General features: G+C 39.2%; 2 long non-coding RNA genes across 2 annotated transcripts; one reads left to right on the top strand and one right to left on the bottom strand.

The window, feature by feature from the left end:
- The first annotated feature begins 14,525 nt into the window (after positions 1-14,525).
- LOC123961991 lies at positions 14,526-29,467 on the top strand. The gene is made up of 3 exons (XR_006822820.1): positions 14,526-14,746; positions 25,652-25,812; positions 26,430-29,467. It is a non-coding gene; the product is annotated as an uncharacterized LOC123961991 (long non-coding RNA).
- A 7,015-nt stretch (positions 29,468-36,482) lies between these two features.
- Positions 36,483-56,037, bottom strand: LOC123961992. The gene is made up of 3 exons (XR_006822821.1): positions 55,711-56,037; positions 38,042-38,129; positions 36,483-36,521 (listed from the first exon to the last, which is right to left on the bottom strand). It is a non-coding gene; the product is annotated as an uncharacterized LOC123961992 (long non-coding RNA).
- Positions 56,038-72,089: the final 16,052 nt, after the last annotated feature.

Raw genomic sequence — 72,089 nt, 5'->3', positions numbered from 1 at the left:
AGCCGACTGGAACTTCAAGGGGAAGAGTAAAACCGATGGTAGGGAGAGGGAGGGACAAGGGGGGTCCAGGCAATGCGCTCATTATTCAGGAAGACACTCGAGGCCACAGGAAATAGCACACTTCATTTTTCTTGTCAAACTCAGGCTGGCTTAATGGCGTGTTCACAGCAAGTGGTGAGACAAAGGGATGGCGTGACCAGTCCGAGACGTGGTGAGAGTGCCGATCAAAATGGAGGCCGTCATCACAGCGGCAGCTACCCTACATTCTTCTCAAAAGTAGACCACCTGAGTTGCTGAAGCTGCTGAATGCATTACAGCAGCAAATAAATATGTCTCATCTTTCAGGGAGCAAGTAAAGGGCTAGCTTTCAAAGAGGAAAATGAAATATGGTCTCAATTATACTCTAACTGTAGAGAGGCACAGATGTTTCTATTGTTCTTCCCATTCCACATCCTCCTAAACCTTCCCTCATTATTGCATTTATAACCGGTGCCATCGATATGGCAGGCGGCTGCCAGAAAACCTGGTTGTATCCACAACTCATCATCCAAACACTAATTAATCATCCGACCAGCAATTACAGACCTTCCACCATACCTTCTATTGATTTCAAAAACTGACGCTCTTTCTATTTCATTTGTACACCAGAATCTCCTGGGACTCAGACTATAGCGAGCTGCAGGCCATGCAAAGCAATCTCCTCCTGCTCCATATATCTACTGGACTGGAACTGTGTTTTGATCAGAGAGATGATGGGGCAGGTGTTTTTGTACAGCTTCACGTCAGCTAGAAGCCTCATTCCATTGCATTCCAATCTCCTGGTATGGCAGTTGTCTGTGGTGTCAGACAGCCTCTTTTCTTCAACTCCTAATTGGGGTAATTTATTGTCCTAACAGGCAGAGCAGCTGTGGCTTTACAGCATAGCACCAATTAAATCCAGATGCTGGAAAGAAAAGATGGGGCTGAACGTGACTTGGGGACCAATCACTAATATTAACTCAGATCTCTGTGAGATGAATATGACAAGCTGTGATGAGAGATTCTTTGCAACGCATCGCTATCCCACTGACATTGAAAATATGCAATTGTGATGAGGATTCATGAAAACAGTCACAACCAGATCTCAGGCAGACGTTATGCATCATTTTTAATAATAGATGCAATTATCTGCTAGATTAAACATCGAAACAAAAATCTGCGGGGACACCTCACAGCCTGGTGCTAGGACTGCAACTGCAATGTAATGTACAATTTAGCTACTGGACTCTTGTTCTAGTTTCACTGTTGTTAAAGAAGTTTTTCCGACACAGCAGCTCTGACAGAGGATCAGGTGAATATGAGCGGACAATCTGGGGAATATGGGGAGCAACTGAAAGAAATCAGGTCGCTGAGATTTCTCCAGGGCAGGGCTAACCCCGCCATACTGTACTTGGCCCGCCTGCCTCTTCAGTCCAGGCTTCAGACGAAGAGCCCCGGGGACAGGCACAAATGTGAGTAACATAGAGGATAGAGGCATTGTGAGGTCACCACCTTGGAGCTGCAACTCACAGAGAAACTGTAGATACACAGCGACTTCTTTGGCTTGAAATTCAAAAGGAAAAAGAAAGGGAGTAATGAGACAACCCTGGCGAGGTTCATCTTTTTTTGTTAATTTGTCTTATTTGGGAAGTGTGTGTCCCCTCTGTCATTATTTACTCTAAATGGAAGGTGTTTGTTGATGTTATTTGCATAGCCCAACACAAATGAACCATAATAATGAATATTGTTGTAATTTTTTCCCCATCTCCGTTCTGAATCTACTGTGACTATTATATTTTAAATACTATGCTGTTAATCTGTAGCAACTGAGATGGTATCAATGAATACTAAAGGGTACAATTTCCTGATTGTTTGCAATTTCCTGTATGTTTAAAGAAAAGCAGACAAAAGAAATAGTGAGCATAGGCTACAAAGTAAACCAGTATTGTGTCTAAAGATGCATTGATCGATACGTTGGTGAATGGAATCGGATTTCAGCTTCATCGCCCATGACCGCTGACTGGCTGATCACTCTAACATATCTGATCCTGTGCCAGTCAAATTCACATGCATACTGCCCAACACGATGCTTTATATCATACGCACAGCGGCACAGACACCAACTACTGTCACAGTCACATATACACAGACACACTAAATCATGTTGTTGGCTGTGGAAGTTCTTCGCCATGAGTGAAAAACGCTCTCAGTTTGACAACCTTAACCCCTTGTCACCTGAATTTATTTAGAATGAAAATGTATTATTTTTGTTTTCATTTGCTTTCATGCTGATGCTTAATTAAGTGGATATTGTTAATTTGTCTATAGAACATAGAAAATATATAAATTCAGGTATGATGTAGGTATGATGCAAATTAGCGACAACAGGCATAAATGATAAACCCGTGCTTGTAAAAGGTTCCTAGGTACAAACAGGCATTGGGGAAATATATATGATATCTTGGCTGCAGTCTGAAAGGAAGAGGTGTTATGCGAATTTGCAACAATCGGCGTTAAGGCCAAAATAAGCATTGTTTCCCTCCACAGACTTTACTTGTGCGGACGGCCAAGGTATTTAGGTATATTAACCAGTTTTAGCACTTTGCAGAGAAACACAGAGAGTGACACGTTTCATGATAATATGTCGGAATATACGGTGGATATTTTACAAGCAAAGACCAGGTAAAGCAACAGTGAACACCTGTTGCCAATGTCATTCGGAACCAATTTGGTCCCGATTGTTGTCTCCTCCACAGTGGATCACCTGCTGCTGTGAAACGGAACAGCGGGAGAAAAAGTCCAAAACGCAAGCTGTGTTTTTTGGCCAACTTCATAAGCATACTGCTGAGGAAGAAAGTCAAGAGCAGGGCAGACACAATCAGGGAGAGAGTGACAGAAGTGTAGGTGTGTGTGTCTGAAGTCAAAAGCAAGTTGAGCAGATTAAAGCAGTTTGTGAGTAAACCCTAAAATAAGGTGGAGAATAAAGTAGAATTAAAATAGTGAGAAACAACCTATTAGAAATAGGGTAGTGTATTCTTTCAAATATTTTCAAATAAAATATACAAACATATCCATTTTGTTTTTGAGATGTGTTTGAGTGGGAGTGAGAGAATGTCTTGTCACCTGGTTTTGGAGAAAATGTTATTAAAAGTCAATGTTTTATGATGAACATACAATTGAATGGACCCCATGAAGATTAGCCAATGCTTGTGCTAATGGGAATCCTAAGAAAGAAAGAATTTTCCATTAAAGAAAAGTTACAAAAATGTTTGTGTATGCTGTCAATTATAGTTCTTAGAAAGAAAGAAATATGGATTTGGCAGGTCAAACTTTACTTTTACTTTTATTGGTGCATCTCTGATTGTGCCATAGGCTTAAGAAAAGTTCTCTATGAAATTAAAGGATTTAAGGCATTTCACTGCCTATTGTAGATTTCAAAACATTCCTTTTATCCACATAAATCAAAATATTACATGATTAGACTATTTTTTACCCTATATATAAATTGTTAGCTTGCCACCAGCCATGCTCACAATTAGGTAAGCCAAAACTACATTAGTAACAGATTATCAAAACCCTTCAAGAATAACATTAAAATGTAAATTGCCCCAATTCACACTCCAAATGCCCCTCATTGTAATGTAATGATGTAATCATTCAAGCAAGCTAAAGACCAAAGTGGCAAAATAATGCTACAGTGACAGTTTTTTGTTTACAACTTTACAACACTTTCAAGAGAGTGCAACTCTTAACCATCCATCCATCCATCGTCAACCACTTATCCTGCGTACAGGGTCGCGGGGGGCTGGAGCCAATCCCAGCTGATATCGGGCGAAAGGCGGGGTACACCCTGGACAGGTCGCCAGTCCATCGCAGGCTACTCTTAACATTAGAGAATATACACAGGACAATGTATACAGCGTGCTTATATGATATGATTTCCTTCTGCTAATGTTGTGACACAGAATCTTTATACACTTTGATGGTAAAGAAATGTTATGTGATGAGAATTTGACATGACAGCAATGGGATCGTATTCACGTTTGGCATCAGTGAAGCACTCAACATCTTGCTTGAATAAGCCCTCCTTTTGAGATGAAAGATGGATGGAGTTCATGGATTTGTTCATCTGTGTAGCATCTTCCTCTATTAGAATTCACTCTCAGCACGGAGCTCTTCTGAATCCCATTACTTTCCTCATCGTGCAACTGACTTCAAACTCTTCAGACAATATGAAATACCTGTTTGCTGTAGCCTTGACAACAGTGGCTCTGCTCCATCTTCGCTGTAACCTCTTTTCCCCCTCTCACTCTCTCAGAAGGAGTTGAACTCTGTTTGAGAGCAAAGAGCCGTAAGCAGTCTGACTGGATGGCAGGAAACCTCAGTGTTTTATGAGGATAAAGAGCTCTGACCCAATTAGCTGTCTTTGTTAAATAAAACTCCACTGGCCCTCATTTAAACCGCCACGCAGCCCCGTAACACTCCTCCCCTGCTTGTGTTTTTACAGTACAAAGTGATTACAGATTTAATTAGCTGAGGACCTTGCTTCAGGGAGACTCCTGTATCCATATTGATATTTCTGCAGAGTTTGGAGATAGAGGCCTCGGCTCTGTGATGATGACTTACGAGGGAGGCTGCAGAAAAATATAATGAAAAGATGATTTGCAACTTTTGCTCGCTCCCGTTTACTTTTTCCCCTGAGGCTAATCACGCTGTTGCAGGATGATGCTGAGAATTATGCAGAGAGCAAGAGGCTGATCAATGCCGTCTCACTGCTGGAGCCTTGGATGTAAACAGGCCTGCAGTCAAGATAACAGATTTTATGGTTTTGACATGTGAGGATGTTCTAGTACTAAGCTGCTGAAATGTATTAACTGTATGCACACCTTAATTCCATATTAAAAAAAAGAAAAAACTTGGACTACATAATAAGAACGGAGTAGAAGTAAAATTGTCCCACCCTTCCTTTTCTCTATACATACAACAGAGCTAGCAAGAGTCTTGATGGGTTTAGGCACATATATGGTAAGCGTTAAGCTATTAAAAGGCTAGGTAAAAGTTATGGAAAGATAGTGGTTATGGCTAATAAAACTGCCAACATTACTTGCATGTCTATAAGGCAGCTGAACCCTGGTGTCCTGCATGAAAGTCACTCAGAAACACACCTATCCATGTAAGGCAATTGTGCACTATTAACATAATTCCTAGGGATAGGCTGATATTGCTGCATGTTAAGATAAAAAAATTAAAATATGACATGCCATGAGAATAACCATGAAAACAGTTATTCCCCCCAAACGTCTTGCAGGAATTCATCCTACTTTCAGTGATGTACCTAGAATTTCTGGGCTTGTTTTGGAGTTTTGTTCAAATATTAACAAGGAGAAATCCACTGTAGAAGAGGCAGAGAAACCAGTTGTACTACACCAGATTACAATGCAGCCTTCACTAGAACACTCTTGTTGATACTATTGTTATTATCTTATATTAGTTTAATATTACTAGGGACTGAGCATGAAGCATTCAAGGTCTCTATTGGAACTGAAGGAATAATTATTTTCTTTCTTTTTTCTGCAAAGTAATCTCAATTTTGGGGGCCTAACCGTGCTTGAAAATTTGCCAAACTTTGCACACACGTCAGAAAAAGGCAAAAAATTTAATATTTTATGAGTCTTGTGCATGGGCGTGTCAAAATGGCTCGCTAGCAGCCCCTACAGAGCAGCCCTCGGATAAAGTTTCACCTACGTGTACAAAATTTCTGTGGTATGCGTATCATGTACAAATGTACAAAAAAGCCTCTTGGAGAGATGCCTGACACCCAACAGGAAGTCGGACATTTTGGATTTAATGGTCATTTTTGCCGATTCACGCAATTTGTACTTTACAGCATAGCACCAATTAAATCCAATTTGTACATCTGCACTAAATTTTAAATGTATAGTAAGAGCAAATTTTGTGAGTTGTTGGCTTTGTGAAACGCTGTCTACTACGAAATCGTTATTATTGGTCCACTCTTATAAATTCGGCACATGTGACACATGAAGTTATTCCTTTCTTTGTATATAGTGTCAGTTTGTCCCGGTGTGTTGCACTACTGACGTGTAAACTGCTCCGTCACTAGGCAGCAGATCAGCTGCTGAGATGAGTGCAGCACAGCACTGCGCACACAGTTATTTCTTACTGTATACCTGTTTGGTCCATGAAAGGACTTCATTTCAGTGGAACTTTCTGTTGCTGCAGCAGAAACGTTCATTAAAAGATGTATTTTTGAAAGCAGTATTCATTTGATTGTCTAGACTGGTAATTAGCACGTGCCTAAACCAACCTCGAGTTTAATTTAAAAGCTGATAGCTAAATGAGAGAATGTGTCATAATCTGAAGTCGATTATTTGTTTCAATAATCGATAGATTAATCAACTATCAAAATAGTCGTTAGTTGCAGCCCTAGCTGTAACTTGACTGTACATGATAAAATCTGTACCAAATTTTACATGTTTGATAAGAGTCCTGCCCTGAACACATGTACAGGATATGTATATATCCTGTATATGTGTTCAGGTGTGGGATGTATATATATGATACACAATATCCATCTATAGTCATAGCACCACCTGCTGGCAACAGGAAGTGACCTTCAACGAAGCTGGCCCTGCTGCACATTTTACCTACATGTACGAAATTTTTGTGGCTCATGTGTCGTCTCTTGGAGCCATTGCCTAAACCCAACACATAGTCAGGCATTTTGGATTTAATGGTCATTTTTGGATGATTTACACACTCACTACTTAAACAAACTCCTCCTAGAGAATTAGTCAGACCGACTTCAGATTTTTGCTGTCTAGTGTCATCCCACTGACGATTAAACGTTTTACAAACAGTGAGTTTTCATGAAATGGCGTGCCGATGGTGTGGTGTCCAAAATCGATCAGTGTACATGCTCATATCTGCACCAAACTTTACATGCTTGATAATGGTCCCTCCCCAAACGCATCTACATAATTCAATTATAGTGGTACTGCCACCTATTGGCAACAGGAAGTAAACTCTGTCTGACACTCATCGTGCAATTTAAATCTTTCACAATGTGTTCCACACTTATTGATATTTTAAGATAAAATATTACATAATGTTGCTTTAAGTCCAGCTAAGTTCTGAGGAAATGTAAGAAGTCATGTACAGCACCCAAGGTTTAATTAAAAATTTTGTGAGTGTTCCCATTATAACAGGATGAGAAGGATCTTATTGTAAAGCACAGGTTTTAGCATGAAAGTCTTCAACAGAATGGTAATAAAAGCTTAAATGAAATGACATGAAAGGTTCACATCGATATGCATTTCTTTTGTTGAAATGTAGCCTAAAAGCTGTGTGCTTTTTATAATGACTGTACTGAGCATACAGTACGGTGCTGAATGGCAGACTGAGAGGTAACGTGCTGGAGCCAGAGAGGGAAAGAAAATGAGGGTGGAGATTTTAGAGGTGTCAGAGCGGCTTGTCAAACTCCCTGCACGTACTATGAATATTTCAATACTGACACACAGCAGCTTCCTGGCTGCACCCCTAGAGACAGACAAAGACAAAGAAACAGAGATAAACAGATTCTGTAGATAGATGAGGTAGGTAGGTAGGTAGGTAGGTAGGTAGATAGTAGGTAGATAGATATACCAATTGATAGATAGACTGATGAATAGATAGATCACCCCACTCTAGCCCACCCCCCTCAACTCCATGGATACCTGTCTCAGGCTTCATCTCTGAGCCCTAAATTTCACAAGGCAGGTCTGACAGGAATAGCTCTATACAGCTGACAGCACTGCCTTCCAGCGCCAACAGGGGATGTCTGAGAGCTCACCCACATCACACTAGCAGGTAACACCCAGGACAGACCGACAGACACACAAACAAACTACATTCAAACTCAGAACACACCCACTCATGCAAATTACACTATGCATGAACAGTTGGAGAGCGAACACCAGGTAGGAAAACTGCGGATTTGGTGCAGTGGTAAGAAAGACAAATAAGATTAGGACTCTACCATGGCATCTTAGTGAGGCTATACTTAAGCACAGCAGTGCTTCAAGTTGAATGCTTACGTCAGAACGCTAACACGCTTACAATGACAACACCTTAGCTTAGCAAAAGTTTTGCTCGTACGCATGCTCAAACTCATGAGCTAGCATAATCGGACACACAGAGCTTGAATTAAAACACAAAATCACAACATATTTCGCATGGTTTGGAGTAAAGTTAGTTTACCTGTCCAATGGGATGAAAGCCAACTCTGTCTGTTTTGTCGCTTCCAAGAAATAGTGGAGGTCTCTCCGTGACTCAAGCCTTTCTGATGTTTACTGTGTTTTCACCTGAAGTCAATATGATTCTCATTTTGCCTGACGAGCTCCAGCACAAACTTTGTTATTGGTTTGTATCCTTATGTGGAGTTTGTGTTGGAGTCTGTTTTGTGCTGGGAGCCGGTTGTTTTATGGTCTTAGCGGGACTCCGTGTGTTGTTGCTGTGTGTACAGTTCAGAATTAGAAGGCAAGAGGCCTTAAACAAGAGTCAGGAGTCTTCACATCTGGATTAGACATACTGGCCATCAGAGGTAACAGGATCATTTTTACAACCCCTTTACACGCAGGCAAAAATGATTATTCATTTCATTTAAACTACATATAGCCCCTTTAATAGAAAGTACAGCTGAGGCTGATGGAAATGTTTGTTTTGAAGGTTTATAAAGGTTCATAAAACAATGTGCTTGAGAAATTGATATTTTGGTATAATGATGGCGCTAGATGGAAAGTTAAGTGATCAACGTTATTACAATTCATTCTGAGGCGAACATAAATGTCTATGTCTGTACCAAATTAAGTAGTTGTTGAGAAATTTCACTCAAAACCATAAATTCATTCTCCTGGTGGTGCCAGAGGAAAAGTCAAGAGATCACCAAAGTAGGAAGGAAAAATCTTCTGGGAAACTTGAATGTACAACATTTGCCAATCCATCTGAGATTTGCTAAGATATTTCCCTGTATAAGTGAGATAGTGATCTGCAGGTTGCAATAGATAAGAAAGTGGAATCACCAAATTAAATGTTTTGTTCAGTCCTCACACTGGAAGCGTCATTTTTGAGCTTCTACTACCGTGAAAAGCTCTCTGTGACCCGTTTTTTCCTGTCCACTGCACGGCTTCATACCCCACAGGGAGCATTTCAGAATCAGAGTGTTTTGCTCTCCTGATTTTGTTTTTCTGATAATTAGTCCTTGATTTTTTCCTCCTTCCACCGTTGTTTTAATTTTGTGTATTGTTGAGTTACGATCGGGAGTCTCCACAGGGTGTTGCATTTTGAAAATTGACTGGATTTTCTATGCCGTTCCGTGTCTGTCCGCCCGGTTCATCTGCTTTGTGCTGCTTGACGCGGCTTCAGTCGAAAATAGACTTGCCGTGTATTCTCTGTGTAGCGAGAGAGAATCACGTCTAGCACACTTTTGGGATGCACTGCAGTGCAGGGTTATGGTGGTGCTTGAGGAAACCAAAGCCAACAAAGTTAGTTGGCTTCATCCTTTTGGGACCATGGGTATCTGTCCCGAATTCATTCATAGCAATCCATTCAGTAGTTGTAGAGATATATCAGTCTGGATCAAAATGGTGGACTGACAGACCAACAGACCAATATTACTATCCCTTGAGCTTTGCCACTAGTCATCACCTATTCTTGAAAGTTTTTCTGGACAGCTTTGTAGAAGCTTGCCAAACAATACTTGCCAATTCTGCTGGTACACTTAGACAAGATTACCCATCACAGAAAAACTACCACATTTGACTGGGAGCTTGTGTTAGTTTCCAGTTCAGCTAAAGGCTCATGCAGACTACACGATTTTCAGCGTCGGGCGATGGCCGTGCCGTTCACACTACACAACTTGCCTCTTGTGATGGGAGTCTTGAAGTCATTGTGGCGTTCACACTACGTGACTGATCGGTGACAGGGGGTCACACACTACACGAGCTGACAGTGGCTGTGTCACCCGAAGCTGGTCTCCAAACCACGTTTTGTCAAGAAAACACAAGTGAAACGGGAAATGGCGCAAACCTACACAAAAAACAGCTGTTGTTTGTTATTATAAAGAAACCAATTATAAAGACAAAAAATCGGGGTGAAAGAATGGATTAGCACTTGCAAGTAGCAGGGATCGTCTGAGCTACAGAGAGAGCTGGAGGTGAGTAAAAACTGTTTTGCGGTGAAAAAGTAGTTGCCTGTTCTGTCAGCTGCCTGGTCTCATTGGCTGCATGTGGATGTCGAGTCCACCGACTCTGCCAGATATTTGGCAGGTTAGATATCTGGCAGACGTCAGCGATGTGTCAGAAATGTGTCGAGGAGCCGTTGTAATATGCCATTGTGTAGTTCACACATAACAACTGCTGACTGCCAATTGACCACTGATTTACTGACTCGCCGAGCTCGCCGAGCAGCAAATCAGGCTAAAAATCGTGTAGTGTGAACCAGGCTTAAGATAAACACACACAACGTAAACCGGTCCATGCCACAACCTGCCTCTGCTCAGTGGACTACTGAGATAATAATACTCCAGTAATCAGAAAACTCCATTTCTCCAGGGAGAAGCAATCACAAAGCAAATATGGCACCTTTTTTTATCATTTCAAGCAGCATATTGGTGCAACAAAAAACTATTTTAGATTTGTCTTTTTACTTCTTCGAACTAATTACTTATTACAAAAGGATTTTTGCAGCAATGTCAACAAACACTAAACTTTTTTGAACGTGGTCCTCAAGGATCGACACAGTACAAAGTCCAACTATCCCCTTCACAGGTGTACCCTGGATGTTCTTTTCACCTCCAACACATTTTGTACATACTGGAGCTATAAAATGCAAGCCAACATGATGCAGTTGACTGTCTGAGGCATGTTGCAATAAATAGATAGATAGTTTTATTTTGGCCGCTTCATGTTAAGAGCTATGTTATGATTTAAAGAATGTTGTACTGATCAATATGTACGCATCAGATGAGCTGAGGTTTACTTTGGCAGTGGAAGGAGAAGGGCCACTAAAGCGGTAAATCTGACCAGAAGCACTTACTTCCACTGCATATCCTATGGGCCATTATTGGTGGGTTTGCTCACACATCAAAGTGGCAGGGGTCTTCCAGGCTAAAAAGGAATAAGAAACAAAGGACCATTAAATCACTGAGTGAGACCATGCTTCGAGCAACACACACGTGAACACGCAGACACACTTAAACACTGCAGTATAAGGGCTGTGAAGAGAGATTAGGACCCAAAGAGAAAGATGGAGAGAGGAGAGGGAGAGAAAAGGAGCGCGACATTGATTTTCCTCCTCTGAAGTGCCAGTTCATCATTCTGTGAGACACACTCTATCGATCCCCCGCCTTTAGTTTGTTTGTAATTTTGGGGGCTCAAAACCGTTCACAAAGATAGATCCTCTTATATGCCACTTGCCTCCGAGATGAAGAATGGAGGGATCAAAGGATGTGTGACCTCATTTTGCGAGGTGCGCCTCACTCAGTTGGTTTTTGTGGTCCTGTTTAAGAAGGGAGCTTTGGAGTGGACAGACGTGGGGGGAATCCAGTCAGCTGAATCATCCATAAGTTATTCTTTCTGCTTATATCCTATATTAGTAGCACAAAACATTATTTTTAAGTGTTAAGTTTATCTGCATTAGTAGATTTTAAGGTTACACAACGGGAGAGTTTTACAGAAAAATTCTCATCAATCTTCAGATCTTTAGCCTTTCTTCTTCGCTTCTACATCCTCTGGTATAGAGTAAACACAGATATGAGCATCTATATGCAGTTTATTAAAATCACATTACATAACTTCTGGACATAGAAGTTCAACCTTCAAGCAATTACCTCCTGCTGCCTTGGAGCTGGAGCCAATGTGCTAAGTTGCCAAGTGCAGTTTTAACTAAAAACCTCTAATGCCCCTCAAAAAGCTCTTTACTGGATCGTTTCTTGTTACTTCCTATGGCTGAAAAGCTGTTACATTTGCCTTTTCAAGCAAATAATCTTATGTGTGGTGCAACAATATTTCAATAAGCATGCGATCATAAGTGGAGCTTTTGTAAAGGATGCAACTATGAAATTTTCAGAAAAAGCTTCCTCTGTGAAACAACTTCAACCTTTAGCCAGTAGAAAAGTCTTTGTTAGTTGGTTTTACAACCTAGTAGCTTTGGCCACCACTTATGACAGCATTTTGCTTACCACATTGCAGAATGGTGGGTCAAAAATGGGGTGTAACTGTAATATCTTGCCTTTGTTGTCTCTTCATGTGAGTCTGCTTGACCTTTTGGTCGGATTTTTAGCAATGTCACTGCATTCCCAGATCTAAGTAAGGAGGTTGGGGATAAATATACCAAGAAGAAAGAGTAATTGTTGTTAGGTGGGTCAACCATGTTTCAATGGGATAAATACTTCTCTTCTGTAACGTGCAGAAAAGGATTTCACTGCTAACATTATGTTGGTAGGAGCTTATTCATGGCAGGCCGTTTTCCACTGTGACCTGCATAGCTACCAGGAAAATTCTTAACCTGAGACACCACCCACATACAGCCTTACCTTAACATCTCATCTGCATTTTATCATGCCCCCTCCCCCTCATATTCAGAGCAACGGGAAGCTATCACCTCATAATACCTTCAGAGATACCAAGAGAATACATGAAGGTCATAGCACTATGGCATACAATACAACAACTCCAGGAAAACATCCTTTAACCAGGGTTGAACAGAACAAAACAAACAAACAGAAACACCCACTCACAAAAAAGTGTTCCAAAGCAAACCATTATTCTCACATCTTAATGTTCCCTATTCTTCATGCTCACTAGATTTTTGTAATTGATTAATCACTACGCCAACACAACCACCACTCTTACCCACTATAACAAGGCTGAAATGAGGTAAAAAAAAAACTAGCTAAAATATTAGGCAGTAGCTATTAACATCTGAAATTTATAATTTCCTTCAGCTGGTTATATTTTTTTAAGCCACAATGCAAACACCTTAAAAATATTCTTTTTTGTGTATACACACACACACACACACACACACACACACACACACACACACACACACGTCTAACCAAACACTACAGCAGCTGAAATCATCCTGATCTACACACATTCAGCTAGATTATTAATAATCAATCATGGTGCGTAGTGATTGGTTGCAACATAAGCCTCCAGAATCTTGGGATTTCGTGGTATGTTTGAGAGCTACTGTTTAAACAGTAGAAAACAAATCCATCTGGTGCTTCTATTTTTCAATATTTCCATTCTCTGTTCTGTTATCTAGATACAGCATGTAGGTTAAGACTGAGTCAACATATCCCCACAAACTATAAGCTACAATGTCAAAGCTGTTGTCTCTTTCATCGCCTCAGTCTCTGTCTACAGCAGCTTCCAAAGTCGCAAATACTCCTTGCAAATGGGCTCACCAGAAAATTAAAATTATATACCCATAAAAAGATTATCTGTCAAACACAGAGGATAAGTGCCAATTGTACAGAGCCCTGAGATGCCATGTGGATATTGAGGCGAATAGTTCTGACAGTTCCAATATAATGAGCCTCTGTCCTCAACAGATACCCTTAACACTGGGTGGAGGTCATCCATGTGAACTTAGTACCGCATCCTCCAGATGCTCTTCCCATATTTTGCTGCCTACAGGCAGTCTATCTGGGGTACTTCTTCATTTCCTTACTCCCCACGTTTTTAAAATGTCATTTATGTCTAATGGCCGTGCTCATTAGCTGCATCTGAAAAACACACTCTGGTCATTACCAGCTACATTTGCAGTCAGGCTTCATGCCAAATTCTGTTGTTTGAGTCATCCGTCACAGCCCCGTTCCTTGGCAGTTGGCACCACAAATGACGCAAAGCGCAAATCTTCTAATTATCTGCAACTATCTTTATCTGCTTACATTGTTAGTGAATGTGTTTTGACAAGGCTACTTTATCAGTGTAGCGAGAAACCCAATCTGAAACAACATCCATCATGTTGTGGCTGCCAAGGCCACTTGGGGGACTACACAGGCAGTAGTGGGCTAAGAATTGCACTTTACCTTGGTGCCGTCCTTGTTTATGAGCAAAGTGGGAGAAGGGAGGGTTGTGCACGACTGGGACTGCGATGGAGACAATAGCACTCATCTCTCTTTCATTATTTACTTGTACCACTGTCAGATATGGACAAATGTTACAAGAAAACTTTGGTATGCTGGGGGAAAATGTCCAAGGAATCCCCTTCAGAGTGAAAATGTTTTTTCACTTTTGTCACTGTCAGGTCTTCTTGGAAAACAAGCACAGTTTGCTACTTCTAATACTGCAAAACAAATAACTGCTTTGGAATCACAGTGTCACACTTTTGCATATTCCTTTGGAGGAGCATTGTGTGGGAGTGCAACAGCCTGTCCAAGTAAGAAATAGAGGGAGAGTGGGTGGGGGAGCATGTTGGCTATCCTTTGTCAACTGCTCAGTGCCATTTAATGGCCTGTAAACCCCTTTGCTGAAGAAAGAACAGGCAATTAGCATACTGAGTGGATTACAAGATTGCTCTGACTCCTGGATTAATGTGTGCACTTAATCTTCTCTTTGCTAAGCGATTCTTGGATATACAGCTATTCAAGGGAGACAAATTTCCCCACCTTCCAAAACACAACATGCAAAAGGATTTCTTCCATGATGGCATCAAAACCGAGGTAAATTTACTTTATGTATTGTTAGGCTGAATTGTCCATGGTCAACACATGTTAAAATATGAAATATATATATATATATATATATATATATAAAAATATTTTTATGACCCTTTTCACAAACGAACCAAAGCTTAGCAACCACTTTTTGTTGGGATGCTCTAAGCCACCACAGGACATGTTTGTACCCTAATGGACCAATCCTGTGCTTAGGTGGGGAACCTGGTGAGAGGTCAGACCGAAAAATAACCCTGCATTAAAACAATGCAGGTGGCTGTGTTGGTGGGAGCACGAAGTCCAGTTGGAGTAACAGATTAATGCGCTTGTAGGATTATCAGACACAAAACACTACACAATTGTATGTTTGTAACTACTTTATATTTCATTGTGACCACTAGGTAAACAGCAGAAATATACCATTCACGTTACAAAGTAATCTAGCAAGAATGTACACTTGCATGTATTTAATTGGCCAATGAAGCCCCTAGCCAGATTATGTGACGTTGCATCAAAAACTGAACACAGCCTAAGTGGCACAAGTGGCCACCAAGTGCCTCTCTGGTCTGTCTGAGTGCCTCCAAATGGTCTTTGTTTCAGCCCAAGATCCTGGAGCACACCCTGAATATGGTTGCCCCTCTGGTTCACTTAGGTGCTGTTCTGGCATGATCTTAGGGCTATACATACCAATGTGTACCAATGGGTGCTTTGGCAGACCATGAACTTACTTAGAATCGTCTATTTTGTGTCCTTGAACATAAAAGTCAAACATTTGCCAAGTCCCTGGTACACAACTATACCACACCATCCCCTTGATTGCAATCCTCTGTACTCTATATGATAAACTTTGGGCTGCACTCCATATTTCCACAAACTCAGGCTTCATTTGCTATCTCTGCCATCATTCCTGAATCACTATTCGCCGGCTTTGATATGATCTTTAATCCACGGGTCCCCACCTCACCCCTGAATCTTTCACCCAGAGTGTCAGCCCAGAAATGAAAAGAGCTGATAACTTTGCACTACTATTGCTCAGTGCCAAGGCACAGTGTCTTAAAACGACAACCTCAGCTTCATATAGCCCAGCCATTCAGTAACACATACAAAACACAGAGGTGTGGAAACATGAGGTGTGCGAAAATGTCAAAACCAGATATTCATTCATTCAATCAAATATTCACTGGAAAAACTGCCGAACACTTCCAAATACTGATGCTTACTTCTAATATCTTGCAAGTGGTACCCATATGCCAATGAACCATCATGCTGTAAACACTTCTTTTCAAAAAAAAGGTTAGGACAGCTTGTTTGCCTCACAGAATTTGTGTGAAAATGGGCTCAGGAGCAATAACAGAATGCATCGCTCTCTTCCTCTAAATATCGACACAGATTATCATCTTTGCAGCAATTCTCTGCCTCCATCCTCGCAGATAAAAGGCTTTCAGGATGCACTCCTTCAAAAACTAAAGTGCTGATTCACTGCATTGTGTCAAAAGGGAACAGATGGTTGAGGCATACCTTTACTGTCCATTGAGATGAGTGCTCACTGTTCCAAAAAGCTAGACCGGCATGCCTAAGCTGTGGTGGGCTTTTGCTGTATATCACTTCGCTCCTGAGTCATTTTTGGTGGCTAAAACCTGTAGAAACCAAGTCAGTATAGAAAAAAGATAGAGAAAGAAAGCCTAGATCCCTGGACACATTAAGAATGCGTTTTCTCCTTAGAAATCAATAATGTCTCATTGCCTTGAAGATCGCCAGCAATGCCATCGCTTTCAATTTATTCATTCATTCTTCTCAATGAACACACTGCAGTGATCCAATGTTTTCCATCCCATCAGCCCTTCTTCTCCCTCCTGGTCAATCTCTTGGGAGGTTCTTTTAACTTGTTAAGATCTCTTCTCCTTTAACAACAGCATTTGTCTATATAGAGAGAGCCCCGCAGTCTGAGAACCTGGAGTTTGTCTCTGCTTTATTGCATCACAAGCAATGAGCTTAGACATGTTTATTTTTTACTCATCAGGCAATGATTTCATATGCTGCACTCCATGATTATTTTCTCCATGCACAACCGGAGTTTGGCTTTATGAAAGCACCCAGTTGAAATGAGAAATCGTTTCAACCCACCCACCGCCCTCCAACTTTCAAAAAACCTAGTTGTGTTCACCTCCAAGGTGCCCTGTTACTCAGCAGGGTTCAAATCAGCACCTACGGCATAGCTGAGACTTACATGTCAATTTACTCCCCTTAATTATCAACTTTAGCCATAGACCGTTGGGGGCATAGAGGCTATCAGACAGCTGCCACCAGTCCCATGTCTCTTTCCAAACAGTGAATGGAGAACATGAAACATACGTAGACATCACAGACAGCAAGAAACCCCCAGCTGTAGAGTAAGCAGTCGAAAATATTACAGATTGCAGAAGTAGGTAATAAATGGTTGTTGCCAGATGTAGTTTTCAAGAACTGGCTGCGATAATATTTCCATCTTGACGTGACTGTCAAATATACAGAAGCTGACTGTTTTTTTGGTCTGAGTAATCTCACAGGATTAGTGAGATCAGTTGTAGAACTTGGAAAGTAAAGAATCTTTAATTAATTTTGCTCCTACAACTTTCTGATGACCAACACGTCTGCTTGTGATTCTCCAGAACTTGACAGAAATCTTAATTAGACCTGTTGTAGCGCATGTGCAGCTGTATGGGAGGATGCATGCATGTGTGATGGTGTACAGTCAGTGTGTGTGTACACACTTGAATCATTTCTGCTGAGTGTTACAATAAAACATAGCTCAATGTGAAGCCTTAACTCAGCAACTTTAATGCTGGCGCTGCGAACAAAGGGGTCAGAGCTTACAGTAATTTTTGTTCTCTCCACATCAATATATGATGCTTCACTGGGGGCAATGAGAACCTGTCCAGAGTTATTAAAGGGATCTGTTTGTACGAGGTGAGCAAACACACACTCTGTGCTCATCAGACACCGTTCGACCCTCCAACAATGTAGGGCGTAAAACAGAGAGGCCTTTTCTGCTCAGTTCTGTATTCCCTCACAAAACCACTGATGTCAGCTCTGGTTTATTACAGCTAATGTACCATCTGCATCCCAGGGCAACTCCTATTTAAATATGGAGGAAATAAATAACATATCTAACGTCTGCGGCATTGAACCTAAATGTGACCAGTGCTGGTAAACTGTGGGGGAAGAGGGGGAACAGGCCCACCAGGACCTTCTTTATATGAGACAGTCTGTGCTAAAAATTGTAGTAGAAGTTCTTTAAAACATTTCTCCAAACAGTATTGACATTACTTTGCATCTAAAGAAATCCCAGGGTCGTCACATTTGTGTTCCAGACTTCAATCAATGAAAGAAATTTCACTTGCAAACACAAATCAATACTTCCTCTATCCAGCATTTAGGGATGCACCGAATGTTCGGTCACCAAAATTAATTGGCCGAAAATAGCAAAAAAAGCACTTTCGGTGTTCAGCCTAATAAGTAAAAAGACGGAATAAATTTTACCGAACAATTACGTTGACATGTCGGCAGTGTGGAAGCATTTTAAAGTATCCGAGAAAGACGCAAAAATTGCTGTTTGCAGACACTGTTTTGCTGAATTGTCTCTTAGCACATCCACTCCATCTGTAGCTTACTTCTTAGAAAAGGCAACAAACAGTCTGACCCGCTTTGAGTTTTCTCTCACTCGTTTCTCATTAAGCTAGGCCTTCCTGCACTTGGAGTGCACACGTATTCAAGCCTTTATGATAAATCCACTGAAACTTACAGGCAGGTTAGCGTCAGTTTCTCGCTTTACAAAGACAAGTTGTTGTTGCAGTATGAGAGCCCTACCTGAAGAGAGGCTATGAAGTCTTCATGTTACACAATACGAGAACCACATACAACATTATTTATCAGATTGGGTCGGACTTGATGAATTTAGCGTGAGGATACAGCTGAAAGTATGGAAATAAGATTTATTGGATTATATTCACAGAAAGTATAAAACATACTTTTAATGTACACATGTATTTTACTTTACCGGTCCTTCTTGGGCCTCGGACCCACCCACCATAGTCTCTCCAGTGACAAACACTGAGTAAAAAGAACATTTTGACTATTTAATATATGCAATGATAAAAACAAAGGCAAAATAAATGGAAAAAGTACGAATGTACTTGTTAGGTGTTCGGCCAATCTTTTCATTATATTCGGTTTTGGCTTCGGCCAAGAATTTTCATTTAAGTGCATCCCTACCAGCATTAATTTTTAAATCAAAAGGTCTACAATGATGAACTCAAGCCAAAAACCACGTTTATATTTTAACAGGAGACATATCAACAGATGGACATTTATAGATGTTTTTTTAGAGCATTAACAATAGAGAATGAAGAGGTGAAGATTTGGTCAGCAGACTTCATAGTGTTTCATCATAAAATTTTCCATATAGTCCATAAGAATGTTGAAGATCGCTAGTTCTGGGAGCCGGAGGTAACACTTTCACTACCTTTATAAACATGCCAGTCGTGCAAAGTAATCTCTTTTGTTTATCTGTTTCCCCAGACAATTAAATTCTCCATTACTGTCACCGTGTATTACAAGGACATATGTGCGTGGGTGTGTAGATGTGTGAGTATGAAAGCAAAATAAATAGCTACTCCCTCGATGCTGCTTAATTTTAGCAAGCCACTCAGGATTGGACGCTTTAAGCACATATTTACCACCCAACACCACATATACTGTTTTTGTAAGATAAGCCGTGAGACTGCTTTTTTGTCATAATTTAATTTCTCAAATATTTTAGGAAAACAAAGCTGAAACAAATCACTATTCTCAACACTGGCTCGTCTCTTTCAAAATGAATGGATAAATAATTAACAAGAACTGCTAGAGAAAACACATTGCCTTTAAATATACACCGGATTGCAGTAGAAACAGAATCTTCTGATAGAAGAAAATTTTTTAAGTTCAGTCCCTCAGCACAACCATCAGGAACAGAGGAATGGGTCTTTCATCACTTTCGAGTGCAGGTGATACTGGCTGTATTTAGCTGCTTTGCTTGTTCAACTGGCCAAATCATTTAGTATAAAGCTGCATTTGTATTATATCATGTGCAATTTCAAATTTTGTCCATTGTGAATATATTTAAATTGCAATTGCATATGCCATAGTTTGTTTTCTCACTCAGAGAACTACGGTTACAACATAACCAAGATTCTGATTTGTTCAGTCAAGTTAATCCTCCAAGCTCAGTTGTGTCTACATCAAATCAACCCACATTTCCTAAATGTCCTTTTGAGCGTAGACATGAGGATGCTACAAGACAACAGAATCTATGCAACATATAATAGGAGATGAGCAGCAGCAGTCTTCAGATGAGTAGAATGAGATGGAAATTGGAAGGTTTCTTGATCATATCTATGGAAAAAACAGAAGGAATTTTGAAACCACTAACAATGTTACCTTCACATAAATGTTCATGTTGTAATTTTCATGCAAAGACACTGTACTTTGTTTCATACAATTTTGTGAGACCAGCATCTTATGAAACAATTGTTGATGTGCATTTCAGCAAAGCAGTTAAACCACCAAAGCTGCTCCAGTGTAGCGGTAACTGCTCCTGTATGCCCCGATGTGTCCTTACGCATGAAAAATAAATTGTTTCCGAGCAACCTTCCCAGTTATATGCAGGCTAAAAAGGGAGTAAAATTGCCCACTATAATGCACAGGAAAATTGTCATGCCTCAGCATAAAATGGACAGGTAGTTTTCATTGCACTGAAAGGCTTGTCAGTCTATGATAGTACACTGGCTTTTCTAACCATATTCAGTCCAGTATGTGCTCCATATTACAGTATGAAATCTAATTAATCAGTGATGAAGCAACTTTTATCCCTGCATGTTTCTACCAGAGATTTAGCTTCGAAGCAAAAATAGCTTATATGCAATAGAGCTTCTACAGAGATGAAAGACACATTCCTGTTGAAATCTCATACTAATGCAAACTTGATGTCTAGAAGGAGTTTCAGTATCCCTTTAGCCCCTGTGGTCAAGTTCCCATGTTTTCACAAAGAAATCACATGTCACAACACACCCAAGACATCAGTAAATTCTGCTGCACAGCTGTCCAAATGTTGCTTCTTTGCACTTTTCTCTGAGGCGTTTCCGCTCTGCGATGCCAAAGAGCTGAAAAGAGCTCTCTTGAGTTTTTCTTCTTCTCTCCACCACTGGACACATTGGAAAGCTTTTTGCTGATGGACACATGCTGTGCAGCCTCCTCATGAAAACACCACAGGCTACATTTTGGGAGGTACACTGTACAGGCAGGAGCCTTTACTGAAAGCTCAAACAGCAAAGGCTGCTGAAGTCAGCTTCTGGCACGATGACACAAAGCTGACAACTCATTATACATGGGGCTTTCACTACTCATGCCCTAGCTGCCACTATCTCTCAATATCTTCCTTTGTCTTTACACTTCTATTTCTCACTGTTTGCCTATATTATATAAGGCTGGTCTCAGGTCCATTTCTTTTATGATGTGCCACCTTAGTGTTCTGTTGATTTTCAATCTAAGAAGTCATGTGTTACCATCCTTTAAGTGACTTTCAAACGCACCATAGAACCATGACAAACCTTTGGCCCACCAACAGCTCCAGAGCTGGGTGACCCTAATTACAGTGTTGGCTTTGCTGCCAAACCATCTCGTTGGAAACCAGCCACAGCTTTGGCGACCCCGGCATACGACCTGTTCCCAACTGAAAGCAATTTAATGCTTGGCTGCTCAAAGAACAAAATATATGCAGCACAAGAAATCCCTTAGATAAATTAGAGTCGGCAAGCAGACTCTAAGAGTAAGAGCTTTATCTGAGACCTGATGAGCCACCTGTCACCTTAGAGGTAACATGAAACCACAAAGTGGCAGGAAGCAGTCGAATTCTGTCACCAAGCAGCAGGTACAGAGTTTCCCGTGGTGGGAGACTGCTGGGAGAAGAGGGGTGCACCAGCAGTCCATTGGTGTATTTCAGTATTTATTTATTTTTATTTATTTATTTTCAGCTATTTCAGGTGTATATTTCATTATGTTTTAGTGGTTTGAATTTGCAAACATATTGCAATTAATCAAATGAAAACAAAGCAAATGTCTTTGTGACCCCTATGAGTTTGGGGCCCGAAAGCAGTTGCCCACTGTGCTCAGTTGGTAAAGCCAGCCTTGCTATGATGGAAAGAATTAGCAAAGTTACCTCAAGCCTCAATAACAGGTTGCCATGGTAGCTACTTGTCAAGCACAAAGTAGTCCCACCTAAAGCACTGTTTTATCATCTATTTTCCTCAAAATAGGACTTGAAACTTACGATTGAGACCATTAACTCATTAGGAAAGTGTTTACTGAGCTAATAAACTGAGTGGGAGGTAAGGTAATTTTTCCATTATTTCTAATGGATTCAGACATCCTTTTGGAAACAGTAGATTTGCCCCCTGCTGGCCGTTAAAAAGAATGCAGGTTTAATGCAGAAGGCATTGGCTTCACTTTTTAGACCCAGAGATTTGAACTTGGTCTGTACCTTTTTAGTAGATGTTATAGGAAATTGTGATTAGTGAGTTTTGCTGTTTTTGCTCAAAAAAACAAACAACAATTGGTACTTTGAACCTTAAGATGATCATCCTTGGGAACAGAAAGCGTGGGAAGTCTACACTGCATTTTAAAACAGCTAAGTAACCAAGTTTTCTGGGTGATTTGTCTGTCTGTCTGTCTGTCTGTCTGTCTGTCTGTCTGTCTGTCACTTCTACCAGACCTCTAAATTATGGTGCTCTTGTGTTGAAATTGCCAAAGTTAATGCATGTTCTTCCCCAGTAATTATTATAGAAGTGCTAACAGAAATAAATGTCCTTTGAAGTACACTATGCAAGGATGGTTGAGGAGCAAACCAGCCTGGGTTGAGAAATGTTTGGCTTGAGCTAAGACCATGATGACCTTTAGATTAAAACAATGTCATGGGGAGTCAAACCCATTAAGCACAGTAACTGTACTGGAGTGAGGCCTGCACTGAGAATCCATCTCTTTAGATTAGCTGACAGCAAACAGGCCACCAACTGGAGCCTGCCTCAGTGAAGTGACACCTGTGATGTCTTGAAGCAGCCTCGACAATGTAATCCCATTTGTCCTCCAAAGATTGGAGCTGTGCTTGCTTGGACCCCTCTTTAAACTCAAAAACATAAAGAACACACACACCTTCCCATCAACCAGGGTAGTGCAGAGGCGCCAGGGATGAAATTGGAAAAGACAAGATGAACCAACAATTACACAAAAAAAGCCTTCTTTTATTCCCTGAACCAAAGCCAGACACATTGTTTTCCTATCTGATTTGCAGTTCCAGGCTTGTATAAACAAGAACCATTTTTTAGTTATTACTGAAACTGTTCGCATTATAAGGACATCTGTCAGCTATATAATTATTTTTCCAAAATGATTATGACATGAATTATGTAGAAAAGCACTTTTCCTTTTTTGTTTGTATCTCTGATTTGGCTGCTGCATAGTTTCTGGTTAATCTGGACAGAACCTTTTTACTTACCTTGTAATGCTCCTCTTGTTAAGCATGAGAAAATGTACATAGAACATATAAATATAGTAGGGCTGCAGCTAACGATGATTTTAGTATTCAAAGCTTCTACAGATTATTTCAACGATTCATCGATGCGTCGTTTAAGAAGTACTTTTGCTTGGCGGCGGGATCAGCTGTGCACGTTTATAGGTAGGATAGATATTTATTAGTCCTTTCGGAAATTCATAGTGTGTCATAGAGCAAACATCAGACCAACAACCAGACAGCTGCTTTACAAACACAAACATCACCTGAGTGCTATACAACTTATACTAAAGTCTCGTGCAGACTACACAACTTTAAATGTCGCGCGATGGCCGTGCCATTCACGCTACACAACTTGCCGTCATGTGACGGGAGTCTTGAAGTCGTTGTGGCATCCACACTATGTGACTGATCGGTGACAGGGGGTCACACACTACACGAGCTGACAGCGGCTGTGTCACCCAACGCTGGTCTCCAAACCACGTTTTGTCAAGAAAACACACGTGAAATGTGAAACGGGAAATGAGCGATCCTGAACACGAAACAGCTGTTTGTTATTATAAAGATAGCGATTATAAAGACAAAGAATCTGGGTGAAAGGATGGATTAGCACACGCAGGTAGCAGAGATTGTCTGAGCTACAGAGAGAGCTGGAGGTGAGTTAAAAGGAGCAGTTCCCCGACACCCAGTTACTCCACTCTTGACTGTGAGGCTACAACTCACGGCCCAAAAAGGAGAACAACAAACGCCCACTGTACATTTTCAGCTGAGGATTGCGGCTTACTTTGGCTTCAACTCAACAATCAATCATGATTTCAGTTAAATGCTAAAGTTACACCGGGTGCTTTCTGATCACATGCCATCGTGCTGTTGCCAAGGCGACATAAATTTCGTTTTACGATGGATGGACAGTAACATTACAGAGTGGTTGTTTTCTTTAGCTTGAAATAATCCCATCCGTTGGACACTTTCTTCTTCGTCCCTCGCTATTTTCTCTTTCTTCCTCCACTTTGCAAACAGCGCCATCATAATCACGTCGTGTTCACACAGGTAAGCGCGATGTGCGACAGTTACAAATGTCCATGCGAAACAGTGTGCTGTATAGTTATATGGATTAAACGAAGCATTGATGCAAAGAATTTGCGTCGATGCATTTTATTAATCGATTTAATCAATGAATCGTTTCAGCCCTAAAATATAGTGTCATTGGTAAGGAAGAACTTCTAGCTAGAGATAATGAGCTATGGTAAACAGTCTTAACAGAAGTATTTGTAAGGAAGAAGTCCTTATTCGTAAAATGTTTAGGCAATTACAACATAGTTAAGGTTGAGGGAAGAGTATCGTCATGGATAAAGTAAATCAATGATAAATGTTCGGCTAACACATGACATTAATTGGGGTGTACAATGTCCAAGTACGATACTTTTTACACCTGTGCATCTATCCATTATAACCTCCTCCCTAAAAATTATTCGGCAGTATAAAAACTACTTCCTGCTACGTTGATAAAGTAGGGGGAACTCAGAGGCTAGTGTTTCCATCTTGTACTTGCTAAGAATCAGTACCAATATGGCAATCTGTTCTTTTACGTTCTGTAGTGACAGAAATTGGAAGTTACCATTGTACATTTTAATAATAAATAACCACCACAACACAAAAGAAGGTCGAATTATTGCTAATAGAAAACTTAGAAGTCTAAGCTTACTGTCCAATTAAAATTCATTTTATTTCATGTTGTGTATTTATTAATTTTGACTTGTGTTTTTTTCTGATAAAATTATTCATATTAATTTAGTTGGTTTTGTTTGAATTATGATGTTTAGTCACCTGGACTCCAGCATCTTTACTATCTTTACATCAAGGACCACATTATTGATTGGATATAATAAAGGCAGACTTGATTGTGTCAGCCTTGACATTTTTTGTAGCTGTGTGTGAAATGATGTCCACCTTTCTAAACTAACTAAACCAAAAACAAAGCCCATGCATTCTAAACGATGACTACAGTATGTTGTTGTAAATCCATTTAAACAGTTACATGCATTTGGATTCACTGAAAAAGAGCAAAAGGCTTCCTCCCAGGCCCAAAGCAATCAAACAGACAGCAGCTCCAGTATTCTACTTTGATGGTGTCTGTAAATGATACCAAGCAATACCCCGTGCCTGTTTGTTGTTGAACAGTTGTGGCCCAGGTTTGTCTCTAAGTGCTGAGTATATTTACCCTCTATCCAGTGCTATGCTTTGTTGCACTCTGTGAAACAAGGTAGAATTCAATTACATGGTGGCCGAGGCCCTGACAAGAGCTCACTCTTGTTTCAATCACCCCACAGGTGGATATAGGGATGAGGAGAAGTGGTGCTCCAGTCAGCCCACAGTGTGGGCCACCAGAGGGCAATGAGGCGTGAGGAGGCACTCAGAAGGTAGTGGTCAGTAGCACGGATAGACATTCCAGAGCAAAGGTCAAGCTCATCAAACAGGAGCATCTGTCTGGGTAAGTGAAAATAATTTTATTTTGAAACTCACAAGACACAAGGTGTTGGTGATAAATGAAAGAATAGAATAGTTGGTGGAATCTGCATGTTTTGATTTCTGTATACACTAAATATGATGTTTAAATGGTCTGCTGCACAAAATGGAGGAAAAACAACATCTGTTACAGGGCCTCCATTCCGAGGTTTAATGACTTTGTATTATATTGTTTTGTTATTTTTTTTTTCTTTTTCAAAAATTATACGTCTGTGAGCACTTTGGGAAACTGTGAGTCATGAGATGTGTACACTGAAGCCATCACACTGATGGCCCTCTCCAAGGACTCCGCCCGTGCCCAGTGCAGATGAACAGACTCCAATAAAACAAACATCATCAATCATCATGATTGTCAGACTTTTCATTGAGTTCATAATTTCCTTGTGAAAATGGCTGTGATTCCATAGCTGCCGAGACAATTTAAGGCAGTAATCAACCATGTTATGAGTCCACATTGATAATTAATGGGTGACGAAGGCAGTAGAAGGGTCTCACGGGAGTGGTATAAACCTTGTTTGTGAGGCCCCATGTATTTCACCTTATTCTTCTCAATAAAGTGATATGTTTGTCTGTATTCCTCAGGGCTGGATTGTCTTCAGTGATTGAATGCTGCCTTGTCCTGGAGGAGGCAAGATCATTTAACTGCTATTCTCTTCAGTTCCCTATGGGAACTCTTTTTTGTGTGTGTCCTGCCTGCCTCATTGTGTATACAGCCCTTAAATTATATTTATGGGTAAAGCCTACAGTGGGATGTTGTGACGATAACACAAGCTGCAGAGTGACAGTAAGAAATATGGCAGGGAATTAAGTCAAGATTGCAGTGTTAAGAGGGTCATGTCTACATGGGGGCTGACTTTCATCATAGCTAATAAGAAATTGTGAAGAAAAAAGTAAGATGCAGAACTAACTGTAAACATGAATATTTTAGCCTAAATGAACCAAAGCTACATATACTACAAGGACTATAGCCCCCAATGTGAGACTATAAAAAAAATGAATATATATTTGCTTTAAGTGCCATAAAAAAAAAGGCATATTACGAACATTAACGGGCTTTTTTTCTTAAATCATGAATTTCAGTCCAATGTTTCAGGTTAATTTACCATTCAGATTATACAAATAATTGAACACAAGTTTAAGATGTGTAGTTTCATTTGTGGTGCACAAGGTTATGAACTGTTAAAATGGGTTCAGCCCTAATGTTCAAGATACTTTTTTGTTGTTCAGTTTCACGCAACATATTTTATTACAGGTGTGCTTGGGCATCCATAGATTAATTGAGATTTTTAGCAGTAACAAAGGAAAGATCAATTAATGCTCACCATGTGGTTACCAGAGCAGATGGCAGGCTCCAGTTAGGTGAGGCAGAGAAAGTAAAATGATCTATAAGTAGTAGGAGAGCAGGTGTCAGCTTGCTGTGAGGGTGTAGGAAATAGCTTTTGATTTCTTTTTATTTTGTTTTGGCTTCTCCCCTTTAAATATTTCATTAATTTTGTCTAACTCCCTGCGGTCTGTCTTTTCTTATTTCATTAACACTTTTGTTAATAAACACCACACTCTTTTTGCCTGGACTCCTGGCAGTGCTTCCTTTTTAACATGCCCTTCATGTTTTCCAATGCCAGCCAACATCTAGCTGAAACACACAAACATACCACGTGACTTCAAGTGACAACTGGTGGATTACACATAAAAAACATTCATAACACATTGATGGATACTAGTTAAAGTCTAAACTTAATAACAAAAACAAAATTAGTACGCATGTATAGCCAGCTAGTGCTGAAACAATTACTCAGACAATTGATTATTTGATCTACAGAAAATTAAAAAGAACTTATGATAATTGATTCATAGTAATTAAAAATCCTTTTGTTTGGAAAAATGCCAAACACTTGTTAGTTTTGGCCTATCTAATATGAGGATTTATTATTTCCTCAACTTGAAAATAGGAACCTTTGATGAGTATTTTTCACTATTTTCTTATAAATTATAGGCAAAAACGATTAATCAAGAATAAATAGGCGATTAATCAACAATGAAAACATTTGCTAGTTGAAACCAAGCAAGTTCGAAATAATAATTCAAGGTTGACAGTCCTTGACCTGATAGATTTTCACTACCTGTGATGTTATTCCATGCTACACACAACACTGAAGGTATAACAGAGCACAACATAAACGAAACATATATTAAAATGCAGGGACTTGTATATTTTATGTTAACATGGAGCACAGATTCTCGGTAGAGACTGACTGACTCAGCAGTGACTTATGTACATTTGCAGTAAGTTATGCAGCCAAATACACACATTTCCCCCTCCTTGAAAAATTAGAAAGTTCATCCAACCTAAACAGATACAACTGGATTTCTAACCATTTTTCTGACTTACATATATTTTTCATTTGGACTAGTTTCAACCAATATTTGTGAAAGTGAGTAACTCTTCCTAAGCCGGTAAACAAAATAACCAAGACTGTAATATGTGATGTTATCAAAAGGCATTGCCTACAGCTCCACCATTGACTATAGTTTGGAGACCGAGCATTTGTTTGAGCTTTTGCTAAACTTTTTAAGCTTTTACAAATGTTAACTAAAAATATCTCTGGTACTATCAGGAGGCAATCAGCAGGACCAAAATTCAAGAGCAGTGGCTCACAGGCTAAGTATGAATTTGTGCCATCTTACCGTAGAAAACTGTGTGTCACACTGAATCGAACTGAAATCACCAGTGGTTTACTCAGTAATGCTGCAAATTCTCAGTGCATTGCTGCTGCCATTTTGACTTTTTGATTGCCACATTCAGAGTCACCCTTTTTAAAAATATCTTTCATTCCCATTGGAGCTCTCAAGGACTACAAGAAACCATACTGGTATAGGTCACTGGAAAAACATTTGGGTTCCAATAATTCAGTGGCAAATATATTCTGTTTTAGCACATAAAAACTCTAAAACTGTTTTCTGCACACTATGGACACACACCTTTGTATTCTGCTTATAATTTTCCTTCCAAACTCCTCCCCATCTCTTCTTCTTCTTCTTTCTCTTCATCTATTGGTTCTTGGCTCTGGCCACTGCATATCAGGTCTGGGCACAGACTAACCGTATGCCCCACAGGCTCAGTAGGACTCCAGCAATCTGAGGGCAGCACATTACCCAAGACATACTTTAGTGTGGCACAGCAGCCTGAATGCCATGTCCGCAGAGAGAGAGAGAAAGAGAAACCACTGGCGTTTGGCCCATCGTCTGCTTTCAGCAGGTTTTTGGCTCTGTGAAATCATTTCGCACCACTAATGATGTCCTTTCACATCTAATGATCCATCCAAGATCTGTTGGATAGCCACAGGGAGCATGTACGCATAGAGGTCATGAATAACCTGGTTGCTAAAGAATAAGTCTATCATTTCAATTTTGAGTTGTATTAAAGATTCCAGCAAGAGACTTAAAGGTAAAGCTTTGAATTCAGACATAACTTTGCACTAAAACACAAACGTGTAGAAGCAGGACTGCATAAAAGTTTGATGAACTAGGTCATGAAATATGAAATGGGCGTTAATAGGTTGCCTTTGGGTGGACCAAGCATGTAAGTGAGGTGAGTCTCCCTCCTGAAGAAACAACTTACAAGTGTGTGTGTGTGTGTGTGTGTGTGTGTGTGTGTGTGTGTGTGTGTGTGTGTGTGTGTGTGTTTAATGCTGAAGCTTTTCACAATGAAACAAACTGGACTTTTACAATGTGCACAGAATGCAACTGATGGGTTAGTAAAAATGTATAGTCAGTATCCACTTACCTATTTTAAGTGTTTTTTTGATTAAAGTTTTATATTCAATAAGTGTTCCAAATTCACACTGTTGCCACAGCAAAAATACACAATTCTAATTGTATATTCTCAACTAAAATTAAATTAATAGCGTTTAAAGTCTGTGTATCTACAATGAAGTAGAATTGAATCACATTAAATGTAGGAACTGTCCATGGTGCTTACCTTGAATTCCCAAAGCTGTTCTTCACTCTGTATCTTCTATTTGTGTCAGGGACATATGGGACAAATATTTTTGATCTAGACTAAAAAGAATTTTCAGAATCTGGGTGAGGTTGAATCTGAGCTGACATTAGGGTGGCTTTGTCTCCACACGGAATTCATCCAACTGAGATAAAAGATAAGCTGATTGACAGACAATCAACAACAGATTTGATGTATTTGTCATTCAAGTCAGTTACCAAGCAAACATGTCAAACATTTACTGGTCTACTGGTTCCAGTGTGTTGTACAGTTTTGTATAATTGTAAATGGAAGCGATTTTGGTTTTTGGACTTTTGGGGAAAATCAAGCCATTTGAAGACATCCTGTTGGGCTCTGAGAACTTATGTTGGGCATTGTTTACTACTTTCTGAATTTTTACACAAAATTTACTATCTAACAATGCAACAAATTCCTTGATTAGTAGTTAGCATAGTTCCAATGTGATATCATGGGATTGTATTTAAATAACATGTCAGATATTCGTGTGTCATGTCTACGCATTTTAAGCTTTCCGCGTGTCATTTAACACCATTACAGATGGCACATTTAATGACTTTTGGATGTGTAGGAAAGGAAGAAGTCAGGTGACCTTTATCAGGTGGCCTTCTTCATCATAGTCAGATGACCTTTCTTCGTCATGGTAACAAGTTTGGTTAGCTTTAGGCACCAAAACTATTTTTTTTAGGTTAAAATAAGTATGTTAAGTTACGGATGTAAGTTACATATATGATGTAAGTTAACTATGTTATGTAAATTCCTTTTGGTTTCACATGGGAAATAAACAGCCGTGTTTGTATTTGTTTGACTCGTCCATCCACCCTTACATCCTTCCTACATGGACTTTGTCGCTCTTTATACTACGCGAAGGTGTTGTGATAACATGCGAAATAACTGAAGACACTGGCATGCTATGCACACACCATTTGGTGATACCAGGCTGCTAGTTCCTACTGTTCCTCCCTAAAGCAACTGTAGTTTAGGTAACATATCCCAGAACTGTTGTTCAGTCATTTTGCCAAGACTGCACAAGGAGAAGTTGATTAGCACACTACCCTGAATGCAAATAAACTGTCATGAAAATAACCCATCCATCCATCTATATTTCCATCCATCTTCAATGCCTCTTATCTCGTGCAGAGATGCAGGGGGCTTTAAGCCTATCCTAGCATGCACTGTTGCAGGTCACCTCATGGACAGGCTGGCAGTCAATCACACAACTAACAGACATACTGTATAACACATACATTCCAATTTTGCATCTCCAATTCTGCACCCAGAGGAAACACACAAGGAGAGATCATGCAAAGGAAGAATCCAGTCTGGCAGCTGGTTTGAAACAAGGAGGTTCAAAGTTTAACCACTGAGCCGGTGTTCTGCCCATATTGATTTATTTTTGGGGGAGGAAATAAAATAATTGTAATCCTGTAAGGAGCATATGTTTCTATTATAGAAATCAATTTTGTTATTACAACAACATTTTTTACAACACTTAAACTGATTCAATCAATACTCGTACGGGTACTTGGGCAGGAATTCAAATGTAATAGTATTAGAGCTGGTCTAACTTCAAAATAAAGGTATTGTTTGGTGTAATATTGGAACCCACTTTGAACGCAGAGATTGTGAGAGATGAATAACATGTTTGTGTTGCTCTTTTGAGAGTGACAAGAGAAAGGCGGAACTTGAAAAGAGGCAGGGAGTGCTAATGAGCCTTATTTTAAGAACACAGCACAGTCATGAATATTTAACAGCTTGTCTCCTTGATGAAGCACCAAAATAAAAAGTCTGATGAATCCACCATTCTGAGTGAAAAATGGTCTGTATAAAGCTGCTGTCTGTGAAGATTCTCAGTCATCCAGGTCATAGTGATCCAAAGAAGGTTAAAGTCAAAGATACTAGAAGACATTTCATCCTTCATCCAAGAAACTTCTTCAGTTCTGAACTGACTAGTAGGGAAACTCAGCTATTTAACCTCTGTGGGGTCGTTTGCCAAGATCATCGATACCGCTGGTTCGTATTAGTGCTCCTAGCTGTTGTAACGACAGTCGTTATGGTCGTTAGAACCACCTGTGGCCAAGTCTGAACGACCATCGTTGGCATCTTCACCGTCATCTGTGGTCAAGAGGTAATGCTTTTTAAGTTACCTGGGAAGTGATGAAAGGACAGCATTGTAGGTCTATGTTCAGCAACAGCTTCTCAACCCAGTTGTAAATGGCTTCCTTGGCACCTCTTTCAAACTATCTATCCTCTCTGTCTAAAATGTGCATCGGGTGATCCTCAAACGAGTGTCCTTTATCCTTCAGATGTAAATAAACTGCTGTCTTCACAGCCTTCACAGAACACATCTACTTCGTGGACAGTAACATCAAGTTCACGTGAGAAGATGTCCACAACAACAGTTTCAAGGAAGCCATTTACAACTGGGTTATAAAATTTGAAAGACCACTTTCACACAGCCAATTGGTCCTATTGTTTAGCCCAGCAATGCCATTGGATACTAATTGTGTGAATAGGTCTGGCCATGAACTCATACGACTTGCGAACTTTCCTGGAAGCACATCTCCTTGTTTCATCGGACTGGATATAACAACATTAAAGTGAGTAAAATCTCTGAAATATTTTTTTGTGATTGTTAGAATGTCTAGATCATGTAAATATTGAGTTATTGTGGAATGCATGCATCAAATTAGATTTTTAGCTTGTTATGTCTTTGTTGTAATTTTACAACATTGGGTGAGAATGGTGGTCAAAATAGCATGTGCACCTTGCACATTACAAGGAGACACTGCACTTCTCAACTGCTCTCATATATGATAAATACTTACAGAAATATTGTGTATTTGATGATTGAGTATTTCTAAATGTGCTATTTATTATAATTTTTAGACCAGATTTGTATTGTTCTAAATTAATACATTTTTTTCTGGTTGCAGTATTTTAAGTTATTTCAATACCAGTGTTTGAAAATGTTCCTGTATGTTAGCAGTAAAATACAGTATACTACTATACTACTCTACTACTGTTTTTAATCTGGGCTTAGTTTGTTTGCCCAAATAACTGCTTGTGTAGCAAGGCAGAGGGGTTGTTTATGGAGTGGTGTGGCGGATGGTTGTTCAAGGACAGGCACAAATGTTCTCAAATGTGGGGGGTTGCATGCATGGTGCATTGTTCAGGGTCAGGTGTGAATGTTCGGGAATGTGGGGATGTGTGACTTCTGTAGAATGTTTCACACAAAAAGGATTCATTTGCATTAACATTATTTTTACTTGAACTACACTAAGTCTTGCAACTATTATATCGGTTTTAGAATGACACCAGCAAGGAGCATTGTTTACTACAGTGTGCTATGATGCCATTGTTGCTGTCCAAAGTAGAGAGAGTGATGTTGAGATGGAATCATATACAAGTGATTTGAGTGATGAGGAATTGGTTGAAAATGTTGATGAATTGTACACAGAGAATCAATCACCCACTGGATGTCCTGTTGGTGATGATAATGAGGACGACATCGAGCCAACCAAACCAAGCCAACCAACTTAAGCAACTATGCAACTTAACAAACTGCTGTCAACACACCAAGGGGAGGACGACCATCTTTAGTCAGTGGGAGACCTCTGACATCCAGAATAGTGACACCTCAGAGACCTGTGACTGCTCAGAAGAGACCATCCAATGGGGTCCCAGCCAAGAGGTCATGTGAACCATCAGTAGAGATATGGTTTTCATTCTGTTTTGTATATAATATTATATACATCTTTTATTTGATTGATAAAAATATGACTATTGGGTGGATATTAGTCATGATCCACACTGCAAACAACCCCTTAGTTGTTCTATATATTTGTTCAGACAGTGTGAGTGCAAATGCTGAAATTCTGCTCCCAACTAGGCCCAACATTACAATAATACATTTCCCTAAAAACTTACTATAACAGTTTATATCTATCTTAATTTCTCCATTATTGCAAAAGACACATCATTACAGAAATAAAGGTATCTTCACACATCATGGTCTAAGTTTCAAGTTACTCGAAGGGAAGAGGTCTTTGAAGGTGCCGAGTCCCATGGACACACTTTGTTGCTAGGCAACAGCAAGGGCAGGCCCTTTTTCAGGAAAACAACTTCACTGTCCAAAATAAATAAAGATAGACGGAACACACCACAAACCTCTTGAGCGGGGTTAAGTCGCTGGGAATAACACTCAGCAAACATCAAGTAGTGCAGTGTTAAAGGCCGAAGAGATGTTTATGTTTGGTAATTAGACTCTTTGCTCTCAGGATGCAAAGAAACCTACCGCATAGCTACAGTTTTCAAAAGATTTACAGAGTGAGAATATGTTATTTGTCTTAGCAATACCTAATGAAGATAAAATTGTGAAGTGGTTAATTACATTTTGTAATATCTGAAAAAAAAATATGAATTTCGTTTTTTGTAAAAATAATTAAAGGTCATATTTTTGGCTCTGTGAACACTCAAAAGATGGAAAATGTAGGCAAATACTATATGCAACTTTGTCCTTCATTTTCATAAAGAAAATGTAAGCAAACACCCTTAGAACAGATCAAAAGGCTACTAGGCTAATAACAACAGTAACTAGGACTCCTTATCAAAGAAGGCTGGCTTTATCTCATTAAAGCAGGCAAGAAAGGGGGGGGGGGGGGGGGCCTCTAGTTCCAAAGGGGAATGAAACAGTTTTGCCCGTATTTGCTTTGTTATTTAGCTAGAACAGCTCAAATTAATTACTCTCATCTTCCTCACTCTATTCATTATTCTAGCTGTAAACACATTAGTCAAATGAAATGTCTCTCAGCACACCTGGCTTTCTTATCTTCCGTGCTGTAGAAGACAGGGTGGTTCAGCTTTCCAATGTGCTGCAGAGTATTAAAGAAACCCAGTGCCATTTATGGGATATGGTACCTGCCGTCTCTTCTACCGATAGCTGCCTCCCAGGAAGCCTTAATGTATGAGATTTGTCAGTGTCAATTTCCCAGCTAATCTCTCTGGTCCACCTCGCGTTTGCCTCTGCCGCCCATTCATTCTCCTGCTCTGTCTCTGCCTGCTCATACTATCCCGCACTGGATACAAAGGCAACAGGAAGCCGAGGGATAGGAAATATATCTGTGCTAGCTGATGCTGTAGTAGGACCCTGCATGTGCAACCAGCAGAGTTGATACACATCCAAGGCAAACTGTGCTGCCTTCATTCAAACTTATTTATGCCACCAGTTCAACAATAGCACAATGTCTGAGTTTTCAAGCACAGTCTGAGTTTTCATAAATGACACACTCTGAAATAGTCAGACGATAACAATGGAATTTGTAATTGACTCGATTGAGCCACCAATAGTATTTACAAAACGCTATGATTGAACAACCTGAATATTGTGCTTTCTGAAAAACAAAGCCTCTTGACTGTTGACAATATGATACACACAACTACTAGAGCACATGAAGGTTAAGCCTACACTGTGATTATTTAAACTTTTTTTTCTACAGATTTCAACATGCATTATAATTCTACAAATCCAAAAGCTGTTTCATGCTGAAGATGCTTCCTGTTCACTTCTGAGTACAGCTCAGAAAATGCTTATGTAATTAGAAAGTAAAAAGAGAAATGTGGAAAAAATACAAATGAGATAATGACTGTGCACATTCTCTCAAACACTGAGCATTTAGTTATGTAGAGTTTTCTTAGTTATATTACTATTTATATTTTTTAGTCCTGCTGTGTTCATTGTTGGGAAGCCAGTGATTAGCTAGTGATTATTTATATGAAAAGTGTTGTTTTCATGAATTTTTCTGTAATAGTTATAGTAAATAGTTTTCAATCAAACTTTTATCACACAAGAACACCACTGGGAAAAGGGATGGAACAGTTGTCAATATACCTAGATAGTGTATTTCTGCAGAATAAATATTTTAGTGTTTGGTTGAATCCTTCTTTGATACTGTAAATGTATATTTTGGCAGAGGGTGAGTAGATTTGAGAGAGAACTTGGTTCTAAAGTTTGATGTTTTTGTTGTATTTAAAAAAAAATGATGCTGTTTGAATATCATTTTATTAAAAAACTATTGTGTACCTGGTTGATGTGGACCAAAACATTCATACTATAATGATAATAATGTGACATATAATGTGGTGAAGTATAAATTCATACATAGAAGGCATACACAAGTGACACTGGAACAAGAAATGCAGAGGTCTTTTTCCAAACTGCAGCTCACAAAAGAGAGCTCAGAGTGAGCTGCAGTTTACCAGGTTCAGCCACAGTGACATTTAACACTCTCAGACTCAAAGACAAAGGAGGGATAAACTGCTAATCAATAAAGAAAGCTTTGTTACAAATTTAATACTCTGACTTGTGTTATTTAAGTGTCAAAACCAGCATTAGAAATATTTATTTCAGCAGCAAACTAGAATCTGGCAGGCAGAGAGGTGTAATTTGCCTTAAGTTCTGCAGTGGGCAAAATGCAAATTTATGCTATTAAGAAAGCCCATGTTCTCTTCATCATTATTGTTGGACGCTGGCACACTGCAAAGCTTCCTGGCCAATAATGTTACAACATCACTAAATTAAAATAATTCTACAAAAAAACTAAATGAAGACTTTGACTTACATTAGCTTCAGGCTTCAGAGGATGACGTTCAAACTCTACCTATATGAAATGAAAAGTATGATTCTAATTATTTTCTAACTGGAATGTTTTCTCAATTGTTTTGCATTCTTAGTGTTGATCACACTATTTTTGTTTCCTGCTTTGTTCATTCCTATCAGAGGAGGCCAAAAAACATGCTTTTGCTGCTTCAGCTTGACAGAAGGTATGTGTTTTGAGAACTCCCATATTTACATATAATATTAAAACACATTTCCCCCAAAATAAGCTTCCACAAACAATTTTTTGGCTGCCACTTCAATGACATGGTCATTAAATGTTTGTGTTAATATAATGTAAATGGTTTGTTTGCAAACTAGTGATGCTAGCTGTAATGCTAATATATAGTCCTGCAACATAAGCAGTTTTCAGTCCCTGGTTAAAATCCAATATACGCATGTCACATTTGTGTGTGGATATTATTGTTTTGAAAGAATATTTAATTCCCTTTAGCTTTGACTTTTGGGGTTTGTTTTGGCACTGCGGGTGAAATGAATATGACAAGAATTGTGCATAAAGTGTAAGTAAAAAAATATCTCTTCAAGAGAAATACTACATATAGTATTATTCTGACCAATCATTGCTGTTAAATATGTCATCATACAAATCTTAGCAAGGCAAACAATGTTTTGTGAAATCAGGAGTGTTTTGGGAATGCTCCCCTCTGTGCCAAGACATTATTATGTTAGCGATGTGTGAAGCTCTAAAAAGTAAACCAAAATCCCTTCATTGACATCCATGACAAACACCATTTAAAGATAAATAAATGTGAGATACATTGCTGTATTGAGGGAGGCAGCAGTCTAAAAGGTTTATAAACTCCTTATCTATAGGTCAACCGTTGAATATCTGGGTGAGAACAAGCAAAAAAGACACTTGCAGGAACAGCTTGACATTTTGGGAAATTTGCATATTTGCTTCCTTTTTAGAGTTAGATGAGAAGATTGATACCATACTTACCATACATATTTCTGTATAGCAAGTAGTGTAATTTAGGAAAATTATCAGAAACAGGGGGAGCAGCTAGCCTGCCTCTGTCCAACTTCATTGAGTCTTTGGCAGGCAACTAGCGGAGACACCCGGAAGTTATTGTGCCTGACCTAGAAATTGCCCTGTACATAACCCCCAGTAGAAACACAATCTGTTGTTTTTTGTATGGATAAACAAATGAGATATAATGAGCTTTACAGGTGGTGGAAGGTGGATTCTGATGACTTTGGACAGAGCCAGGCAAGCTGTTTCCTCCAGTCTTTATGCTAAGCTAAGCAAACCAGCTGCTGGCAGTAGCTTCATATTTAGAGTACAGACATGAGAGTGGTAGCTATCAATGTTCTCAGCTAACTCTCGGCATGAATGCAAAAAAGTGTTCCTCCCGAAAATGTTGAAATATTCCTTTAACACTAAGGTTTGTCAGACAGCAGCTCCAGTTTGACTGCCAATAGAAAAAAGCTGCATTTGTACTGGACCAATGACAAGACAATGCTGAGAAAGTATGTGTGTGTATTGCATTCTTTCATTCTCACCTTGACATTAATAATTTATCTGGCTGCATTCCATTAAGATCTGTAGGAACTTGAGCTTCATGTGTCCAGGCTCACTGCAGTGTTTCAGCTACAAAACACAAAGAGGACACCAAGTCACAAAACATGACAAAAGTAGCTGAAATTGAAAAGAAAAAGCAATTAGTCAATTACGTACTTTTTCAATTAAATCACTTATCAATAAATCACTCACTGCCTATTTATTGGCCATAACCTCACATAGAAATGAATCACGCCTGTTTTCTCTGTTGCTTGGAACAGCCATTATTCTGCTTCTTATGTGAAGGAATTGGGTCGGGTTTTCTGCATGCGTGCTACCGAGCCTCAACACCGCAGCTAACAAAATGGAGTCCACTAACACCACAAAACAACCGGCTCTAATCAAAACACAGACTCCAACATAAAGTCCAAGTAAGGATAAAAAACAACAACTAAGTTTTATGTGCTGAAGCCCGTCAGGACAAAGGAGAATCAAATCGATGTCAGTTGGAAACACAGTCAACATCAGAAAGGCTTGAGTCACGGAGAGAACTCCGCTTTGTTTTGAAACTGTCAAAACCAACAGAGTTGGCTTTCATCTTATTGGACAAGTAAACTTACTGCACAGAATGTGAAATATATTTTGATTTTGTACTTTAGTTGTCTGAAGTTAGAAATCGTTAGCTCGCTGGCTAACGCCGAACAGTTGCTAATGTTATTCAGTATAAAATACTATAGTTGTATAGCTTGTCACATTACAACTGGTATTATGTGAAAGGGTTAGGGTTAGGGTAATATAAAATAATGCAACATAATGGTGCAGGACAACAACACAGTGGAAGATCCATTCAGTACAAGCATGTATTGGTTTAACATCATAAAAACACTACTGTAACGTTGCAGGGGGAATTTCCAGCATGTTGTGTGATGCTGTCTCCCTGTGAGTCTGTCTATGTGTCGGATTTTGCTCACTCATGAGAGAATGTGTACTAGCACGCTCCTGGTGGCAATTTAAAAACTGCACTGCTAGTGGCCGCTGAAAACACATATAGCCACTTAAAAATATTTGAATGTGTTTTAGACCAGTTGACCAGAAAGCAGAGAAACCACTGTGTGGGTCCAGACTTTGCATCCACATTTGAGCCTTAGCCTGGTAAAATGCAAACTTCCGCAATAATCATGGAATCATGTGATAAAATGATTGTAGTGTGGTATTGTTTAACAAAACAAATTATAATGAGAAACCAGCAAAATTAGCTGTCCAAGTTTATGTGAGTGAGTTTTGTTTGATGTAGGGTAAACAGTGGAACACAGTTTATTGCACTGAACATTTGTTAGATTATTCTATATGATTATGCATACATTTGTCATATTTTGATGAATAACCGTACAGGAAAAATAATCTTGTTAATACTGTTATAGTATTGAATTTTCTGACTGTTGTTTTCCATTTAAATATGAAACTAGAAGGGTACTCAGAGAGAGCAAACCTCTGCCAAGGCCAATTATATTCCAGTTTTCAATGATCTGCATGCGTGACTGTCTATTTTGCCATAGACACAGGCGTTACAATTGAGAAGTGATGAATGAAAAGCGAAAAATAATTTCTGTATCTAGCCTGTGAAAATTTAATGAGTTCTTCTTTGGCTCATGCTACACTTTTCCACCAAGTTTCATGAAAATCCGGCCAGTAGTTTTTCTGTAATCCTGTTTACAGACAAACAAAACAAATGGCACTATAAAACATCCTCGACGGAGGTAATGATAGAAATTCATTAATCACCCAGCAGGTTAACATCTGAAGGATCCTAAAGGTTAAAGACAAGTAAATGCATATTCCTCTATGGTCTCTGGTTTATTTTTCACTTCATGTTTGACTGTAAGAAGTCATGTTTTACAATAAAATCCGGCACTATGTCTGAGCTTGATTGTTGAACGTTGCACTGAAGTAAGGCTTTGTAATCTTCCCATTTCTATAAGGGTTATTAAAGCTCAGCGCTGTGCATAATATCTGACCTGTCAATCTGATTCCTTCAGCTGAGGACAAATTGTGGTTAAAGTTATTTTCAATTCAACAGCTACTCGACAATCAGAATCAGCTTTATTGCTAAATTTGTAGATTTACACATACAAGGAATTTGCTTTGGTGACTTGGTGCTTAACAATAAACATAAACCTATGTAAATATAAAGATATACAGAGTAGACAAATAACAGTTATTTACATGTGCATCAGATATGTACACTACAGAAATGTCCTTTAAGAAATGCATGGCTGTAATGTGTCCAAAAATACCAAAAAGTGAATTCCAGCAGTGCTTTTTTTATGCCATCATTTTGAAATCTTACTCTATATGGCATATTGAGTTATTTCCCACTAAGCATAAGGCCATCAATCCCCTGCATATGACATTACAGCTCGTTCAAAGCTGTCTGGGGAGAAATTATCGTGCTCGATGATGTCGATGAGTTAAACCCATAGAACATATGCACTACTGATGTTGAATTCAAAGCACAATGAAACATTTCACTTCAAAGGCGCAGCAGGCTCTCCGGAGACAAACTGCTAAAGGTACAGAGCAGTGTTCTGCTGAATTCTGTAAATCTTCTATGATTTAGAGAAATCAATTGAACTAGGACTTTAATTACATTTTGTCCAAGCTGTGTGGATGATCAGTATGTGTAACTGAAAAATCTCCAACAATTATTTTTCACAGTGAAAAACTAAACTCATTTATTCACACTTCTTTATCTTATGTTTGACATGTTTTAATTTGGTGGCCCTGCGATGGATTGGTGACCTGTCCAGGGTGTACCCCGCCTTTCACCCTATGTCAGCTGGGACTGGCTCCAGCCCCCTGCAACCCTGTACTTATAAGTGTATAACTTCTTGGCTCCAGCAATGTTTATTTCATTTTGACAATGTAAAGTTTTCACCCAACTATAATATGTAAAATATCTAAGGAAGTGCATTTTTCTGCTTCCAAAGCGAAAATTAAAGCCTCAAAGTGTTGGACTGGGACAAGCCAAATGTGCTCTTGAGTGTATATTAAAAATGATAAAATTCCAAGTGCATATGTTACATCCTTATGTTTTTCCTCACTTACTCTTCATTGTCGAGGTCGTCATAAAAACACTGCAGTACTTTATCATGCTGCTAAACTGCTGTGGGAATCATTTCAATGGGAAAACAACAGTTTTCCTGTAAAGTCCTCAACCATGCCCAAACTAATGCAACAATACGACTGGACTGCAGTAATACACCAGACCCTGGAAACTGATTATGCTGTTTGTGTAACCCATTATAGCAATGCTGACAGTAAAAAGCGTCATAGCAACAAAACGTCAGCATAATGACTCTTGGTGATTGTGAACATGTAAACTAAATGTGTAAAAAGCCACAAACAGCAGTCCAAGCCAATTTCACACAGTGTATAAATTAACATTTAGCTCAGAAAAGGTCACTTTTGCCTTTTCAAGCTGTAGCGCTTTTCACTTTCCATAATAATAAAGCAAATATCTGTCTAAAAGGGGTCTAGAAAAAAATATTTATTTAAAACGTCTTTTAGGAAACTTGCAATGTATTTCTTGTGGATATTTCTCTTCTTACAATATCTGAGCATGCTTATGACAATTCCATACATTGCTAACACACTGTAAACCTGCCAGGTATTAGCATAATAAAAGGGAGAAACATTAACACAGCATGCTTCACACTCATTCCTAATTCCCGTTCACACTAAAATGGGGGGAAATATTATCAGTGTTGTCGTAAACACAAGTACAAATCCCTGCTGTTATGGCAGTCATACTGAGAGACTTCAGATGTTTCACAGTCATTTCCATTCCACAGCCAGCATTTGCATTTGTTTGATTTCCAGCAGCAGTATGCAATGGCTCTTTGTGCAACAATACAGACACAAATAAATCAAGATCCATCCTTCCTAGCACAGATTATTTATCTCCCTACACAAGCTGTCTGAACTTCGAAAACACAGCTTCAAGTTATTCATGGATATTTCCATACCCGCTGACCACTACCTTGACAGTAAAAACTACAGTCTGCTGTACACTTTAAAATATCAGTCTTATGCAAGAGCTAATAAAGAATTTGTTTAGCTAACTTTGGTGTGCAGATGCAGAGTGAATCATTGTAATGTAATGCATGCCTATAGCTATATCCCAACTACTAATCCTTCTGCAGAAAATCAATTTTTCACATTGGTTTTGGCTGCCCTTAGGAAGACAAATCACAAAACTAGTCAAACCAGCGATCAGAATCAAACAGACTGGAATGAGACAGAGTGTAATACCTCGTGTACAATCAGTAACAAGTCGCTGCCAAAATGAGAACATGCCATTTCATTCTCATCAGCCTCTTAAAAAGACAAACATGGTATAATTAGGATGATTAAGATGAGGAGAGACTAAAGGCCAACAGTGTTAACATAGCTGGAGATAATAAAAGGATTAGGGGTGATTCACTTACAGAAGCTAATTGCATTTTAAAATAGGCCTAGAAAACAGGAATTCATTAGCAAATGTGATTGACAGCTGAATATCTCTGAATTTAACCGCACAGAAAATAAAAAATGTGAATAAGTAAATTCACTTAACAGGTCTGCTTGTCTGGGAGAAAAGACTGGAAGAGTCACTAAAAGTGTCACATAGTCAGGTAGAGGAAAAAAAGAGCACCTTTAGGAAAAGAGAGAGCAGATCTGCAGTGAGCAGATGAGCACTGACCCAATCTGACCCACTTCTCCCTGATTTATGGTTTATGGTCCCTCTGCAGACACAGCTTTGTTCTGGGGGGTCATAAATCTCCCGCACCTCAGAGCCGATCAGCTGACCCTCCAATCCTGGTAGCCGCCCCCTTCACACAGTCCTGTCCGCTGGCTGCAGCCGCGCTCTCAACACATAGCAGAAATCATCTGAGCCACAAGCGCAGGCAGTTAATCACCGTGAGCAGACAATAGTATGAAATAGAGCCAAGTGGGTCGGGCAGGCAATTCATTGCAATCGCTAAAGCACTCAAATGGGACAGCTGAGGTTTACCTGTTTGGTAACCTCTGCTCCAAGTGTTTTCCTAAAAAGTGAAATGAAGTTTCCACTGTTTGAGATAAGCCAGTAAGAGTGTGAGTTGTAAGTCTGTGAAGACACCTCGTTCAAATGGAAACATGACACAATGCATAGTTTTGTACTTATGCCTCCAGCCACTTTGAAAGGGCAAATGGGGGATTTATTTTGAGACGCATTAATTGGTGTGAAAACACAACTGTTGAGACTTTAGGAAGTTGGATCGTAAAACAGGCAAACATTGCATACTGCAGTTCGGCTCAGCAGGTGAACTGCTGCACCACGGACAGCGCTCTGTGTCTGAAATGAGTTATTTTGTATAGATCAGACAGGATGGTGACATGTCTCACTGTCAGTGGCAAAATAAGACAACGAGGAAAGACAGATGGAAGTGGAAAAGCAGCAGACAGCAGGCAAAGTGGAGGGGAGGTGGGGGGTGGGGTAATTTGAAAGAGAACACAGCATGAGAGATAGATGCAGCCAGAGAGTCAGAGGGGAGTCAGATATTCCACCAGGAAGACATCAGCCAGGAAATCAGCACATGGAGAGAGTCGAACCGCTTTAAAGTGGAGGAGGAGAACATCTCCTATTGCAGTACCATCATGAAAAAAAAAAAAATCACACTCACCTAAAGCACGTAGCCTGAACGCATCTCCATACTCAGTCCTTTTTAACATGTTTGTATTGTGAGGAAGCTCTGCTGATGATCAGCGCACACCACAGGTCTAAATTATCTCCATGACTCATGCGGGAGCAGAGAATTGACTCTCAGCAAAGTGGGATAAACACTCATTGTAAAGACGGCAAGAAGCCTGGCTAGCAATGAGAATTTTTTTGTCCTCCCACTCCCGCGCATGGATGTTCTCCCCCCCACTCTCACTCTCTCTCACTGTCTCTCTCTCTTTTTCGTCCGTCGACACTCTCAAGAGAGCCCCCCCCACATCCCCCAAAGCACAACTCTCCTCACCAAGGTACCGCTAACAGTTTCTTTCTCATTGGTTCTGTCCACCCTGCTCTCTTTCACTTTCCAGTTTGCCTGTCTTAAAGGAACAAAGTATTCACACCCCCTCAACCCTGCTCCCCTCCTGCAGCTCACAAACTGTATCATGATGAGAAGTGTTGGGCAAAACTAATTACAGTTTAGGGTTGGAGCAGCAGGACAGACATCAATAATTCATGAGCTCAATTTAAGGGGTGACGGCAGACGTGTACCTGAAGAAACAAAGCTTGCAGAAGCAGCAGAATTAGATTTTCTCATAGACACCCTGCTGACGGCATGTGTGTGTGTGTCTATCTGGGGATAGAGGTGGCCAAGTAATCTCTGACATTTATCAATCTCTCTCAGCGACCCAGGAAATGCAACAACATCAACAAGTCTCTGATACAGCAGGCCTATAACTGGCACAAACAAGGAAGTCATATTAAACTACAGTAAATGCAACTGGCTATGGTTTCTAATCTGTTTCTGATATTGTTTAAAATGTATAAGCATGTAAAAACAGTAACATTTTAAGTGAGCCTAAACAACTTTTGAATTAAGAAATAGAGCATCCTTCATCATCTAAAATAAAAGGTTGGATTTATAAATTAAATACAATTACACTGATCTTTATTAAAGTATTTAAATTAATATTTTGAACAACCCAGTCAATATCTTCATCTTTCTTTTTATTGTATTCATTGTTGTTATGTTATGATTAGCAATAGCAATAGTTACTATTTAAACAATTTCCAAGTGTAAAACTTTTCATAGATTTAGGCAAACTTCTGAAAATAGTTGAACTATTTTGAGATGTTTTCTGTGACTGAGTTCCACACATCCAGTGAATCAGCTCCTTCAGCAGTTATCTCCAGACCTGTACATACTGTCTGAGCACCTGTGTTGCCTGAAATTCCAGTGATAAATTAGTGACGACAATGAACAGCTTCAGTCGCAGGTGCATCAACTGTGCTATTTGAATTTCCTTCCCAAGGCACCTTGTACAAATGCTGACTTTTGGAGTTTGCACTTTTGTCAATCAGAGTTTTCAGTAAGCAGAATTTTACGGTTCACTGAGAACTGTTAACTGTGGGACTGTAGTAAATATCAGCACAGACAGACTCATATTCAGCCATTTATTGGTAATCCTGGTGACTACATCAGGGGAAACAATTGGAAGCAATTATTCATGAAGGTTTCATTGTTTACTGGAGTCTGTTTCAGTTTGATGTACTGCTTTGTACGGTGCTCTGCTGTTCTACATTTACCACCTGCACATTCTGGTGGGATATACATATCATGTGATCAGGAAACTTTTCTGGATCATAAATATTACATTTGGTCAAGGTAAATTTTAAAGACAAAGCTTGCCTTAAAACCTTGCGTTTTCTTTGTTTTCCAAACAGCTTCAGAAAATAAAACCACTTAAAGAAAAAACAAAAGACAAAAATCAAGCAAGCAGGCAGCGTCAGTCGCCTTCAGGTCCACATCTGTAATGTCAACCTTAGCACACCTCCTCCTACTGATCAAAGCTGCTTCATGCCTTCATCAACAGCTGGTGTGAATGTAAAAAAAGGGGAAAAAAGCAATGACAAGATGGCATGGTTATGCAACCTATTTCAACCAGCCCTCCACCCATTCTCCAAACAAACACAGCTTGCCTTTGGTCTTTATTTCACTGTCATTGATGCATATTTCATAAGGGAATTCACTGTCTTCCTTTGATTCTTTGACACTTTGGTGCTTCTGTCTAGCAATCCATTAGCTCCCATTACCATCTCTACAGTCCTAATTACAGACAACAAGAAGACTCTTACAACTCTAATGTACTGTATATAAAAGCTCAGTCCTCCTCCTTTTAACAGGTATGATAGAAAATAATACAATTACGAGCAAATTATTTATCATTTAGTCTATAAAATCTGTGAAATATGCCCATCAAAATATCTCAGAGGCAAATGCCATGTCATCAAATTGGTTGTTTTGTCTGAACTACAGTCCAAAATCCAAGTACATTCAATTTACACTGATACACTGAGTCCTCACATTTGAGAAGCTGGAACCAGCACGATTTGCATTTTTTGACTGATTACTTATCAAATACCATTGGTTGTGCCATCGATGAATTTTTTGTCAATTGACTAATTTATTGACTGATCATGTGACCAAACATATGGTTCGGATCAGGAAATCGTATCTGCAGACATACAGAGACAAAGGCTTACAGCATGTTGGCAGGCAGAGGTCAAAACCGGGAAAGCAGTCCAATGCAGGCAAACAACTCCGATAGGGAAAAGGCAAGGTCCAAAATCCGGGCAAGGGAAACAAACTTTGTAAATCAACTCTACTTAAACAGTACCTTTTTAGTTTTCTGACCACTCAAAGTGTTTTACAATACATGTCACATTCACCCACTCACAGACATTCATACACTGATGGCAGTGGCTGCCATGCAAGGTGCCAATTGCACATTAGAATGGACCTACCATACACTCATTGGAGCATTTTGGAATTCAGTATATTGCTTGAGCCACAGTTTCCCAAATTTTCTAAATCCACTGGAAGAGCACAGGAAAAATGGCTGGAATGATTGGCACATGGACAGAGACAAATGACACTGAGACAACGGAACCCACAGACTAATGAAACTAATAAGAGCAGTGCAGACAATCAATACTGGCGGGAAACTCACAAAGGCAGGAAGTAAAGCGATTGACATGAGAGGATAGGTGAGTATTATCAGGAGAGAAACATCTCTAATTTTTCTCTCCCTCACCAAAGTATCTCAAATGAAAACTGTCACAATCATCTATGTTGTATTGGCAGGGAAGCAGAAATCTCAGAGATAGGTATCTACAAAAACCTCAGCACATGAAACCAAAACTGTACTTTGGGTAAACTGACCCTTTTAATTCTGGTGCTGTGCTTTACCCAATAAGCTATGGTGCATCACAGGACTACACAGTGCAAAGTTATTGATTAATTAATGTATTCCATAGAAAAAGATGAAATCTTAAGAACAGAAGTATCTCTTTGTGAATCTGAACTCAGCAATACACTGTGCGAGTCCAACCCTTCTTGGTTACTAATGGGCGTGAAGTCACATTATGCTAAATAAGCAGCAGAGGGAGAGAAAATGGCCTTACACTTCAATGAGTGTAAGATCATTCCACTTCAAAACACAGGTAGACTTAATATTACTGTATAGGCAACGTTTTCCCTGTTATGGGCAGCTGTGTGTTCTTATTTTGAACCATCTTTTAGCTCAATGCTGTAAAAGTTCTCTCTTTTTCTGTCTCTGAATATTAACGTTTGTCATTGAGTGTGGAGGAATAAAATTTGGTTAAGCCTATCTGATAACCTCTTGACCTCTATATAACCTCACCTACAGGGACTAAAAAGCAAGGACAATTTCTGTGCCTGAAATGTATATAGGAGGGAAGGGAGGTTCACGAAATGAAGAAATGAATTAATTCAAAATGGACATGTTTATTAACACAACTGATACAAATAAACAACAACAAAAATTGTACAATAACAAATTGTGCAAAAACCAACAAAAAGTGCACTGTTTATTTCCTCATTTATTTGGGACTGGGATACTGGATTGCAATTGTAACATTCTGACTTCTTGCATAAAATTTTATATTATAGTCTTGTCCTTATTAGTGAACATATATCGATTGTATTATTCATTAGTTCACATATAGGGTCTATATTTTTCATACATGAAAAGTGTGAGTTATGAAGGAGAAGTTAAAAAATCTTACACTTGATCACTTGAACGCCAATCTAAGTCACTCCAATTTAACGGGACTCTGGGGGCTCCTGAGGAGGTTTTGCACATCCCAACACATAGCGACAGTGATATAAGATGGTAAAAACATAGCTTGCCGAGCTGTAGGCTACTAGCCAGATGGAATTGAAACTGTGGAGCATATCATCACCAGTTTCAGACAAGTACACCAAACCTAATCATTTAAATGTGGATCCTCACATTAACTTGAAAGGTCTAAATGGCGGGAAAATGCATTACCTATTCACCCTATCCAAGCCTGTATTTCAAACATATAATAATAACAAAGTAGGTCTACTTTATTAATACAAAATGTGGGGTTCTTTATGGTTGTATAGACAGATGCATATACAGCCATATTCTTGCCAAGAAAGAAAAAGAAGAAAAAGAAGAATATTTTTCCTAGACACAGATTTATCTATTTTCAAATTTAAAATGGCCAAGCACTAGAATTCAGAGTACTGGAAGTGCCAGAGAATTTGTAAGTACAGTTTTTGAGGTTATTTCATTTCTTTGACTTCTGTAGTTTAAATTTACTTACAGCATATGATTTATTTACAGCATATGGTCAGGTTATAAATTATGATGGATTATATTAGTGTCTTAAAATCAGCTCCACCTCAACTAGATACAACGTTAAAATGCTGCTTATACTTTTATGTATCGGTAACAATAATAAAATAAAACAAAAAGAGTTATTTTATTTTGGATGGTAGGTCAATAATAATAATCTGATAACACATTTTTGAGTGCAGACTTGTAATCAAGTATGTTACATTTTTGTAAAGGATCTTTCTGCTTCTCCCACAATTGATTTTAACCAAATTATAACCAGTTTTGGATGACGTGCACTACTTTGTCTACACAATGTAGATCTGTGTGTATTTGGAGTCAACAGTGGAGCTATGGGAGGAATGCCCATTTCTACGCCTCTATCCTCATTGACCGGTTGCCGACAGGTTGGTAGCGACTTGACATTCACAAGGTAGGCACTCCCTAAAGCATACCCTGCTTTACCCTACAAAATGAACATAATACTGTATTTGAAGAAGGCTTGAAACTAGTGACTGAGACTATAAACCCATTATGAAAGTGTTTACTAAGGTTATAAATGAAGTGAGAAGTAGGGTCATTGGAAGAGTTTATTGTTTTGAAGGACTCTATACAAATAAACCTAACAAGTAAATGTGTTGGTTATACTGATATACAGCTACAGTGGACACTTTCTAGAAAAGATACAGGTTCACAAATTCTTAAAAGTTGCAGATTATAGTGACTATAGGTACAAGTAATGAAAATTAATTCCAAGACATTGGGTACAACATCGGGATTTTTTGTCTTCAGTTCAATACTGAACACTGTTACGAGATTCCCATCTATCTATCTTTGTTGGCCACATTATTTCTAGAATGTGCTTCACCTTTGCTAGCCCAGCTAAATTATTTCAAGACTTGCCAGAACTGCAACTGTTGGTGAAGCAAAACACAAAATCACACCAGGGCACTTGCTTCTCTTTATTTGTATACATAATTTAAAACCACAAAGCTGATCATTCTTCTAGAAATGTTCAGCCTAAATGGGACCGCTTTGGATAAAACATTGCATTTAGAAGTTTGAATGTATCATAGTGTGCTGGCTTCTATCTATTCATGTGTTTAATAATGTTGTGTAATGTAAAATTCCCAGGAAAATGTAATTATCATTCTTAGTGGCATTCATAAAATACTGCAGGTTTATCTTCTGACTACAGATTAAATAATTGACATACATAAAGGTGATACAAGCTGCCAAGGTAAATTCACTCTAAATAATAAATGGGCATAACAGCCAAACTTGTAATGACAAAGCTCTTAACTTCACTGGCTGTATGTTGAGACGTTGTATTTGGCTTTTGTCCAGCTACAGTGTGAATGAACTAGTTAGTGTTGAATAAATCACTGTATGAATGGCCTACAAGCTGCTCTCTGACAGCTGGAAACTAAACCTACACAACACATGAGGTTCACATTTGTGAAGCACTGGGCGATCTCTTTGAGCTTTTGGTACAAAACCCCCTCTCAAAGGAAGTAAAAATGAGGAGCCAAATCAAACACTCAGGGTAAAAGGGAATTGCTAAAGCATAGATGAATCACGAGAGGGAGAGCAGTGGACTGAAATACCCCCAGCAGCTACAGATTCACATATTGTCATACTGGGCCTTTTTTTAAATAGATAAAATGGCTCCAAAGTTAAAAAACTAAAGTTAAAGTACACTACATGCATGGGAAATGACATCATACCACAGTGTTTTTCATCACCGTAATGGTACCTATTATGCTTTGCCTTATTTTCTGTCAAAAATATAATGTTAAAATATCAGATTTTCATTTTTAACCAAAGAGAAACCAAAGTTTCAAATAATGAAATTAACATATCTAATAGTACCCTATGAGCGACAAGCTTCAGACTGCTTTGAATACTAGGTTTCCAACGTTTTTTTTGTTCTTTCTCGACTTGCTCCAGGCACAGCACTCCCACAAAGTGCAAGGACAAACCCATCCACCTGCTTAGTCTCAGTTATTTGACCACTCTGCTCGTAACACTTTCTCCAGCGCTAGCACAGCGCTAAAACGAAGTGTGGTCTGACTTGCGAGACTACTCTGCTCAGGACTACTCTTCAAGTTTTTAGAGGTTGTTTCGCAGAAAGTGCTTTTTGCAGTTGTGAAGGAAAGTTAGATACGTTTTTTGACGGAGGTACTTGTAAATGCATCGATAACTACTGCTAACTGTAACTGCTGTCAGCTGGTTAGCTCAGTTGGCCGTGCAGCTAGCGGTTCTATTAGCTAATTGACTCCTGGACTGGTCGCTTGGAGCCCAGGCCTGAAAACCTCCTCCGCCTCCCTGTGTAATGCTCCTGTGATAGCAGCGTAAACACCAACAAACACCAAGTACTCCGAGCTCATTCTTTAAACTTTATGCATTGGGCTAAACATATGTCCCAAAGGCTCATAGTCCTGCTTCAGGCTCCTACTTTTTCTGTCTCTGTTTAACTTTACTCCAGTGAGCAGGATTCAACACCCCACTTAAGCAAGCATCTATTCAGACTATTCAACAAGACATATAGAAATCTATGTGTAGCCAGGTGAACCAGAGTTCAATAGTTTTATGTGGGTTATAACCAGTGCTTGAAGTGGGCCGGAACGCAGTACCGGCAACTCGACTTTTTACTCTTTGGTGTACCGGAACATTTTCTTGCGTACCAGGACTTGTCACAAGTTGCCGGTACTCTCCTCTGCCCTCTCCATATCACGTTCTCTGGGCGCTACGTGACGCTTACCACATTTAGAAAAAGCCACTACTGTGGTCTAGTCTTGACTGTTTAATAGATTTTGTTGTTAAGAATTTAGGTCTAGAGTTCCTGTTTACAAGTAACTAGTAACTGAAGTCTACCACAGTGAGTGTAAACTAGTTTATGGCAGCTGTTTACATATTATGGTATGGTTAAGGGGTACTATAGCATACTGTTAAATCAAATAGTTTAGATCAGATGCAATAGGTAAATGATAAGTAATTAAGTGAGTAATTCCTGTGTATACTATAACCCCCAACTGCCTTAAATCTTTGACTTTACATGATTAATGCTGCTCTCAGTCCAGTCGGGGAATAAAAACCTGTAAAATTTATTGTGAGTTTGGCCTCATCATTCCTGGCCTGGCCACATGTGATTGGAATGCTATTTTTTGATTTATTTCAAGCATAAATGTTAACAAAAAGCATTGAAACAAGAAGAAACAGCCACAGTGACCTGTTAGATGAAGAGCTGCAGGTGACAGGCTGCACACCTCCAACTTCTCAAACCAAATTCTTTTCACTGTGCCCTGCTGTTCGCAGACTCATTCATAAATTCTGATCACCGGTGCTCACAGAATGATGTAAAAAGGCCAATTATCAAATGACTTTTTTATTAAAACAACAGTAGTTTGTTTTACTGCCCCCAGAATTCTGTCACCTGTAGTATTAAACCACATTTGGTGGGATTAGGTTTTGCCAAATCAACCAGGACTAAAATCTTAAGGATTGCCACTATAGATGGCTCTGTTAAGTAAATGGAGGTAAAATTGGGAGAAAATGGGCCGTAAGCAGAATCTGCATGTTGATTGGTTGTATTCTCAGGTTATAAAAGTAACTGCACAAACTTTAACAACAGATGCTGGCATTCAAGGTGAACCTGATTAAAACATGTTTGGTGCCTATAACTGATTCTATCTTCCTGAAGTAGAAGCAAACATTATGTAGAGCATATGGGACTGAACAGTATACCAGAGTCTGAGACTCCTCTCCCCTCTCTTAATAAACGTGATATTCAAGCTTTGCATCATGATGCTCACTGAACCAGCTAAGCACTTGACAGCAACATCAATGCATCTCCAAGTGTATGAATATACAGATTAATGCCTGGAGTGTTTCAACTCCTTCCTCTGATAAAGTTGGCATAATTGCTAAACATGCTGTAAGTACGGCCCATTCTTTCACTCATTCATCCAGGCAGGAAGTCAGTCAGTATCATTCAGTAACCGCTGGCATTAAGATATCTACTCACAGCGGCTGAACATACACCGGAGGTCAGATTCACTATTTATGAAGCAGCCTTCATTCTCCAGCGCTTACGCCTCACATCCTCCGTGTCATAGCAAAACTCAATGTCTGCACCAATAGATTCCAGCTGTCTAGACATTCATGACCTGCACTACATCAGATAATCAACATGGTAAGACACTGGGGAGAAGGAGTATGGTCAAGAGGCAGACCGACAATTATTTGTGGCATTTGTCTAACCTTTCACGGAAAAATCAAGTGAGTGGCTGCCTGGACTATCTGATTGGATGCTGTTGCAATCATCAGTGTCTCTAAGCAGTTAAAGTTCAGCGCATTCTACCTTTATTAAGGTACCCTTTTCTCACAGTGTAATTCAATTTTAGTCTTAATGTTTTTCCTATAAACAGAAAAGAATCTACTTACAAGGAAATATTGTTTCAGCATTTCCAAGTGCAGTTCCAACGCTCACTGTAAAGTGTGCGAGCTATGAAACTGATCTAGAGACCTGTTAAAAAGTTGAAATGAAGTAAGAGTGAAGCTAAAACCCTACTGACAAAGTTTGGAAGATAAATAGGATTTTAGAACAAATTACGAGAATAGGATTTCATAGGATGAGCATTTTCACCTTGTCTGCATAAAATGTCTGTGTTAACTGTCGCAAGGCAACAGAAGAAAGCCTGTATGTAATTCAAAAGTTTGAAGGATTAGAGTTCTTTGGTTTTACGTTCTGCCTGAGGCGACAGGGTCAATCAAAGCCAATTCCTTTAGAGAAAAATTACTTTATTTAAATTACAGTATGAATGAATACAAAAGTATGACTCATTTCATTTAAGAGGCTATTCATTTTTAGCTGGGACAGATTAAGGACACTTTTTTTCAGCACAAGCGTTCATACCAACATTCACAGCTGGGATCTGCCCAGTATTACCATAGCTACACAGAACGGCATAACCCCCTATGGCCAAGGAGTGCATATACTGCAGTTAGTTGGAGCGGTTGTGATTCTACTCATTGTGTAAATGTCCACTGGACACTGGTCTTAGGTGTGGCTCTTTTCTCAGTTTCACTGTCTTTACACACCTGTCTGTTGTTTTTGCAGGACTGGCTCACTGAAGTGTGGAATACATATGTGAATGTATGTAAATGTAAGATAATTATTTACGGTTTTAAAAAAATGTGATATGCTAATACATATGTGATGGGACTAATACATATGGGACCCCCAGCTTGTGTTCCAGTGAACACCATTGAATATGGACGGGAAACCAGTCAGGGATTGTTTATTTATTCTAGCTCAAAGGGACCTACAAGTTAAATTAATGCCAGATTGGTGGGCTATCAAAACATATAATTACTCAATTTATTAACAACAATATTTTTACTTGCACAGCTATTGTTAGAAAAACATCTCTAGCCACATAGAGGAATCGCAGTTGTCAGGAGTTTTTTTTATCGTCAAAACTGTCTCATGTCATTAATTTTGGTTTTACAAATAAATCCAAATACGTAAACGTAAATATAGCCAGTTATTACCCTAACAAATAGCTGATTACCTGGTAAATTTTAATATATATGTATATTTTTCTCCAAATATATATCCATGTAGTTTTGCTTCCTGAAAACAATCATGTATCTGAATACTGCACTTGAATGGACTGTTATACAGAACCATCTAACCACAGAATGCAGGGGCCCCTTTTTTTTGTTATGGATCGCAATATTACACATTGATTACTAAGGAATTTTCTTCTTCACAAATCTCTTTAACATAAACACTGTAAACAGTAAACAGTGTTTCTGGTCATAACTATTTTGTGTTGAAGGGATTCAACATGCTACTGTGTGTACTGTGGAGGGGCACTCTGTCTAATTCAAAGCCTCAATAGTATAATAGAAAATGAACTAAAAAATATCATCTGCACAACGGTGAGTTTTCCACAGTACAGAGAGAGTTTTACTGACTCGTGTACATCTTTTCAATCTGTCAGTGAAAATGAATTCATTCCAATTAACAGTGGTTTCACAGAGCGCTCTGTTAACAAGCTGAGGCTCATAGTGGGAGACTCGCCCCTCGGTGACCCCTAATGAGCCAGCAGCCTCCTGCCAGAGGAAGCCCGAGCCGCTGCACTTGTAATGAGCTGCTGTTTTGCTACAGGCCTTTTGGATGAGCCATGGAGCTGTCATTCGCACCGCAGTACATGAGCGGCTCCGGCAGATGATGCAATTCTTAGGCGAGTTTAAAAACAATGCTTGCCTATGCGTCACTGTTACAATTCCAATTCAGCATTCATAAAGTAAAATAATTTCAGGTATACTTTTAATATTTTTTTCATATTGTGGATGTCACAATGTGGAAAGAAGCTGTTCACAATTTAAGCATTGAGTCGAGTTGAGACTCTTTTTGTGTAGTTGCTGTTTAGATGTGTTGCTCTTTTCTAATAGCTGTAATTGCAATAGTCAGCAAATGACTAAGGATGTTATTTTTGTGTGATGCATGCTGTTTTGGTTGCAAATAGTGAATATTTTCATTATTGGTTAACTTAACAAATGTTTCTTTCAGTAAACAGTTACTCATGTAAGACAATCATAAAGTCTGATAGCCCAATGTGATGTTTCCAAAAGTGTCTGTTTTCTCCAACCAACAGTCGAAAGCCCAAAAGGTACGGACTTTATAATGACATAAAACAGAGAAAAGCACATTTGTACCCCATTTTTAATGTTTTACAGTGTAATTTAAAATGCTGATTAATTTTATTAACCATTAGTTTCACCAATTGTAAACATATGTCATATTGTTGTGCCTGCTAATAATGCACAAAGTTACATTACTTATATTGAAAATGTGAATTTGTATGTCACATGTGTTTTTCGGTTGTGATCCATTAGGCTCTAATGTGCTAAAAGAAATAGTTAAAGTTCTGGACTGTTCCCAATGATAGTTTCTGTGTTGGATAGACATTGGATGCATGGCCACTGAGTGGGATTTATTGTATTTGTGATGTTACCAGACACGCAGACCCACATGCCACGAGGCTTGTGAGGTGAGGGTGGCTGTAATGTGCAGAAAGTTATGACCTGGGCTCCATCTCGGTAATACACTCTGCAGAACTTGATAACAACCAGAACAAGCGTGCTGGCATAGTTATCAGTCCAACCACGTGGCCTTACCTGTGAATCCTTCAGCGTCCATCACCTCAACTCGCTGTCAAACCAGCCAACATCACAGAAACATCACCACGGTACTCACCTCCACATCAGACACTGCGGGGGTCCAAACGCAGGTGTCAGCGGGGGTATCTGAACAAATGGACAGCTTCCTCTTTCGTTCTCTTTCTCTCTCTTGTCTCCTGACGGTTAGATTGGCTCGGACACCGACTCCGACGCGCTTCGCGATCCCGAACGACAGAGCCCAGGCAGGCGGGCAGGCACTGCTGGAAATGTCTGCAGCGGCTGATGCACCTCCGCGCGATTTGTTTCCCCCCCTCTTGCGTTTTGATTTATTCTTCGCTTTCAGTCCTCATAAAAGACAAACTTTAAGAATTTCATGGGGCATTTTTAGCTGTCGAGATTGCTGCCACATCCCTAAAGTACCGTGACTCTTGATGTTGCGCTCCGGTCTGCGGTCTCCTCTGCTCCTCCCGGCAGCAGGCGAACAGGAGGGCGGTGCGACTGGATTCGTGCGCTCCAGCGGTGCATGCGTGGCATGGACGGCCAGATCCCTGGATTCACCTGTCATCACAAGACAAAGTGCATCCTGTTTAAAATACAATCGAAGATGAAACTGGCCCAGGGGCTGGAACCCTCAAACCCAGGGGTGCTGATAGATTAGGGGAACCAATTTCTGCTCCAAGAGGGGTGCACATTTCTTCAAGGCCGCCCTCTTGGAGTAGATTAAGAGACAAAAAGTAATTAGTTTAGAAAGGATGTAGATTTTTAGGGTGATCTGGGTTTGGAGGAAGTCAGACAAATTCTATAAAGTTAGAGCATAGCTGCCCAAACTTTTATGACAAAAAAATCAATCCAGACCTAATAGAGGTCTGGAGGAGGTTTCATCCCATGGAGCCTTTTCAAAGACTTTTGTTGCCTTTCGGTGCTGTCGAAGGAGAGATAACAGGGAGAGTGAAATTGAACCAGCCTTCATTTTGACAGGGGCCTCTCCAAGACCCTGGATTAGGTAGCCCCATTCTCAACCATTTTTCTTTTGGTTCTTATTTCTATTCTGAGAAAGAGATTGTTTATCTAAATGAGGCTATCTATTACTGGTAAATAAAATACAAAATTAAATGAAGTATTATTTCCACCAGAGGTTATAAATGTAATATGTAATTATGTACATTTAGGTTTTCTGTTTTATGGTACTTTACTCCACTAATCTACTTTGTTGATAAAGAGTTTAAATGCAAAACTATTTAGTAAATATGATGCATTCATGGTTATAGATGAAATTACCCAACATTCACTGTGACCAGCAAGTGTAGAGCATTGAAGTGCTGCTGACACATTAATGCATTCTTAATAATTATCCATTAAAGTATTTAAGGTACATTCTGAAAAAGGCCCATTTTGTATAATGACTAATTTTAGTATTCGTGTCATTTTTCTGCTCATGCTTAGATATTTTGCTTAAACTTGCATCAGTGTTTGATGAGAGCTGTGAGACTGATTCAAAACAGTAAATCTCTGGGCCATAAAACGCAAAACAATGAGTTGAAAGAGGCTAAAACACTATTTAGAGCTGAAGTGAATTACAACGTTAGATGATAATTATCTGTGGCTTTGTCACTAAGAGGGAACCCTTTCACGCTACCATTATTTGATCCATTGTTCATACAAAAATATTGATTAGTGCCTCTCTAAGTAAAATTCTCAATGGAATGCACATTGTGGTATTTTTAGAAAAGGTTCTGATTAATTCTTCCACCACGGCACAAAACACGTGATTATCTCATACAATGATTTTATATTATGAGTTTTACAGGTTTAGAGGCTAGAAAATATCTGCTGAAATATTCTCAATGCGTAATTCCACAGAATTAAGCCTCCATAAATTGTACTTTGATATTGTGAGCATGAAAACCAAGATATTAATCAGTGAAGAAATATGCAGTGTGAAAAATGTCAGTGTCTGTGTCTAATCACAAGTATCCATGGTGGGCCTATTAAGTCAAGCTTATTAAAACATTTCACTGAAAATGACATCGCACCAGTGAGTGCAGTCACACAGAGAGAATACTGTAGATACCAGCTCATGCTCCAGTTGAGGTCATATTTGGGCTAAGCTGTTTATATGCATATTCATATCCTAATCACAAATACCCCAGCATACATAATTAAGCTGAATACTTTGGATATTATTATGGAAAGAAAACTCGATTTGACCACAAAAAATAACATTAAATAGGATACCCTTGGTAATATGAGCCCATCCCTGCACATAATTGTGATGGGAGCTTAAACCAGATGGGAAATGGTGTTTTCATGCTCCAAATGGATATGTTGAGCCTCCTGAATAATATCGGATGTTGATGTGTATAAAAAACACAAAGCAAGGCAAGCACTGTTGCTTACTATTGTCCATTAAAGGTAGTTTCATTAATCATATCAAGACTGCTAGTGGTAGAGAAGTTGTGAACTGTTTAGTTTGGTTTGACAGTAAGCCTGAATATCTGGGCTTTGGGAGACAGTTCATATATTCACAATCCTTTTCATTCCCAGTGGACATCTGGTGGAGGATGGGGTACATTTACTCAAGAACTGCACTTCAGTACAGTTTAGAGGTACTCTGTGTCGATCTGTTTTCATTTTACTAGACAATTATTTTTCTCCACCAAATGGAGATGGTGCACTTTTAGATACATGATGACTGTAGCTCATACATACTTTGCTTAGAAAGCTTTAAGAAAAGCTAAGATGAGATGAACTTAATTGATCACATGCAATGAAACGAAAGTGTCAATTAAATGCTTATAGGTAAATTAACCATATATCTATAAAATTCTAATAATTGTGTTCATAACATTGATATCACCTTCCAGATAAATGCCTCAACAATCTAACACTAAATGTACATGATTAAAAAATATTTTTTTGCTTTTCTACATGAGTATATAGTTTGGGGAAGTAGTTTTTGGCAAATAGCACAACAGGGCACCTCATTCACAGTTCTGATCAGTGGTTCAAGCACCATTGTAAGTCAGCTTGTGTGGGTAACCATAGCAACAGTAATATTGGAAACTCTAATTGCTGGCTAAACAAACAAGTTAATTGATTTTTCTTTTGGACATTTGGCAGCCCAAACAAAAGATTATCCACTGCTAAAATAAATGTTGCCTATTGACATATCCAGCAGACGCAGAGCGATACTATCATTCATCATCAGTGACAAATGTAAGAACAATATTCACTCTCTTTTTAGCTCTGTTTTGGTCTCCACGAACTCCTGAGCTTTAGCTGCTGAACCCCCCGATATTGACCAGCTAGTTACTAACTGAGTGCGTCTGCTGTTTGGTGCTGGACAGATAGTGAACAATATCTTTATCAGAGCTTTGTACCTGAACAGTTGTTTGCTCCTGAAAAAGACACTGATGAGATCAGTGAGAGTGAACCAATTGAAAAAATGCAAGTTATTCCCTGCATTTATATACATTAAAACTATGCTCCGCCTTCTACTGGACAACATGGATACTACCTCTTTCAATCACTCACACAATTGCCCACTGAAATTTTTATTGTGCACATAGCCAATCAATGGGACTTCATGTGCGTCACATATAATCTCTACTGTCTCAGCATCCTTTTTTCTTCAGCATAAGGTGAACTTCTCACTGAATTCGCCACCTCCACGGATAGAGTCGCCACTTCTAGAAATTCATCCGGGCGTGGGGACCCATGTCCTGTAGAAAATTTGTGCGTTTCTATGTCTTGGATATGTTGGGCTCTTTCTCGGGATCCTGCTCGCAAAGTGCAACATAGGAACTGTAAAGTGAGGATCTGGGGACTACTGGGTGTAGAGGGGGAACATACACCGGCGGCGCTGGTCAAGTCCCTATTGGTACAGCGACCTTCTCACCATTCTGTCACTAAGGTGATTTGGTGGTCGGGGCTTTGGCCGGCCTGTGGCTGACCATGTTGGTGTGGTAGACTCTGGCTTGTCTGGCTTGCTAGGGTGGACAGTCATTGGTACCCATAGAGTCCAGTAGAGGGCGGAGCCTGTGTGAGATAGAACGAAGGTTCCGATATGGTAGCCCTAGTTCTACATGCACAGGCAGTGCCATCTACCAATGAGCCCTGCCGCTCTGACACCGTCTGCTGAAGAGGCGGTCCAATAACGTCCGTCTGCAGATAGTAGCACCTCTCACGCAGTGCCCCTCGCTCACGCCGCACCCCTCGCTCAAGCCACGCCCTCTCACGGTACAATCTGTAATGATTGGCTGTAGCTGCAGCAACTTTCTGTATGGTCTGCTCTGCACATGTGCATACTTATTCCCACCCAATTTGTAACATAAAGACTGAAATTATAATTAAAGTCTCTAATTTGTTCTTGTTTTCACAAGCTAAATGTTGAAGTGATCTGGAAAAGTATAATAAGCGATTCATACATAGCCTAAGTAGTGCAATATGAAATTTTTTTAAAAAATATTAATATTAACGTCCATTAATACTACATAAACATTTTTGTCACTCAGAAGGGTCCAGGTATTTCCTTTTTCAGGGCACCTCATCATGTATTAGCTTACTTACAAATAGTGAAATTATAAAGGCAGGATGATTACTTTTAATGGAGAGTGTTTCCATCAAAAACTTTCCAAAAGTTTCCATCAAAAATGATGCGAAAGGAGGACCCTGTGCGCTAAAAAGTGATGCAAAACGGTGTTGACAAAGCATCCATATGTGACGACTTGGGAGTGAGGGCGGGTTGTTTCCATAATGATGTAAAAACATTTTTTTTACCATTGATTGAAAATTTGACTTGCATGGAGGAAGAAACTGTTCAGAAAAAGCATCAAAAGCATTTGAAGTCCAGCTGTATACTAAACCTCCAGAGAGCCAAGCCAGATTCTCCTTCCCCAAGGTGCATAAAACCTGCTCTCTCTGCTTAGTTTTGTGCTGGAATTATCTCAGGTCAGAAGAGAGCTCAGAGGCTCGAAAGCGCTTGGGATAAGTCAGAGTGACAATTAGTGGAATGACACATCTTGACACGTCAGACCTCCTAACCGCCACTGATGAATCATAGGAGCCTGTCCAGAAATAGCCACCACGGCCCCAGCAACAGAACAGTCCAATGCCAGTGTCAACTCCGTTTTTGCATCCTAACCTGGAACAGTATCCTTACTCTTTGGGCCGTGAACAATCAGTTATAGCCAAGGAGGCAACCTAGGCCGGATATGTAAATGGGCTCCCCAATATAACATACAAAACAAAGCAAAAATGAGAAACTGTATATTGATAAGAAAATGATTGCACTCACCAGCAGGTGGAGTTGTGGTGAGCTTTAGTACATTAATCACTCTCAGCTTCTAGTCTTTAAAGTACATAAAACCTCTCACCCAGTACCAGGAACATTAATTCCAGATTTGAATATATTGCACACCAAAACAAATTTGCATCACCCCAAATTTCATTTTAAAGAATCTCAAATATGATTTCAAGGACAGATGATGTTGAATTTTTATTTCATAAGAATCAAAAACTGCCATGCCTGAAGCCGGCTCTGTTATGTGAACATTTCCTGAAAAAGAGTATATATAACATTTTGTTCATTTGGGACCAAGCGGGAAGCTTAGTCCCTTAAATCTGCATTCTATGGCCAGGGCGGGATTATCTATGATTGATAAGTCGTTACGATGGTGACCTGTTAATCAGGCGAGAGTGACTCGTACCCACGGCACTGTGTAAATTTAACCAGCACCGTTGAAAAAGCTTATTAGGAGTTGGCTGTTCACTTTCTCTGGAGAGTACATTTAGTTTTAAGACTGTTGTTCGCTAGACAGAGTTATCAGCCCTGTTAAAATGAAAGTTAAGGTGAATTACAGATGCACCTAGCTAAGCAAGCTAGCTAGCTCCGCACACGGCCGTTAGCTTCACCGTCTCATCCAAATATGGTCACATCCGGTGCCACTGGTTGCAAAAACTCAACATTGCGGTGTCCTATCGGCCAAACTCAAGACTTTAAAAAGGCAGTCCACAAAACAACGGTGATGTCACGATGACTACGTCCACTACAGTCTATGGTTGGGACCGCAGGTGAGTTTGCATGAGATTTGTGAGACATATTTGAATTTGCTCGGTACATTTGTGGGCAAAAACTAAATTAAATCATTTTTAAATATGTAACTGTTTGTATGTTAGCCTCTATGAGAAGCAGTTGTCTTGAAAATGCCATGCTAATATTTACATGAAATCCTAATTTCTATTTTACCGGGGTTTTCTGCTCTGAAACTAGATCATTATTTTAAATGAATAATCTTGGTCTCCTTTTGGCACATTAGTGATCTTGTTGGTACTGTCATACTTTATTTAATCCCACAAGGGGAAACTCAATGTTTTCACTCTGTTATTATGATAGTATTTTAACACACAGGTCCGAAAGACACACACGCATACACAAGAGATGTCAGTCACTTCGGCAGTGCCCAGGAGGTGAACTGGCACCTCTCCAGCTACCAGCCCACGTTCCACAACTCTGGTCCGAGCTGGATTCAAACCAGCGACTCTCCAGTTCCCAGCCTAATCCTTACAGACTGAGCTACTGCCGCCCTCCAAGGGTGTTATGCCCTCCCTCTGCTATGTTCCATATTTATTATGTAAGAGGCTGCTGCAAAGGACCAGCAACAGGTTTTTGTGAATGCATAAAATACAAGGCAGGTCTCCTGGGTGACTGTCGCACTGCAAGCGTGCCACTGTGTTTAGACTGCTGGAAGTAAACAAGGAAGGATGTTTAGATGTATTTTAAGAGTCTTACTGTATTTCTTCATCCTCTGTATTCAAATGAGTGTGCTGAAGCTCTCCAATATTCATCAAAGGTTTTGAATCAAAGGGATGAATTACCCTGGCTAAAGGTTACACTAAACTACAAAACAAGACTTTTAATGGATTTTTCCCTATCTTTTACCTCAGATTTCTTTCTTAAGTATCACTTGTTGTTGTACTATTCTTTACATACTGTATATTGGTATACTGCATGGTTATTAAAAAACACAAGATATGTACAGTATAAATAACTACATTATACAGCACTCTGTATGTAAAGTTTTCAACCACTCAACCACTTATATGGACATATACAACAGATGCTTTCTATGTCATATCCATTTCACTCAGCTTCCGACACTAAGTTATAACAACTATGAATGAATCCATTATTGGTGATTTGTTTCCCCTTTTTAGTAGTTTCATTTTTTATTTTATTTTACTGAAACATTATTATTTTAGCTAAGGTATTTGATTTCTGATTTTATTTTAGTTGTGTGCTTGTTCTTTCTTTTGGCTTCATTTTGATGCTGCAACAACCTTATTTCCTTTCTTACTATAGATGGATAGATGGATGATGGATGAATGGGTAGATGGATAGATAGATACACATCATTCATACACACACACACACACACACACACACACACACACACACACACAGAGTCAGAAGATTACTTGCTATGCAGGAAGCAGCTGACTCAAACTGGCCTCATCCAGCATCATTTCACATCATCAGCTTTACACCTCCTTAGAGACACATGCATGATATTGATCACAGCTTTTCTGACGGAGGCCTAAAAGATAAACTGCATGCATCTCAGTTGGCCTCTGAACATTTATAGAGATGAACATTTGAAGACTTTTAGCTCCACACTTGAGCAATCTATTGATACAGTGTTAGATAGAAGATGTGTTGGGGATGTGATCCATCTCAACCATGCAGCTGTGCTCCTGGCTGAAGCGTAATACCATCTTATAGATCTCGCTAGATTTTCACCTCAAAGAGGTATCTTGCAAAGTTTTGTTCAATCAGCATCGTGTAGACGCCTGGCAAAGGTAGAACTGACAGAATTTCAATTGTGAATTAATCACATTCCCCAGAGGAGTAGCCACAACAGTGTTCATAAACTTGATGCTAACGTGATGTTTGTTTGATAAATGCATATGGAGGATCAATAATGAGACTATTCTGATGTTACTGAAACAGAGACAAGAAATACACAAAGCACTGCAAATCAAAACTATATGTAACAAATATGTCTGGGTGTAGGAAAAAATGCTTTACTTTACTTTGTCCTTAACTTAAGAAATGGTGGATTTACAATGCACTTTTGATTAAAGGTAACTGTCAATACTTTACTTAAATACTTTAGCATTGCTATATCTGTTACTAGCACTATTACACTGGCTTCACCCACTTCAAAACCAGGCTATAACAGCATGCTTGTCAAGTTTTAGCGTTTTGGTTTTTAAACAGCTTTGATTAAATAACAGACTGGAGCATTCACATCCAGAAAATCGTATAATGATATATGTTAACTGAGAGTAATTGTAAAAAAAACCAAAACAACAACAAAAAACATCTGTCTGTCTCTTCACAAGAATGATAAATACTAATACATCCAAAACAGGAAAAACTTGAAAATTGCTCAACCATAACTATGTTCTGGGATTGATCTTGATTCAAATTTTTGGGAGTGCAAAGAGAACACTAACATGATGAACAGCTAAGTAAAACACTGAAAAGATGGTGGGACAATCTTGTAGCTCAAAACAGTCAAAGCTTAATTTGTTGAAGAACCAATCATAAATGTTTCTGTTTAAGTGCTAATGCGATTACAACAATTCAGTCTTATTTAATTAAACTAATTTAGACTGCATTTATCACTTGGCTGAACATTTTCTGTTCAAGATGTCAAAGAATTTGTATTTTTTATTCAAATTTTGTCTAACTGGCACAAATAAAGATAAAAAGAAAAACTGTAAACAGAGTGAATTACTTAAGCATAAAACAGTGATCAGATTACAAAGCAACACCTTGACCTTGATATATGCTTGTTAAAAGGGCAGCAGAGTATCCTATACAGTGAGAGCAATCATACTGTATATATTCAGCAATATTCAGTAACCTAATTGGTACAGTACAAATGAAATACATGAAGACTGTGTCAGTTTTATCCTCGTACTTTTTCCAGACCAGCTCCTATGCAATAGTATGAATTTATGCCTTTGTGCAAAATATGCAAGGTTTCTGGTCATTTTTCAGCCCAGGGAGTAAATGTGGCTACTCCCTCATGTAGTACAGCACTAAATTGATTTCCTGGACTCTGTCATTATTGGACTACAGTAGAGGAAATGGGCCCTACAGGTAATTAAAAAGTGATTTTTTTATAGGAATCTTCTGCCTCATTAAAATCTCACAGGGAAGGTAAGAGGGGGTATTTTCTGCTGAGAAGACAGCCAGGTAGTTCACACCACCCCACTGAAATGCTGAACAGAAATTCAAGCTTGCACATTAGATGAAGTAAGTCCCTTTTCTCACAGTATCATTTATGCAATGAATGATATCTAGTAATTGGTGTGAACATCTTGGTTCACATTGTGTTTTCCGCAGGAAGTGAGAGCAGCAGAGCTCCCCATTGAATTTTTTCCCCAAGCTTTCTGCAGGCAGGATGTAAAGAAATCTTGTGAAGAGGTTAAGCCATTGTTAATTCCACAATGCTTAATCGTTCTCCTAAAATAACAAGGAAACAGCTATCCTGGAACAGTCGCCGATGGAAAGATTAACGGGATTAGCACCAGTTGATGCGGTCGAGCAGCGATTGCTGTGGGTCTGAATGATGTCAATGTGGAAACTCTGTTTGGATCTGTTTGTTAAAAATGCAAATATTTCTTTATATTAGAACACGAATATGAACAATGTCAGTCACAACATAACAAGGGCATTTTACATCCATACAATGTGCCAATTTGTGATTATTTTTGGACAGATTTGATGCACAATGCAGATACTTTGCATGGATCCTACGCCTGAGGAAGGCTTCAGCTTTCTAAGTTTTTTCTTTCAGCTCAGTTCCCAACCTTGATGGAGGAGAGGGAGTCAAAATAATAGATTCTGTGGGGATTTGGCAGTATTTTTTTAAAGCACGTGACTCTTTGGCTAGGAAAGCCACTGTGGGCTTGTTATGGTGGCTCCTTATGAATAACTGCAGAGGTCCTGTAGCCTTAATATCCTCACTAACCCAGTATCCTGTCTTCCCTGCCCAGCCTGGTCATCTCCATACAGAAGGACACAAAGCAACCATACCCGAGGGTGTTCATCAATACGGATGTTTATAACTGCATGGGATGATTTGTCACACCTTAGTGCAACCTGTGTCCTGCAGAAAGCCAAATAATGATTTTAACTGCCCGTCTAAAAGATTGATCTCCCTAATCCTCCCCACCTTTCTTCCTACTGAAAGGTGCAGACTAATTTACAACAGGGCCGACGATGGGCATGCTGCGTCAGTGAATGAATGATCTGGCCTCTAGCAAAAAGAGGTAATTTCCTCTTAATGTAGTGCCGTAAACATTTATCATCACGCTGAGCTGACAGCACATCGACACAGCGAGGACGCTGCAAGTGCTCGCTTTAATCTCTAGAGATTTTTACCTCTGATTAGCGATGCGGCCTACAATCACCACCCACCATGCTTGGTTAATTTTACCACCACCGGCAGCAGTAACTGTTGGTTTGGATGGTGCTATAAATAAAAATAAATCCTTAGGCAGTGCAAGGGGACAACTTCAGATAAGCATCAGTTACTGCCACCAGGGTAAAGAGGAAATATTAAGTTTGCTGCGATGACAGAATCAAAGACAATCCGAAACCAAAGAATTGAATGAGGCTTGAAGCTAGGCTATCAAATTACATAATGTAATTATGTTGACAACCTCGTGCGTGTTGATACTTTGGGATGTGTAATATTCCAGTGGTTTGGGAAGGCTAGCACTGTTCATTAAGCTCAGGCATAAATAATGTAGATTCACATTAACTTGCTCACACTGAGAAAGAGGCATTTGCACATGAATTTATAATATGCTCAAACAAAGAAAACGCTTTAAACAACTGTGTATAAGCTGAGTGAGTAAGACAGAGACAGAGCAAAGTGAAGAGAAAAAGAGTAGAGGCGGTCATTTATGCTGTAAGCAGCTATTTGTAGACCTGCTGCAGCAGTACACAATAGAACTGATGTGGCATCACACAGTTATATAGCTCACATTATCTAACTCATATGGGCTACTAATAAATACTAATAATTTGTATATTCAGTTCAGTTCAATTTATATGGCACTAATTTTTAATAGAAGTTATCTCACTGCCCTTTTCATATAAAGAAGGTACAGACAGTACTCTTTGTAATTTTATTTATAGAGACACAAAAATTCCCACCATGAGCAAGCACTTGGCGACAGAGACAAGGAACAGGCAGAAACCTTGAGCAGAACCTAGACTCTGGGTGGGCAACCATGTGTCACAACTCGTTGGGGGAGAGAGAGAAAGAGACAGACCAGGCTAATAATAGTATAATAGTACTAATAGTACTATTAATGATAGCAATAATAATAATAATAATAATAATAATAATAATAATAATTGTAGGAGTTGGTTGAGCAGGAACATGGAGGCGGTAGGTGGCTTACAACCACAGATCCCGACTCTGCAGCTCCGTAAGGAGAAACCCCCGAAAGAAGGAGAGAGGAAAGAGACAAGAAAGCACAAAACTACAAAAGAGAGAAGATGTTGAGTCAGTAACTTCCAGTAAAGCAGCAACTGAACATACAATGCAAAACCTTCTGTGTCTCTCTCTGCTGCTTGTATCACTCTGCTAAGCCCCTCCCACCAAACAAAGAAGTTCTTATGGCAGCAGAAGGAGCCGGTCACCCTGCAAAACTTCATCCCGTGTAGGGCTTATCCTCCACGGCTAGAGTCCAAGACCCCGGTACCTCTTGCTTTGACTACTATACTCAAAGACGCCTCTCTGACGTTCTGCAGCCCAAAGGCTTCAGAGGCAGCTGCAACAATGTTTAACAGCTGGATGAGAGGCTAGCACACCACTTTCCTCCCACAGACGTAATTCCCCACTGTTTGGTCATCATGCCTCTTTGCCACTCGTCGATACGAGTGCCATCAAATATACTGAGCCTGAAGCTCCATGTGGAGCTGCGACGTGTTCACACACGTTTTATACAGCGTTGTTGGCAAAGAAGGGATGGGCAGATCTTTCGTTGCTGGTGGTTGTTTGTCAGCCATTGTGTTAGCAAAACTTCTGAAGCTGTGGATGTGCACAAGCAGTGATTGATACTGAGACTCCTCCTGGATCTGATTGGTTGTTTTGATCCGGGACCGGTAGATTCTTGCAAATGGCATTAGGAGCACTAGGAGGAAACTGATTAGTGTCTTATTTTATTGTATTTTTTTTACAGATGATCTGTCTCAGGTACTACTGTCAGGATATAGTGACAGTTTCAGCAAATATGTTAGTATGTAAGTTATTTTTTCTGTAAGAATACTGCATTTGTGAAGGGAAGTCTGGGCCTATAGCAGCATAACTAAGGGATGGTTCAGGGCTCACCTGAGCCAGCCCTAACTATAAGCTTTATTAAAGAGGAGTCTTAAGCCTTACTCTTAAATGTGGAGATGGTGTCTGTTTCCTGAACCCAAACTGGGACCTGACCCAGATATATGGCCTTACCATGGTAATGCATGAAAGTGGTGTATTCCCTATCGCTGTATTAATTAATTTTTGGCCAGTGGGGGCAGAGAAACTTCGTGACAAGGAGACAGACACACATCCCTGACATATTATGCTAACATGTTAGCAAAAAATTGCCAATTACACCCACCTGACACTGAGCAACATTAGCATTGATTTGGATTAGTATTTCTGTCCAATGTTCACTCTTCTCTTCTCTCCACTAGCTCTGAGAAAAACTTTTATAATAACTTTTAGTAAACGTTTCAAGAGATCTCCATATCTCATGTCATCGGTAACAAACTAGGGACCCAGCGCTGCTCCACACTTGGTGGCTTTTTCCAAAACTAAGGACCATGTGTTTCATGTTGTTAAGTTTTGTTGTAATGTTAATAAAATACCATATGACATTGTAAATGTGATGCTGATTGATTTATGATACTGATTCATTTATGTTATACAATGCAAATATGCTACCTTCGATCTAAACAACTGCATATATTAGATTAAACCATTCTTAAAGTAGTTGTGCTCACCTTTCTATTTATAGAAGTTAGTCAAAAGCTCTGTTTGGTTTCTTTCTTTTTTTTTTCTTTCATTTCTTTTATGGTACCCTGAATTTCCCTTTCTTGGGAAAAGACATGACCTACAGTGCACATTGGTTCTCCAGCATCAGCAGCCACTTGGCTAGATTAGCTGCATTTAGAGATGAATCCTAGTGCGGGGTGGACTAAACCATTTTGCATCTTGTGTAAGGGGTGAGAGGGACCTAATTGTTTAGAGAGGCTCCACTGTCTTGCTCAGTTTCTCAAACAGTTTTAGTTATTCAACCCATTTTAATTTAGTTATGACACTAATTAAAAGATTGCAAACAAATACAAACTTTTCATGCCAGGCCTTTCAAGCTGCAGTTTTTTTAGAGCATCACAAAACTGACATTGACATGTGAAAATGTTACACATTTTTACCTTAGTCTATATCATTTAAAATGCAATGTAATTTTAATAACAAAATAGCATTTTTTTAAAGTCTAAAAAGAGTTGTGTAGGAATGTCTCCACTTACAGTTCAGAGGTGCTGTATAGTTAAGTGGCTTCATGATACCTTACATATAGAAGAATGATACCATCAATTCCACAAAGTAAGGCCTGGATACTGGACAAAACCCTGATATTAGGTATCAGAATCAGTATCATGGTGGTATCTATGCTTGAAATAAAATAAAAAAATGTAATTTTAATGTAAGCTCAGTGGTTGTATTCTGCGTCTCTGAAAATCCTCTGCAAGATTTTCCCCTCTCTCTTTAAGGCCAAACATTCATCAAATCACAGAGAGAGCCAAAAGGAGGCTTGCTTCCCTTGTGGTTGTTGACAAGACAAAAGCATATTAAATCCAATGTCACCAGAAGATCAATACCTACTGAAAGTGTTGAAGCTTGGCTGCTGGGGTAACATGGTGTAGGCGTGCATTTGCATTAAACTGCGGTGGACTATGAGTGCCAGTGTATCAATCAATGTTTTGTCAATCACAATAAGACTCAAATAAGCAAAAAGTGCATTTACTGACATGGTGGGGATGTAGAGGTATCATTGTCTTCTAAACCTTCATCATCTTTTACCACGGACTGATGCAGTTGACAGTCTTTTTCAATATTATGTGTCTTTTAACATCATTAGGGATTTTGAAAGACTTCCCAAACTATCATTATTGCAATTTGGGACAAAATCTAGCCCTTAGGCTATTTATAGCAGCCCTGTCCACAATGTATATTTTAATTTGTTTCTTTCATTCAAAATCATTAATCACTGTTTTCTACTTAGTGCAATGGGGTGATGGGAGATAGCTTAGTTTCCCTACCAGTCAGTCAGAACTGAAGAAGTCCTTTGGATGAGGGACGAAACGTCTTCTAGTATCTTCAAGCAAGTCCAGTTGCCCTTGACTTAAACCTTCTTTGGATGGTGATGGGAGAATTAGCATGAACAATAGTAAACAAAAGAAATAGACCCTCCTCTGTCATGAAATTGAAATGCCCTGTTGTGTCTATCTGCTCCTTCCTATAAATGATGGGATCTTGTGTTATTTGTGTTGTGTGTGGGCTTGGTTGATGTGGCAGGGCCTTGTTTGAAAATGTGATGTCATATATAGACATCCACAAATCAGAATTGAATAATTTGGGAAATGGAAACAGACTCATAACGGTTCTTTAATTTGTCTGGGTATGACTGGGAAAACACCACTGTCAATAAAATCTGATCATGTGGTTTGATCAGATTTCATTGACATAATCCAGATGGAGCATTTACAGGATTTACAACAAATTATTTCTATTGTTCCCCAATTCTAACTCTGATTGTTGCTTATTTAGTCACACATATTTAACATGAAATATAACTACTTAAGATTTGATTAGGTTTCAAATCTTAAGTATTTAAATATGTGCTTTACACTATATTTTTAGACCTTTAGCAACATATAGAAAGAAAGTATGTGAAGAAATATACATTCACACCATATGTGACTGATTAGATCCAAATCTGACTAAACAAAGTCCTGATCAACATTTCATATTATTTACACTGGCACGTTTGGGCTGTCTGGCACTACATTGAGCTCAGCCACTACCAAATGGCCTGACTGCAGCCTCTGCAGTCTGAAGAGATAGTCATTACCCCTCCAAAGCTACTGTATGTGTAAAACTACAGAATCTGTAATTTGCTAAAGTTTTTTCCTGCGCAACTTCCACCATAAAATTAGCCAAGAGAAAATAAGACATACTGTGAAATCCAATAAATATTTATTACTTAACTTTGGAAATGCTCAGGATATAATGTATGCTTAAGGCTTTGACTGCAGAGACTTGAAGTATGGTGACACAAATAAGGTGAGGTTATAGTGCTAATGATGATGAAGATAATGATGATGGGATAATGACAATTATAATGATTACGAAGATGATGACCTTCATACACATCAGTTTAATGTGATACATAAACTTTTCATAGATTTTTCTCAAGAATACTACAAGAAATACCTGTGAACAAATTAAATAATTAAAATTACAGTACGTAAAATAGTATGTAAAAAGTTGGGCGGGGATTGTGAGAATTAAATTAAGACAGTTCCACCAGCATATTAAATTGTGTATTTAACACCTCTTCATCATTTGCAGAGTAAAAGTCAGAATTTAGGAAAGGTGTGGAAGCTGTGTAAAATGTAAATACACCCACCATGAATCTTGTTCACTGTTGTCCACAAACTTTTATATCAAAAATGGTCTGATCATGTTTTCTTCACTTGATTGTCCTCCATCCCTGTTGTTAGCCATAAGTAATGCACTGTCTGCAACAAACCATTATAAATTAAATGAAGTAATTAACGTAATTGCCAGAAATCTATGTTGCTATTAAGTTGCCACTCTGTAAGAGTAATCATTTGCATCTTATTCACTTAATTGATTGGAGCACTCACAAACTCAGAGGCCCTTTCTTCTTATCTCCCCATTGAACTGTTTCTTTCTCATCACTTTAAACAACACATCATCAGAATACTTTTTCATTTAAGACAAAGGCCTGTTTGCACAGCAAGATTTCTGTCTTTCATATGTGTATTTTTCCCACTGAGGTAGTTTTAATGATGAAGCATAATAAAATACAACCCAGCTAACTCAAAGCTATTGATAACTATGTTATTCTAATGTCATTTTATTTTTACAGTTACACTTTATTTTGCAGAATCTCAAAGAAAAACATTTGAAACTGAAGCTTTTTTCTTTTTTGTGTCCTGTTTGAAGGGTTCCAACTTATCTCCTGCTGGATCTTATCTGGATCTCTCAATGGGTTGTGGTCCAGTCACACTGCTTTCATCTCTGATGAAAAAGAATGTTGAAAAGCAAAAGCACTTGCTGTGCTGTTGTTGTC

The sequence above is a fragment of the Micropterus dolomieu genome, linkage group LG22, assembly GCF_021292245.1.
Source record: "Micropterus dolomieu isolate WLL.071019.BEF.003 ecotype Adirondacks linkage group LG22, ASM2129224v1, whole genome shotgun sequence".
In the NCBI taxonomy this organism is placed as follows: domain Eukaryota; kingdom Metazoa; phylum Chordata; class Actinopteri; order Centrarchiformes; family Centrarchidae; genus Micropterus; species Micropterus dolomieu.
This window is presented reverse-complemented; position numbering and strand designations above follow the sequence as displayed.